The sequence below is a fragment of the Ostrea edulis genome, chromosome 9, assembly GCF_947568905.1.
Source record: "Ostrea edulis chromosome 9, xbOstEdul1.1, whole genome shotgun sequence".
Taxonomy (NCBI): domain Eukaryota; kingdom Metazoa; phylum Mollusca; class Bivalvia; order Ostreida; family Ostreidae; genus Ostrea; species Ostrea edulis.
This window is the reverse complement of record NC_079172.1, coordinates 63,834,582-63,898,649: the sequence shown is the minus strand read 5'-3', so window position 1 is coordinate 63,898,649 and position 64,068 is coordinate 63,834,582. Positions and strand designations below refer to the sequence as shown.

The 64,068-nt window shown below is 36.2% G+C and overlaps 2 protein-coding genes across 6 annotated transcripts; both read right to left on the bottom strand.

Annotated features, from left to right (window-relative positions):
* Window positions 1–12,364: 12,364 nt before the first annotated feature.
* Window positions 12,365–18,968, bottom strand: LOC125659760 (uncharacterized). Its single transcript, XM_048891535.2, has 4 exons — window positions 18,553–18,968; window positions 17,157–17,267; window positions 15,800–16,580; window positions 12,365–13,358 (listed from the first exon to the last, which is right to left on the bottom strand). Exons 1-4 carry the CDS (start codon window positions 18,964–18,966, stop codon window positions 12,952–12,954), a joined length of 1,713 nt encoding a protein of 570 aa, XP_048747492.2. The 5' UTR covers window positions 18,967–18,968; the 3' UTR covers window positions 12,365–12,951.
* Window positions 18,969–34,336: 15,368 nt separating this feature from the next.
* Window positions 34,337–54,973, bottom strand: LOC125659771 (protein O-mannose kinase-like). 5 transcript variants are annotated; one of them, XM_056149889.1, is made up of 4 exons: window positions 54,887–54,973; window positions 47,388–47,460; window positions 36,941–37,351; window positions 34,337–35,425 (listed from the first exon to the last, which is right to left on the bottom strand). In XM_056149889.1, exons 3-4 carry the CDS (start codon window positions 37,325–37,327, stop codon window positions 34,631–34,633), a joined length of 1,182 nt encoding a protein of 393 aa, XP_056005864.1. In that variant the 5' UTR covers window positions 37,328–37,351; window positions 47,388–47,460; window positions 54,887–54,973; the 3' UTR covers window positions 34,337–34,630. The 5 variants fall into 5 exon arrangements, with proteins under 5 accessions (XP_056005864.1, XP_056005866.1, XP_056005865.1 ...); XM_056149891.1 differs by having other exon boundaries at window positions 47,333–47,460; window positions 54,887–54,940; XM_056149890.1 differs by lacking the exon at window positions 54,887–54,973 and adding an exon at window positions 54,656–54,716 and having other exon boundaries at window positions 47,333–47,460.
* Window positions 54,974–64,068: the final 9,095 nt, after the last annotated feature.

Here is a 64,068-nt window from a genome sequence, read left to right as displayed (position 1 = left end):
CCACGGTTTTATATTAAATTATTAAAACATAAAACATATTACATATAAACATGATGAATATGATTGGAATATCTTTATATTATATTCAATTTATTTTTGCTGCCTTCACTGACTTGCTTAACATCTGACGCACGACTTGTTCTGAGCTCTTGACTGCCTCTACTTTCCTTAGTTCTACTCTCAATCTTTCCAAGTCACTAATTGTGTGATAAAAATGCCCAAGTCTTGTTGCAAACCTTTCAAGTTTGTAAAAATGTGTGAACAGCACTGCCTTTGAACATAAAACGCTTTTCAATATAATGATAATTTTAAATAAATCGAGAAATTCAACACTACTGCACATATATGCGCGGACCTCCACCCCCCACCCCACCCCATGCGTACCCATTTAGTTTTTTAAAAATGAAATTGATATAACAATTCCCTTTTAGCAATGGCATGTTTCAGAAGAGAAAATTAAAACAAATTTTATAACATTGTGCATAATCCTAGTTGTAACACAATGATGAAATATTTCAGCATTCGCATATAATAATTGAGCAACTTGCAACATATTTGAGCCCCTCTCCACTGTTGCTGTAATGATCCACAATGATTTATTCACAAAACTAGAATCAATTAATGATTTCTCAGTCGTTAATAGCAAATGGCATTGTTGGTTATCATGGAGGGGGGGGGGGGGGGGGGTCGTGGCAATCTCTCACCAGAGGGCGTATTACACTGCGCTACAACACCTCCGTCAACGTCTAAATGTCAAGATTCTTGGCAAAACTTACCTATACCTATAGCATCATGGATAATAATTTTATAAGTAGGTTCACAAAAACAACGAATTCCATGATTATACTAGTATTATTGAATGAATGAATATTTATATAAACCTTCTAATTCGCTCAGGTGTCTCATATTTACCATCTTCTGATTTTAAAAAATTCAGAGAAGTGTTTGATTTGCTCAGATATTATCATTACAGTTCGATATGCTAAGTTAGTTTTTGTACATTTTGATATAACTTTTTAGACGTTGACAGAGGTATTAGTGGAGCGTAGCGGGAACGATAACTGTGGGTAGAGATTGGGGTCGTGGTGGTTTGCATTACCGGACGTGTCTATTTTTTGACGCTGAAAAAACAAAGATTTCAACAACGAAAATGTTTTCGATCCGGCCGAATTCCATCGATTTTTTTTGATTTTTTTTTTTTGATTTTTTTTTTTTTTTTTTTTTTGTTGTTGTAATTTTTAAATTTTATAGCTTAAATTCAGTACCTGTGCTCCCTAACATAATTTAACATGTTAGTCTTTTTTTTTTTTTTAGTTAGATTAACCAATTCCAGTTGAGACATTAAATATTAATCAGATTTGTGGTGTGCAGTCGCTTATACTCTTCAAACCTACTTCTCAAAGCGTCCTCTCTCTCTCTCTCTCTCTCTCTCTCTCTCTCTCTCTGTGTGTGTGTGTGTGTGTGTGTGTGTGTGTGTGTGTGTGTGTGTGTGTGTGTTTATTCGATGCTATATTACATATGTCTGTTTACGTATATTCTCTTGGTAGCATGACTTTTATAAACGGAAATAACAAGTATTTAGATCATCCACTGTCAGATTTATCATGATGTACATCAAAACGTAAACATGACGTCACACATAATCTTACCCTGCCTTTCATAAACTTCGTTAAACATTAAACCTAGATCTAATGGTGCACTGAATTTTCGAGCTAGGAGACAACAAGATTAGGATGAAATCCACGTAAGTTCACAATCATAGTCCAAGACATGACTTTGCGATATCTCAGCCATTTTTGACAAGGGACTTCTGGGATTGGCATCAAAAACATTTCTTGTTACAATCCCTCACCAGAGGGCGTTACGCTAGTGAAGCTTGCGTAGCGCGCCCTCTGGTGAGAGAATATTCTTGTTAAAGGTTTAGATTTAGCTCGGATTATTTCGCGCGCTTTAGTCATTAAAGTTCGCAGTACAAGCCGGCTCGCTGAGCTCGCTATAATCATCAACGTTACAGGTTTTTGCCAATCATCAAATAGAAACACTATAATAGAGAGCGGAGCTCTCCCTATAGGTAACACGTATATACATGTTTAAAAGGAAAATATAGGAAAATAATGAAAAATTAAACCATACCTATGGAACTTGAAAAGTTTGGTACCAATGGCGTCGATTCGAATATTAGCGCGTGGACATGTATTCCTCCATTTTGAATCTCGTCTACCCTAGTTCACGTCGTTCTGAGATGTTACATAAAATCCGTAAAAGCATGTAAATCTTATTTTCTTAATCATATACACTGTATAATCACTCCATGATTAACGCCATGTTTTTTGTTGTTTTTTTTTTTTTTTTTTTTTTTTTGGTTTTTTTTTTGGGTTTTTTTTTGGGGGGGGGGGGGTTGTGGTTCAAACGTTATGTTTGTAAATTTGCTAAATAACGACGCTGAATATGACGTCACAATGTACTGTTTACATCAATTGCGTTATATTTCCCGCGTTCAATATATAGGCGGATCAAATGTCCAAAATTAGGATGCTTTGATACAGCTCCGTCCTCGTGCTAACTTCGGGTTGTTTTTGTCCTGTTTTAGATATAGATACTAATGCCAAAACTTTTTTGCTTCGTCCTCAAACACGGTCATGCCGTAAAACATAATATGATTACGGTGTGACCGTTGGGGCGAGCGCAGCATATCTGAATACATTTTCAAAAAAAATTATATTGAAAACAATACGTAGGATTACTGTCTTGCTCTTCTCGCCAATGTAGGAACCAGTTTAGCGGGAAATGCAACGAGCGTGTTGTGACGTAGCCTGGTAGTTGTGACGTGACTGTTTACATTTCTTTAGACAATATTTTAAAAAGAAAAAGAAAGGGGGAAGAATATGATTGTCATCCTTTCCTTTCAAATAAGAAAGGTTTATAATACTTCAAAGATTTTTTTTTTATTATTATTTTACGAATCGAACCATCCGCCATTTTGTACGAGGGACTTCTGGGATTGGCGTCAAAAAAATTTTGTTGTTAGAGGTTGAGATTTAGCTCGGATTATTTCCCGCGCTCTAGTCATTAGAGCTCGCAGTACGAGCCAGCGCTCCGCGCTGGCTCGCTATCAGTATCACGACTAAATAGATGAACGAGTTCTTTCAAGAGTTCTTTAAATAAACATATACGATATATGGCTTCGCGCTGGCTCGCTATTAAATATATAGCACTACATACTAGTTTATAGGAATCAATTTTTTAAACGGGAAGACCATGCAAACTTCATCCGGGGGCTCTGGATATATTTTCTAAAGCAAATAATATGTATACGGTGTGACCGTTGGCCCAAGCGAAGCATACACGTAACTCCGTGTCCCGAGTGGTAATCATAATTCCGTTAAGTACGGTAGAATATTATTCATTTAAATATATATATATTGAATGAAATTTCCTTGCGCTAAACACCCAGTAACATCCCAATATTAAAGGAGTTTATATGGGGACAACAGTTGTACACGATCCGCCTATTCATTGAACGCGGGAAATAAAACGCAAGGCGACGTAAATTGTGCATTGTGACGTCACATTTAGCCTCGACTTTTTTCTCTTTTCAAAGCAAACAATTATTAACAACAATAATACATTCCGTATGCAATGAAAAAGGCCGTTAAAACTAAGCAAAATTAACCAATAACTTCAAAATGTTAAAAAAGTAACCGTAATTTTATCGTATATTCTTATTCAAAGAAACTCATGAACTCGTTCATCTATTTAGTCGTATTACTGTTTTATATGTAGAAAAAGTCTATTTATTTGCTAAAACCTGTTACAATGATAATTATACTATTCACTTTGAACAAACTGAGTGTTTAAATTACGAATTGCATGTTAGAGTCTTCTATTATTGGCATTCAAAATAAAACACGAATAACTGTTGAAGCAGGTAATGAAAAAATTAATGGCGGCGCCTATATGGATCACGAAAATTTCAGTGAACGTATATAGAGATTATCTCTTTTTCTTTTGTTGATTTTGACTTTTTTCTTTTTCATACGTGTTACCTTTAGAGCCTTGCTTCGCGGACGGGCCTTCGGCCCGTCCGAGCTTCGCTCGGTAATAATTGCATAAGTTCATAAATTCTGTCATAGAAATAGTTAATCACAAATTCATAAAAAAAATATGACAACTAGTATTGTTTTAACAGATGGTAAAGTGGTGGTCCTAAGTAAATTTTTGAATTCTATACAGTGCTGTGAATAAATTAAATCTGCATTATGTAAGGAGCTTCAAAGCAAGTTTTCGCTATTCTACTGAAATAACACGTTCTGTTTTCACTATTTCTTAATTATTTCATCTGATCCTTCGTTCAATGAACTTGTTTATTTAAAGATGATTTGTGACTACTAGAATCCTTCATTAGTGCGAGTGTGGGATAGGGAAATTCCACCGAGGGGACAAATCTAGGATGAGGCTTTGCCGAGTCCTAGACAGCGAATCTTGTTCAAGAGATGGGATTTCCCTATCCCACACGAGTAAATAATGAAGGATTATTTTTCTCACATTTTACCTACAGTTTAGTGCATAAATTTAGGAGCTTTGAGAAAATTCTAAATAATCAAAATCCTGATTTGAACTTCAATGCAAAAACTAATTAGATAGGCAAAAAGAGCATACCCGAAAATGGTTTACACTGAAGTGTAAACTAAAAAACTCAAGATTGTCCACCAGAAAGCTGTGCTGCATTAAATTTAAAGAAAACAATGCCAAATATTTTACTTCACCGTGTAACGTAAATCTTCACCGTGTAACGTAAATCATAGAAAATATATGACGTCTCAATCAAATGACGTCGCAGCAGTGTGAGACTAATAGAATCCTTCATTAGTACGAGTGTGGGATAGGGAAATTCCACCGAGGGGACGAGATTCGCAGTCTTGGACGAGGCTTTGCCGAGTCCTAGACAGCGAATCTTGTTCCAGAGGTGGAATTTCCCTATCCCACATGAGTAAATAATGAAGGATTATTTTTCTCACATTTTAACTACAGTTTAGTGCATAAAATTGGGAGCTTTCAGAAAATTTTAGATTATCAAAATCCTCATTTGAACTTCGATGCAAAAACTAATTAGATAGGCAGAAAGATCATACCCGAAAATGGTTTACACTGTAAGCGTAAACTAAAAAACCCAAGGTTGTTCACCAGAAAGCTATACTACATTAAAATTTAAAGATAACAATGCAAAATATTTTTACTTCACTGTGTAACGTAAATCTTCACCGTGTAACGTAAATCATAGAAAATATATGACGTCACAATCAAATGACGTCGTAGCAGTGTGAGACAGAAAAATCTCACATGGCTGTCTCACATGGGTAAAGTCGATCTCACACTGGTGATAATGTGAGAAAGAAAAATCTCACATGGGTAAAATCGATCTCACGCTGGTGATAATGTGAGAAAATATTGTCTTCGGCTCGGGGTTAGGACTTTGTTTCAAACCATAAAGTTCGTCATAGCTAATCACCATTTTACAAGTTAACACCAAAATTACAACTAGTATTGTTTTAACAGATGGTAAAGTTGTGGTCCTATGTAAAATCTTTGAATCCTATATAGTGATCCTAGCTGTGAAAAAATTTTAAAATCTGCATTATGTGAGGAAGCTTCAAAGCAAGTTTTTGCTGTTCTGTCTTCACTATTTTTTTATCATTTTATCTGATTCTTCGTTCAAGATAATTTGTAACAATATTGTCTTCGGCTCTGGTATAATAATTCAAACACTAAAGTTCGTCACCAGTATTATGCTTAAAACCTGGTGGCCGAGAACCAATTCAAGCAGGAATTAAATGTCCTAGCAGAAATCCTTGGATATTTCCAGATACTTTTAAATGTAATTAGATAAAAGTATATTTTTTTGAATAACGATATTTATGCATTGCCAAGACTAGATAAACACGGAGCACAATTTCATTTTTGTCCTACTCAAATTAAACTCCATTTTCACACTAAGAAAGTTGGAGTTTTTTACCGCCTTACCTGTGTAAGTCAGATCCACATTACCAACTCCCAGCATCCATATAGAGCAACTATTGTGTACCATAAAATACAGCGATTTTTAAAATTTTTCTCCCAATTAAGTTGAGAGCCACGTTTTATGATCTCCACGCAAGGCCGACACAAATGACTATGTTTCTCTTCCACTACGGTGCTTTTGTCATTTAACGTCACTAGATATCGATCTTTGTCTCTATGTTATCTCCCTCATCTAAATTGTAAGCTTGTTTTCTGTCTTGTCTTATTTTCCAAATGGTCTGCTAACACACGCACGCACGCACACACACATGCACTATGGCAAGCCCTTTTAGTATTTTTTCGAAACATAAGATATCTCTTTGAATTCAAAAAGTATATCTTATTTTAAGGAAATATCTTTTAATTTTAGATATCTCTTAATTTTAAGAGATATCTCTCTAAAAAAGATCTCTTTCACTAAGACTTTTTTAGACTCTTTTACTTTTAGAGATATTCCTTTCACTCTGAGGGATTTCTCTTTCAATTAGAGATATATCTCTATTACTTTGAGAGATATCTCTTTCATTTAAAAAGATATCTCTTTTACTCTGAGAGATATCTTCTTCTTTTTTACTATGATAGATATCTCCTTCACTTAAAGAGATATCTTTCTAAGAATTCCTAGATAGATATCGCTCAAAGCATAAGAGATATCTCATTAATCGTTGAAAAAGAACTTGAACAGAAAAAGATATATCATTCCAATATCTTTATTACTTTGAATACTTAAGGAATTCTCCCTATACCGGAAGCCCACCAAAGTAAATCTTACCATGACGGCTGCAATCCAGGGCGAAGATTTTGCGTTTACCGCATGTGAAATGCATACAGGTAACAAAGACAATAAATTGTCAAAATATGCGAGCTTGATTGGATTTACATTCTCAGCAACTTGATAACGTTACCCCAATCACCTCTTCAACCTTTTTCGTAATTTTTACTCTAAACGTATTTTGATTATCCAAAAATAGGGTTACATCATGCTAGGGAGAAGTCAGTATGATTACCGGGGAAAATCTGTTAAATTTAAAGAGATATCTCTTATTGAAAATTTAAAGATATATCACTCTAACTTAAAGGACACAACGCATGTTTCTAAACTTTTTCATTTTTTCATCAAAATTAACTCTTTTTATGCCTAAAACTACTTTAAATGTGTTTTAAATGAAATATTTTGCGTAGTTTTCGAGTTTGAAAACGATGAAATTCAAATCTTGCGATATTCATATTTTCTTTCGCTAGTTTACGCGCCATTTTGTGTGACGTCATATGCGCCCTCGGGTTTGAAAACATCTATTAGCCATTTCATAAACAGATTAGATTTAATCGACAAAAAACCAATTGTCACGTTAACGGCTTGTAAATAATAATGCATTAAGATGTTTTGTACCGTGCTCGAGTGTACTAGTTGTCGGTAGAAAGCATTTAAACTGAGTATTTTTCAATTTTTCGAAGGAAGGTACGAGAAAAAAGACGTGGATAATTTTTTTGTTGGAACAAGAACTTTACCTTAAAAAACACACCCAGTCACCTTTTCAAACATCGCTTGGACAGAGACCCTGATAAACTGATAAAAAATGGATATATCGAAGCTATAAGCACTGGTAGGCCTATAGCATACATTCTGATTTGCTCAATTTAAAGTTAGGAAATAAAATATTCTATTATTTGTATAATTAAAAGTTCAATTATTTTGTATCTTTATTTTTTGTTGTTGTAAATCTACCAGTTGGTAGAAGTTACATTGTATCGTCAATATATGTTGTTACAAGGTGAAGGTCAGTTGATCCGAGTGTGTATTGAATTTGAAGAATTATAAAATTATTTCTTTATTGAACTCGTAGCATCTTGAGTGCGTCAGTAGGCTATAACGCCGTTCTCCCACTTCGTACTTCCTAAAGACGTGCAGATCACAATTCAAAAATATTAATAAGATTGCTTTATCAAAATAAAATAATGTGATTACCACTCTAAATTTGAATATTTTTATTGATTTGTGTGTGCGTTGTCTTTTTCTTTCTTTCCGAAATGCACGCGTGACAATAGCTTGGCATAGGGGCCTAGTTGTCAACAATTTAACGTATCATAATTTGTCTAATCCAAAAATAAATAATGATTGCACTGTTTATTTTAGAAAAACAGCGCCAATTACAGATGTATAAAGGAATAACATCCCCAAAACAGCTTGTAGACAGCTACCCATATAAACATTATTTACTCACAATTTTGCCGATTTCATACACGCTTTACTCGCTATATTTGGGTATTTACATCGTTATATGTGTGCGCTGGTGGCGAACACATATAAAACTCGGACAATTTGTCAACATCGATTTAAATGTTGCCCATGGTACATGTAAATGAATTAGGCCCCTAAAAGTTGAGTTTTTAATAATATCTCGCAGTACTTTCACAATCCGAAGGGCGCATGTGACGTCACTGTACCACGTGACTACCTCCCTATTTAACTTAACTTTTTGAAATCGGGGCTTAGATTTAAGTCTGTATTGTGGTTAATTATCGCAAAATTTCGGCGAACGAACTATTAGAATTAATTACTATAAGCATAAAGAAGACAAAATGCATGTAATATTGTATACTTTGAAAACATGAGATGTGTCCTTTAAAGAGATATCTCTTTTCACATTGATAGAGAAATATCTCTTTACCCTAGAGATATATCTCTTTCTCTTTTAGAGATATCTCTCTAGATAGCTTTAAGGGATATCTCTCAAAGAGAAAGAGATATTTCCCTAGCGTAAAGAGATATCCCTTTTGTTTAAAGAGATACCCTTTTTAGTGAAAGAGATATCTCTTTTGTAAACGTTATGAAAAACGGGATGATTTCAGCTTCTCCATCGTCAACTTCCCATATTCCAAAACAAGCTGCCTATGGAGCCCATGTCTCTCAAATGATTCGATACGCAAGAGCTTGTTCTGCGTATGGTCAGTTTTTAAATCGAGGCAAGCTACTGACAAACAAGTTGATGGAACAGGGGTTTCAACAGTCTCGTTTAAAATCAGCATTTCGCATATTCTATATTCGTTATAACGATCTATAGTTTGCCAACACAACCTATCATTGAGCAAATGCTGTCTGACGTTTTTTATACCGATTGTTAGACCGTTCGTGGCACACTTATTTAGACTACGGATAACTCCGTTTACCTGATCAAGATATAGGGCTCATGGTGGGTGTGACCGGTCGACAGGGGATGCTTACTCCTCCTAGACACCTGATCCCACCTTTGGTGTGTCCAGGTGTCCATGTTTGCCCAAATATCTATTTTGCATTACCTATAGGAGTATAAGATTGATCACTAGTCATTATCTTCACCTTTTATCCAAGTCAATGGGACGAATGGGTTTGAGTTAGCATATACATGTACTGGATTCTAAAACTTCACAGATACATGTACATATCAAGATCCTACAAGTGTTTTCCCAAACCCCTAAATATACTACTCATGAAATTATTAACTGTTGTGAAGGACAAACTAGAAACGTATTATGCCACAACATATGTGAGAAGTGATGTAAATTGAATGTGAAAAAATTTCAAAGCTACAGGGCCTCCGTGACCGAGTGGTTAGAGCATTGCACTCATAATCACACGGCCTCTACCTCTGGTCGGCGCGGGTTCGAATCCCGCTCGCGCCGGTAAGTGAAAAAGTTTCCTAGATTACTTGCGTAAGGTCGGTGGTCTTTTTCTAGGTACATATATCTGGGTTCTCTCTTCCACCGATTAAAAACTGGGTGCCACCAGATAACTGAAAAATTGTTGAGTGTGGCGGAAAATCAAACAGTCTGTTGGAATTTTCAATGGCACAAATTGTGCTCCTTTTGTAAGGTAGAATTGATTCGGCTTCTAGAAATCTTTTGTTGTGGCCTTCCACTCGACATTTTTACATAGATGGCGTTTCATACATTAACAATATTTTCATAATATATCGATATGATATATCCTCGTGAAATCCCAATCTCTGGTGTCTTCACGGGTTTGTGTGTGCCCAAATCTGAATTTTGTATTCTTTATAGGATTTATTATATCAAATCGCTGCTTGTTATCTTCATCTTTTTATACAGTAAAACTTTCGTTACAGCGAATTTTAGGAGACCCTTGCATCCAGTAAGATAGTTTGCTTTTACAAATTTAATTTCTACTTTGAATTAATTTAGTGGGGTTTTTTTTTATATTCATTCATACGTACGCTACCACAGAGTTTCATGTTTAGGGAGGCATACTACATCATAATAATGGCTGACTTCCTTCTACAACATGAATGAAAATATAGATATCAACAATATTTGTGTATTCCTTTTAAATTTGATTACCTAGCCGGGTAGATCAGTCGATTAACGTGTCGACTGCTGATCTGTAGATCGCGGGCTCGAGTCTAGCAGGGTTTTTTTTTTTGGTTTTTTTGGGGGTTTTTTCCCTGACTATTTTATGCTAAAACTACATTTTTTGGACAAAATAAAGTCAATTTGACAGGTTTCAATTTCAAAATTGTTTTATACCGAGCGAAGCTCGGACGGGCCGAAGGCCCGTCCGCGAAGCAAGGCTCTAAAGGTAACACGTATGTAAAAGAAAAGTCAAATTCAGCAAAAGAAAGAGATAATCTCTATATACGTTCACTGAAATTTTCGTGATCCATATGGGCGCCGCCATTTATTTTTTCATTACCTGCTTCAACAGTTATTCGTGTTTTATTTTGAATGCCAATAATAGAAGACTCTGACGTGCAATTCGTAATTTAAACACCCAATTTGTTCAAAATGAATAGTATAATTATCATTATAACAGGTTTTAGCAAATAATTACATATAACACCGTAATACGACTAAATAGATGAACGAGTTCATGAGTTTCTTTGAATAAGAATATACGATTAAATTACGGTTACTTTTTTACCATTTTGAATTTATTGGTTAATTTTGTTTAGTTTTATAACGGCCTTTTTCATTGCATACGGAATGTATTATTGTTGTTTATAATTGTTTGCTTTGAAAAAGAGAAAAAAGTCGAGGCTAAATGTGACGTCACAATGCACAGTTGACGTCGCCTTGCGTTTTATTTCCCGCGTTTAATGAATAGGCGGATCCTGTAAAACTGTTCTCCCCATAAAAAAACCCTGAATATTGAGATCTTACTGGGTTTTTAGCGCAAGAAAAATTTCATTAAAAATATATTTTTTAAATGAATCATAATCTACCGTACTTAACGGAATCATGATTACCACTTGGGACACTCGGACAATGACCATTACATGCTTCGCTCGGTCCAACGGTCACACCGTATACATATTATTATATATGTAAGACTCCGAAGTGCGGTGGTCGCTCCAAAGTGCGATGGTCACGCCCAAGTGCAATGCTCTGCGCCAAAGTGCGATGGTTTGTTAACGTTACGGACGCCAAAGTGTGATGGTTACGCCAAAGTCCGATGGTGCGGGGTTCTGCAACGTTTGTGATGTCACGTCATTGTGACGTAATTCTTAACGACTTTCAAAATGAAACCGATGAAATACAAAGTTAGTTTGCCCCCAATGCAGGTTCTTTCTGCTGCAGTGCTGACACCAACTTCTGCGGGATGTATTTGTAACCCGTCGATAGATCTTTTATGTTAAGTTTGTGAGTAAAATGGCCGGAGTTTACACATCGATAAATTCTTCAAAAAGAATGTTTGATTCTTATAATTCCAATTCATTCACTTCATTAACAATTGCAAAAATTTGAATAGTTTCCCCGCACTATGTTATTTGTTTTCAGGCGTGTATGAATACATCGCGTTTTCGGATTTATTGATGTATAAACTCTTGTTCAGCTTTATTTTTGTCCAATCAAAACACTTGTAATAAATAACATTGGAATTATTCCTATATAAAAGTGTATCTTCATTTATCAATCAGATCAGTGTATGCTATATTTAATTTCGTCAATATACATATTGTTGAGAAACATATCTTCAAGAAGCATATATTTTACATGAGTAATACAAGTGATGGTGTGGGTTTTGGGGTTTTTGTTTTGTTTTATTTTGTGATTACTTTGTTGTTCGCGCTGGTTTGGCTGGTAGAAGGAGTGGGATCAGAACATTGTCCATTAATTAAATCCCGCTGGCTTGATCTTAATTATTGACATCTCCTCCGCTTGTGTGTCACTTGTATTGACACCTCTAGAATTAATGTTTAGTGATGAGGGCATTACCGGAACTTAAAAGCAAAAGTAGAAACAATTCGATAAATGTGTTTAAAGAATTGAATAAAAATGATTCTTTAGAAAATAAAATTCGTTATAAACGGGTACAAATGCATTGTTTTTATTTTAAGGGGGGTAGAAATAAGTTCATCATAAAAGCAAATTCAATATATATATTCAAATTCCTTATAATCGATCCTCTGTGATTCAGAATAAACTTTGTTGAATCTGTAAATTCGATGTATTCGTGATCAAGTTTTACTGCATGCTGAATAATAAAACGAACGCACTAAATATTCAATAAGAACACATACATGACTAACAGGGAATACTAAAGCGAACACACTAAATATTCAATAAGAACACATGATACATGTATAACAGGGAATAATAAAGCGAACAAACTAAATATTCAATAAGAACACATACATGTAACATGAATAACAGTGAATAATAGTGCCCCCCCCCCCCCCCCCCCCCCCCCCCCTCCTGAACCACCATTCTCTTGTGGTGGTACTCCAACATTCAGTGTGTAATACATATTTCCATTATTTCCTTATATGGAGCCTTTAAACAGACCTAGATAGACACATGCACTTCAAAGGCCATCAGCAATTTCAATGATGCGTTAATTCTCAGTCTGGACCACGCTGAAAATCACTCTCAACGTTGTATCAATGTTATTCTTCCTAATCAGTTCTGTCCTATTGTACACGATAGAAGTATTGACAAACAGAGAAAAACATTGTTTATCATCAGCGATTTTGCAGAACTAAATTGTCTCAGTTCCGAACCTACGCACTGATCACACGTGAAGAAGACATCAGGGTCTTCCCGGAGTTTGGTCTTATAAAGTCGGTCATAGTTCGATCCCCAGAACTTTTTCTGCCAGTCGGGAGTGGACTGTCCAGCCTCATTGGGATACATCCCGTTTCCAAATTTTGCGAATTCTCTGTTTCTTTCAACACTCTTGTAACAAATTCCCAGAATTTCATAGATTCCAGCTAATCCGAATCCCAAGTACCCAGTCATCGCCAGGAAAGCGTCTCGGAAACCAGGATGAACTGACGTGGCCTCTGTTCCGACTTTGCGCATCTTCCCTGTAAACAGAAAGAAACGCTACACGGATCGTTACTTCTGGGATTGATCAAATAAAGATTCATTCTACTTATTTCAGTCATTGATAGCAATAATCTGAAATGGTTTAAGCTGAGTTTAGCTGAGACCTCAGTTCAGTTTCTCGGATCAAAATTTAATCTGGCATTAGACGTGATAGGACTTATCGAATAAAACTTTTATGATAAAAATAACAAAAACAAAAGATTATTTGTGAACACTGGTGCCTCCGTATTGCCAAACTTCAAGGTTAGAAATGGGGTTTATAACAAGAGGCCCAGGGGCCTTATAGGTCATCTGAGCATCATGTAACAACCTTCCAATGTTTGAATTAGGTTTGTGTTTAAATATAAGAATTTTACTTTTGGATGGAAGAAACATTGAATAGCTATGTGGTCATGAAGTACATGTGTCATTGTAGAAGAAGATTTTTTAAAATTACACTCATTTTGATGGTTTTTGCCCCACCCCTCAGGCCCCAGGGGGGCAGGGACCACGAATTTCACAATTTTGTTCCCCTCCACCCACAGATGCTATATGCCAAAATTGGTTGAAATTGGTTCAGGGGTTTCAGAGAAGAAGCTGAAAATGTTCAAATGTTAACGCACGACGACGGACAAAAACAGAAGATTTTCAAAGAAATATTGCATTTTCACTATATAATCAATCAGCCCCGCCTTTGCACCAGAACCCCTGACCCAGGGGCCATAAATTTCAGTTTTGAAAGAAGCATCCTTGATCATTATTATCATACTATTAGTTTGTCTACTTAATACCCAGCAGCAGAGGAGAAGATTTTCAAAGAAATAAAATGCATTTTCACTATATGATCAATAGGGCCCCACCCTAATACCAGAACCCCTGACCCAGGGGCCATGAATTTCACAATTTTGAAAGAGGCATCCTTGCTCATCATTACCATGCTATTAGTTTGTCTACTTAATACCCAGAGAAGAAGATTTTCAATGAAATAATGCATTTTCACTATATGACTTATAGAGCCCCACCCTAGCACCAGAACCCCTGATCCAGGGGCCATGAATTTCACAAATTTAAAGAGGCATCCTTGCTCATCATTACCATGCTATTAATTTGTCTACTTAATACCCAGAGACAGAGAAGAAGATTTTCAAAGAATTTCTACATTTTCACTATATGACCAATAGAGCCCCACCCTAACACAAGAACCCCTTCCCCAGGGGCCATGAATTTCACAATTTTGGTAGAGGGCTCAACGCTCATTATAATTATGCCCACAGTTTGGCTTCTTGATGTCCAGGAGTAAAGAAGAAGATTTTTTTAAAATTACACTCATTTTGATGGTTTTTGCCCCACCCCTCAGGTCCCAGCGGGGCAGGGACCACGAATTTCACAATATTTCACTATTTTGTACATATTTACAGCATTGTAAGATACATATGTACGTTCACAATCAAGGAATAGTACATATTGTAAAACTTGTAAACACCGCAGAAAGTAAACCAACAGGAAGCACAACAATCGGACAGCTGTTTTATATACATGCAATTCATATTCTATCGATCTAATATTTCAAATAGGGGAGGGGGGGGGGGCGTAAACCCAGATAAACGTTACTTTAAAAATGGGAGGGGGGGACGTAAACCCAAATAAACGTTACTTTAAAAATATGTCTGTTTAAAAATATGACTGTTTGGTATATGTCACACATAAATTCAGGATGTCAGGTGAAATATTTTCATTTCTATAGACTTTCATTTTACCTGTATTTCCCGAAGAAAGGGAAATACCTGTAAATATATTTTTTATTTTCGACGAAAATCCATTAATACATAGCACTAATTAACATCAATACTAAACACTTAAACCGATATAATATATAATAATTGTATATATAACAGATAAATGAAACTTGTGTGTTTTAAAGTGCGTACTGACAGTTCCATGATTTCTCAAGGAAGCGCCTAACATGTGATTGAAAAAACAACGTTGCAGAAAATCATGCCGTCATATCGTAAAAACGTGACGTCGACTTTACCGCTTGATTTCTCGATAAACGTCACAATGCACTTAAGGGTGGTTTTCGCTTGACGGTATGCCAAAATTGGTTGAAATTGGTTCAGGGGTTTCAGAGAAGAAGCTGAAAATGTTCAAATGTTAACGCATGACGCACGACGAACGACGACGGACAAAAACAGATAGCAATAGGTCGCCTGAATGATTCAGGTGACCTAAAAATTGTATGAAAAGAAACGTCTTGTCACGAGGAATATACATGTGAATTATGAAAGCTCTATCACCAACCATTCAAGACAATTGTTTGGTGTAATGTTGCTCTACTTGCATTCTAACAACATTATAATGCGAGGAAGACAACTTCAGAGGATGTTTTTAGAACACAAGACTTGGTTCAAGGCTATGATTTACATTGTTTTTACATGCTTACCTCCAATCAGTGTAGCCGTGTAGCCCGTCTCTGAATACGTTGTGGGTTTATCTAATACCGACTGCCTCACGTAATCTCTAAACTCAGTGGTGAGGCTGCTTGTAGGGATTAGAGAGTTAAAAATAAAGATAAGGTAATATGGGAATTCTTCAGTCATCTCTTTCTCGTACTCCAAGAAAGTTGGGTACTCTTTGATTTCGAAATATCTCTTTGTCGGCAGGAAGTCAATGAGACTTTCCAGGTACCTGTAGGAGGCTGTGGTGTTTGATCCCAGGTGATTTAAAACAAACGTCACGTGTCCCCTAGATCCGTACTCATCAGTCTTTCCATCGAAGATGAGATAACCACCCCACTCGTGAGGTAAATCATCGGTGAACAGTTCCGTTACTTTTGTGTATACTTGAGCGAACACATCTTCAGTCCATACTGTATACATGGGATAAATCATTGTGAGTCTGATGACTTTCTCTGGTGGGGTGTGTAATTTAAATACAAGTCTGGTGGACACACCAAATGTGCCCCCTCCACCGCCAGCCACAGCCCAGAAAAAATCCGTGTCGGTGACGTTAGAGGTGCTTCCATTGGTGTAGATAGTGTGGACGAAGTCCTTTGTTGCTGTGATGATTCTACCATCCGCCATGATTATTTCCACCTCCAGTAAGTTGTCAATGGCCATTCCATAGAAACGGCAGATTGGGCTCAGTCCCCCTCCGAGAGTGTATCCACCCATCCCTACAGTCTGGGTGCTACTGCCAACGATGACTCTCCTGTGCTTGTCAACCTACGGATAGTAGATATCCATTCAACACTTTTCCCAGTATAAATCACATCCACCCCCCTGTAGACATCCAATCCATACTTCTCCCAGTATAGATTACACCCACCTCCCTATAAACATCCAATCAACAATTCTAGTATATATCACACCCACCTCCCTGTAGACATCTAATCAACAGATCAGACCCCCCCCCCCCTCCCTATAGACATCCAATCAACACTTCCCCCCAGTATAGATGACACCCACCTCCCTGTAGACATCCAATCAACAGATCAGACCCACCTCCCTGTAAACATCCAATCAACAGATCAGACCCCCCCCCCCCTCCCTATAGACATCCAATCAGCACTTCTCCCAGTATAGACCACACCCACCTCCCTGTAAACATCCAATCAACAATTCTAGTATAGATCACACCCACCTCCCTGTAGACATCCAATCAACACTTCCCCCAGTATAGATGACACCCACCTCCCTGTAGATATCCAATCAACAGATCAGACCCACCTCCCTGTAGACATCCAATCAACAGATCAGACCCACCTCCCTGTAAACATCCAATCAACATATCAGACTCACCTCCCTGTAGACTTCCATCCACGTGTTTCCGGGTCCCACCGATATCGTTCCGTTCTTATGTCTCCAAGAAGTAAGATCCACCACTTTATCCTTCATCAACCTCAGGTTTAACTATATTTAAGAGATATATCTACAGGTATTTCTTGAAGTTTAAAGTTACACACTATTAAGGTATTCAATATATAACGAAAGGATAATGAACAATTTTGAAGGATTTAAATCAACATAAATGTTTATTGTTATATATAATGATTGATTGATTTTATATTGTTTAACGTCCCTCTCGAGAATTGTTCACTCATATGGAGACGTAATCATTGCCAGTGAAGGGCTGCAAAATTTAGGTCTATGCTCGGCGCTTACGGACTTTGAACAGGGAGGGATCTTTATCGTGCCATACATGCTGTGACACGGGGCCTCGGTTTTTGCAGTCTCAACCAAAGGACCGCCCCATTTAGTAATGAGGACCTATTCTAACCCGGGTCTCCACGGGATAATGATAAAAGTGAAATAAATGAAATTCACATGATTAGTAAGTGATTAGAAGCCAACCTCTTTGCACTTGAGACATTTTTAAAGAGTTATCTGCCCTATGGAAAAATAAGGAAAATCTATTTTTCTAAAGATGTGTGTGGTACATAATTTATTTTATTTCATATTTTCATAAAGAGAAAGTGTGTGTCACTTTCTACCAAGAGATTTGTGTGAAAATATTTCTTTAAAAAATATTTTCATAAAACATGCTCTTCCCGTAGACTTCAAAGGCCTACGTGGCCGAGTGGTTAGAGCATCACGCTTAAAATCACACGGCCTCTCACCTCTGTCGGCGTGGGTTCGAATCCCGCTCGCGCCGGTCAGTGAGAAAGTTTCCCTGTTTACTTTCGGAAGGTCGGTGGTCTCTCTCTTCCACCAATAAAAACTGGGCGCCACCAGATAACTGAAAAATTGTTGAGTGTGGCGGAAAACATCAATCAATCAATCAATCCCGTAGACTTCGATGCTAAGGTCTAAGTGAAATAAATCAAGCAGTAACCAAAATTTTGAAAATTCCTTTAGTCGATTACTTTTTGATTTGATGAACCCTTCAAATTATACCATGATTATAAAAAAAAATCCCACCATCCATCTACTAAAAAGGTTTAAAATATGGTTTTTTGATTGATTTTGACTACGGATAACTCCGTTTACCTAATGAAGATAAAGGGTTCACGGTGGGTGTGACCGGTCGACAGGGGATTCTTACTCCTCGTAAGCACCTTATCCAACCTCTGGATATCCAGGTGTCCGTGTGTGCCCAACTTTTTATTTTGTATTGCTTATAGGAGTTATGAGATTGATCACTGTTCGTTATCTTCAACTTAGATAGATAGATAGATAGAATACTTATTTTCCGTACCTGTAGCGTGTCATTTCCTGTGGAGCGACCATTGTAGTCATGACCAGTACCAAGAACAGTCAGATGAAGATTATATTGCCTGGCAAAAGCTATAGTGTCCTTGACATCTCCACGTGTCTTCGCCATGACAACGACGAAGGGATAACTGGTCCTAACCAGGTTTCGCATCTTTGTCACATTAATGTAGGTCTCATTCTCTGTGGGGAAAATCACTGTTGCATTTGGCAGTGAGATCGTGAAAGCGTTGATGACGCTGGCACTCGGAAAACAGGGATCCCTGGGATAACAGAATACATGAGTCATGGATTGACTCGGAACTGGAAGGAGCATCAAGAAAACAATGACGATCGGCATCGCCATTCTGAAAAACAATGTCTCATCCAAAATTAGTCTATCTTCTAGTAGTTGTTGCATGGTTGTTGGTTTTTGATCTATTATAATAAATGAATCGCAAAGATGGATTGATCGATTGATTGTTAACTTTTTAACATCCCTCTCGATAATCTTTCACTGACTCATATGGAGACATCACTATATATACATGTATATAGGTCGTGTAAACTTTGATACCCCATTGTGCCCTTATCCTATTCCTGGGGACCACAAAGTGAATAAATTTGAATCGGCTTACACGTTGATGTGACTGAATGACTAATCATGACTCTGTTGTTCTTCGTGAAAATACTTTTTAAAGATTTGAACAAACTTTGAATCTGTACTATCTGAAAATGCTCGCACATTAGTTATCAATATACACTGTAACTAATTATGGCCCTGTTCTCGAGAAGATTTTAGATTATTAAATATGTATATCCCCATGTAAAAGTTTTATCCCCTATTGCAGCTCCCACGCTACCCATGGGGGGGGGGGGGCATGATTTGGACAAACTTAAATCTTTTCTGACTTACCCAGCAGATCTTGAGAGGATCTTAAAATGATCTCATATTTTCTTGATTATCTCCTCTTAAAAGGGGTTGTGCCCTCTTGAATTCTTTTACCCAATAGTCTCCCATTCCCCAGACTCTCGCTCTCGAGACTTTGTACGAGCGATATTCTATCTTACTTGTGTGACCAGTAGAGGGCGCCATACCAAAACAATAACAATGGTTACTCCTGATGAGGATATATGTTTGTTTGTTTTTTTGTTCGTTACAAGGCAAACAGAGATATTTCATTGTGTGTTGAACCAAGATGTCTTTTAGTTTTGAAGACTGAAGGTCTTTCATTTGAAAATTGAAATTTCGCCTTTGTAAACAAACTTTGGCAGTTGCTTCGAACTTCATTTCCTCCACGTTTCTCTATCAGTCAATCAGAAACAATACCGATTTATCGGTAAGCTTCCATTTGACATCACAAAAATAGAATACCAATCATACCAGACTCTCGCTTGCGCAAAGTCGCGAGAGCGAGAGTCTGGGGAAAGCGAGGCTATTCACTCTGTATCAAATTTAGTTGAAATGAAAGAAAAAGTGAGCAAGCTCACATACCCCACGCTCCAACATTGCTTGTAGTCCAGTCATTCTAGCCAAAAATATAGCGTAACCTCAAACTAATTGCAGCAGAAATTTTTGTTTTCAAACGGTGAGTCAAGGGATGCTCTAGCATATATAAAAAATCGAGAGCACAAAACAAAAGGGAAACGTGTATTTTGGGGGTAAAATCGTACATTTTGATAAAAAAAAAAAAAAAATCACCGAAAACCGGGTTTTGTCATTAATCTTCACACATGAAAGAAACATAATTGCTTTAATCATCAGTGACGGTGTTAACATTTACAAACTTCTTTATTCATATCAAAATTTCAAATGAATGATTTTTTTATGAGGCGTAAAGCCTTATTAGGAAGAAAAATCGATGAAAATGAGAAGAGTTAATATGAAACTCGTAAACATTGATTCTGGCACAAAATAAGATGATATTGATACAAGACAGTTAAAGAAGTGACAATTCATAAAAATTATTTAACAGTTTGAGATTTTAAAATCATGAGTGTATCAGTGGCGGATTTAAGCCCCACCCCCTCCCTAAAATTTTCAAAATTAAGGTAAATCATGGCCTTTTGTTTGGAAATTTGTAAACGATAAAAGAAGCAATCATTTCTTCCACTCTCGGAGAAATAAATGACAAAATGTTTTGATTTATATAATTACTTTTATTGGGAGAACTCTACACAGTGTATCCTTATTAACTACAAAGTTTCACAAAGTTCTATGCAGCAGTATCAGAGGAGTTGCGCTGACAAGAGACTGAAGGACTGACTGACTCACGGACGGGTAAAAAATATTGTGTGGGCTATAATTAGCCCAATGGTTCTGGAGAAGATGAAATTGCGAAAAAATTACAATGCCGACATCGCTGAAAACAGAAAAGTCTTAGGCTTAGCCTAAGGTGAACTAGAGACCAAAGAAAGGCTCATATGAGCTAAAAACCATTAAAAAAAATCCCCAGAAAATTCGGTGTTTCTTTGTTGAATATAGAATTCAACTCGTGAGACCCCCACATTTCCATGAGTGTTAATCGATATCAAAAATTATTCATGTCTCAGGAATGAAATAAAGTCTCTATATACAGTTGTATTTAAATTGTATTCGAACCTCTTGTATGAAGAAAAAAAATAATTAAAGCTGTATGGTCCGAATTACAACATTTTTATTCCATCTCGTAAAAACGCTATTAGATAATCGCACGTATATAGTTATGAGGCTGTATGACATATCATACTTTATTCCACCTGTTTTAACCAAAATTATTTGATTTTAAATCGATGTTTACAAATAACCGCGTCACTCTGCCATTTCAAGTGACAGTCACGTGACCAGTTCAAACTTTCAGATCATCGGTGGTCTTAATGTGTAAAACTCTGTATTTTGTTACAACAGTACTGTGTCATAAGTTTAATAGAAATAAAAATATCAAATACCTCTTAGTAATTCCTTGTTTTACGCTCTTTCAGCCTTAAAACTAGACAGTTGCGTATGAGTTAATACATCATGTTGGGATTCCCCTGACGCGCGTGGGTCTATTTATAGATGTCTAACACCGTATAATTTATGCGTTATCTGGAACACCTCGGGCCTTTCACCGAAAACACCGTGTTTTGGGTAAAAGGCCCGAGGTTTTCCGAATGATTTATATATGTACCACACTATATTTACTTTCTAAATAATATTCTCACTGTTTTCTTTTACATGCAGATGTTTTCAAGCATGTAATTAAGGGAAGTTAATAACTTTATAAAGTAATTAATCTGCTTTAAAGTAATTATGTATAAAAATAATTCATGAACATCGGGTCATACAGCTTTAAAATCGTTCATCTGCATTAATTCACTACTAGTTAATGCACAATATTTGGAATTTTTAACTCATAAATGTGTTTGTCTCGAAAGCGTTTACTAGCCTTAGATGATTTTTTTTCTTGAGCTAAAAATTAAATGAAAATAAATAAATATCTTTTTTTTTTAATGCCTCCTTAAAACAACAGTATTTTTTTTAATGATTGAATTTTGATTTTTCTCTCAATTCGTAATGAGTATATAATGTACAATTCTGTGTATATTATTGTTGCATAAAGAATTTCAGTTTTGTTAGTTGATCTTCTACACGTTTAAGGAGAATAAAAGAATTCGAACTATAACACCTTTGAAAATCCGCTGCAATGGCTCACATAAAAGTAAAATGTATACGCGTCGATTTAAATGTCCAACCACTGAGTCTACTGGCCGCAGATCAAATTCACTCTACCTGAAGAAAATAAGCATATGCATTTATACATTGTATATACCTTTAAGTTAAACGTCCAGCTACTTATTCCGATTTTAAAAATGTTGGAATATCTACACACCATGATTAGGTACACTAGTGAATGCTTAGTGAATGGATGTATAGATATAATCAAACATAAACACCATGACTTATATAGCTGCAGAAAAATCCAGTAATATTTCCAATTTGCTGTATCACATTAACTCGTTCCATTCTCTACCAAATGTTCCGTGCATTACGAACTGTAAATGCAGCTTGCATAAAGCACCCTCTGGTGAGCGACTGTACATGTAACACGTTCATACACCAACTCAATTTTCGAATGAGTTTCAATGCAAATATGAGAGTTTCTATTCTAAAATACATGTACGCAAAAGTTAGACACAAAGTACCATCTCTAAAGTATTCCTGGACATGCTTAAAATAAACATCGTTTCCAAATTCATGGGTTGGAATGAATATTAAAATTAATGAACTGACTAAACTTTTAATATTTTGTCAAGCACCTAATAACCATGGTAACTGTCATAATTCTCCTTGGAAGGGATTCAAGGGAAGTTCTGGGCATAATGAGGTTGGAATCCATAAGCCATAAATGATGTTAAAAAGGATGTTTAGAGTGGTGTATTTAAGCTCTTCAGAATGTTTAAGTAGCTCCACCTTCATGTTAATTATCAATACTAAAGCTGTATGATCCGATGTTCATGTATTATTTTTGTACATAATTACTTTCAAGCAGATTAATTAGTGTTTAAAGTTATTAACTTTCCTTTAATTACATAATTGAAAACATTTGCATGTAAAAGAAAACAGTAAGAAGATTATTTAGAAAGTGAATATAGTGTGGTACGCATAAATCATCCTGAACACTGTTTTTTGGTGAAAGACGCGAGGTGTTCCGGATGACGCATTAATTTGTCTGTTAGCCGTTTATAAATAGCCCCATGTGCGTCAGGGGAATCCCAACATGATGTATTAACTCGGACCCAACTGTCTAATTTTAAGGCTGAAAGAGCGTAAATCAACGAATTACTAAAAGGTGTTTGATAGAACTTATGGCACGGTACTGTTGTAACAAAAATACCCAGCTTTACACTGATAAAACCACCGATGATTTGAAAGTTTGAACTGCACACTTGACTGTCACTTGAAATGGCCGAGTGACGGTTGTTAGTAAACACCATGGTTCAAACAGGTGAAATAATGTACGACTTGCCATACATCCTCCTAAATACGTACGTGCGAAGATTTAACATCGGTTTTACAAAGTGGGGAAAAATTTGTCAAAATTCGGACCATACAACTTTAATGGTTCAAAGCAGAAAACTGTATTTCCAATAAAGAAATAAAATTTAGAAATTTTTATCACGCGATCAAATCATATAACCCTATGTACTAACTTCAGGTCATATCCCAATAACATTCCAAAAATGATATCTTATTTCTCATACTTATATCTATATTTTGATTTGTGTTCTTACCGAGCTTCCATACTTATGTAGCAGATGAATTGGACAACACAAAATATAGTTGGTTAGATTTCATCGAATAAATGAATAGGAAAAATACCTACGATAATGTATTTAGAGGGTTAATAAAAAGGCGAAATAGGTGTAAATGAAAGGTAATTTGAAGCGTAAAGTCAATGGAATTGAAGACAAGAGCGGAGTAAACTATATCCGTGATGTGATTTGGTCGAGATCAACGATGGAAAAACCGTTGCGTTGGCCTACGTAAAGTTGAAAACGCAATTGTTGAAAACAGATATCGACAGAAATTCAGGGGATTTGAATGAATTGATGGAGGGTAGATGGATTAAGTTAACGTTAAGCTCTTGGTCGGGTTTTGGAGGAAACAGCGGTATGTTTATCGGTGGGACTCGTGGCATGTAGGACAGATTTAGACGAAGTGCAGGTAGGCTGCTCCCTTTTTTTCTTTTTTTTTTTTTTACCTCCAAGATGTGTAAGAGAAATAAATACAAATTGACAGACAGTTTTCGTTCACTTGACAAATTTCTATTGAAGGATTCTTATGAAGATTCGCAGCTAGCAGCGGTGCCCTGACATGGATTAATTTTTCGAACCTCAAAACCAGCCTCGCTTATGCCGAGTCATGGCCGTGACGCTGTTGCTTGGAAACAACAGGTTATCATCATCATAAAGTCCTTGAGATCTAACTCTGCCTCCATTTCTTCGCTTCTAATATCAAAGTCATCGTATGAATTCCGATTCGTCATGTTGCATAAGTTGCAGTTTTAGGCCTAGTTGCAGACGGCATTCAAAATGGAACAACTGAACGGTGTGTTTAATGTATCTAATATATCAATTGATGAAATTCGTGTCTGTTTACAAAATAAACTCTGCATAAATATTCTGATGCGGTTTTATTTTTGTTATGATGGCATTACAGTGGCGGATCCAGGATTTCCGAAAGGAAGGGGAGATGGAATTAGCCAAAGTGCTCAGCCATTTTGGGTGCCAATCTGGACTTTTACTTGCACAATTTCTATTTTCAAATTTGTGGCAAATAAGGAGTAGGACCTCTAAATCTGCTACTGCATTGCATACGCAAGAAGCCAGGTGAAAGTACCTGGCTTTTGAAGCGGTGATTGTATTCATGCGCAAGAAAGACTGAACATGTTATACAAAGTTAAATGTCCATATCATTATTATTATCATTACATATATGGAAATACATTGGCAAATGCAAATATTGTTGTCGAACCAAAGAAATTTGTATATTGCCACCATTTTAAAGATACGAAACATATAAACAGAAGTACATGTATATAGGTCAACATCGGAAAATTGTATATTCTTGGGGAAAGATATTTTTGATGAATTTCACATTAAAGGAAAATTAGGTAATATTTAAAAAAAAAAAAAAATAAAAAAAAAAATAGGCCTATGCTCGGCGCTTAATATGGTCTTTGAGCAAGGGGGGGGGGGTCTTTATTGTGCTACACGTGATGTGACACAGGGCCTCGATTTTTGGGTCTCATCTGAAGGACGCCCCCCCCCCTTCCCATTTAGGTCACCTCTAACGACAAGCAAGGGGTACTGAGGACCTATTCTAACCCGTATCCCCACTTGATCTTTACGGCAAAATATCATAAATTTAAATTATTTAAAATAGTTTAAAAGAACATATTCATTTACTAAGTGTTGTCATTTTTTTTTTAAAAATAAATATAAGTCTTGCATTAAACCCTAAAATGATATTTTAAAAGTGGGGATTATAGATCAAAATGTTTTAATCATTGGCCAAAATACTGAATTTTCAAACAAAATTACAACATTTGAATTAGCTCTAAGTCTCTAATACTTAACTTGTAGTATAAATTGCAAAACTGAAATGCAAGTATAGGAGTAAAATTATAAATATTGACGATACATTGGATGAAAGTGCAACTGTAAAATCATGCAGATTTAGAATATTTTGATTAAACAATGCTTCCGCCACAAAAATGTAGTCCCTGTCACACCCTTTCAAAATTTGAATTCCCACCAAATTTTCAACTCGATATGGTTTAGGAATACATGCATGTTACGTTTGTATCAATGAAATAAGTATTGGACGAGTACTGACAGTTATAGAATCCTAAATAGTTGAGGAGCTAACATCTTTGAAAAGAACAATAAAAATGCTTGTTAAAATTACCCATTCTTAATACCAATTAAAACACACACACACACACACACACACACACACACACACACACACACAAACGCTACTTAATTTGTAAACATATATCTAAATTATTTGTTGATATCCGCCAACAGTTTCAGGAAACTGTTTCATGAATACATGTATGTTTTTGGATTAATTGTGGATATCGGGGAAATCATGGTGTGAAAAGGCGATAACGAATATGATCAATCGAATAACTTCGATGAATGATAAATCTAAAAGTAGGAAAAAGACGGACTCCTGGACATCCAAAAGGTGGGATCAGTTGTCTAGGAGGAGTAAGCGCCACCTCTTGACCGGTCACATGCACACCCACCGTGAGTCCCATATCTTTATCAGGTAAACGGAGTAATCCGCAGTCAAAATTAGAATGTAAAGAACTGTTTGTTGGTTGTATATTTTGTAACGTCCCTCTCGAGAATTTTTCACTGGATTGAGTCCTGTTAGAATTCCGGGTTATGATATGTCCTCATTAGTCCTTGCTTGTTGTAAGAGGCGACTAAATCCGGATGAGACCGCAAAAATGGAATACATGTACATAGTATTGCTACATAAGTATGGGAGGTTGACGATAGAGAAGCTGCAGACATTCCGTTTAGTGTAAAGCTGAATTGTAAGTTTGCCGTTAAAATGAATATTCAAGAAAATATACCCAAATTATATGTTCAAAGCAAATGTGGAGGACTCTGTGGTGTATTTTATTTCCAGTTCACTGAGATACATGTATATCGAATCAACATATGAATGAAAATGATTATTGTCTATAGATAAAACGTCGCCAATATATCTTAATGTCGAGTTGAAGGCCACAACAAGAGATTTTATCTGCTCATGTATAAGCTTTTGAATAAATAGATAACACGAGTACGGCAAACGGTACACCATACGCCGGTCGGACAGTGAAGACAAAGGGAGGTGTTGTCCGTCTCATGTTAATATCCCTAAAGGCGATGCGTGAAAGATCGATACAATTAAGTTAATGAAATATTTACTAACCCAACTGAAACTTTTGTATTGGATTCCAAAATTTTCGGAAATAAGTTTAAAAGATTGGTATTTCCACTAAAAAAAAAACTATCGCTTTGAAATTTTGTTTCACGAGAGCATTTTTAAATATTCTTTTTCTGTTGTAAATTTCAAACAATTGAAACAATTTCACTAAATTACTTTCACCTTCATCTACGGGTCCGTTAATTATGATTTAATGCATGGGTCAGTGGTTAAGATAGTAACTTTTAAATGTAAAAGTGGCTGCTAACAAGCAGTTAAGTTCAATGTTTTCTAGGTGAAAGACTTGTCCTTAGTACTGGGGATTTCTACAGGTATTCAAATGGCATATACATTAATATGTACCTAACAAGAGTTTGGATGGGGGTCAGTTCTACATCATCCGGTACGGAGTCCCTATCAGGGAGATTTACCGCTCCTGTGCAACACTGTCTTTCAGTACAATATATCTGTATTCATAATGAAAAAAAGTCCAGGAAACTATTTGACCTACTTTTAGCCCTAAAGTAGGTCATAGTTCACCAATTATTGATTGATTGTATTTTGCTTAACGTCTCGCTCGAGAATTTTTCACATATGGATACGTCACCAAGACTGGTGAAGGGCTTCAAATTTAGGCCTATGCTCGACGCTTATGGCCATTGAGCAGCGAGGGTTCTTTAGCGTGACGCACCTACTGTGACACGGGTCATCCGTTTTTAAGGTCATCTCCGAGGACCCGTGACAATCACACCTAATGCCAAGCGTTTGGTAATGAAACTGTCACTACTTATTTTAACAACTTAGGTATGTCGCGGCCGGGATTCGAATCCCGGCCTTCCGCATGCGGGGCGAACGCTCTAACCTCTCGGCCACCGCGGCAGTGTTCACCAATAAAGCTGAAATGCAAACTGAATTTCTCGGTGAGGAACATTGTGATTATATTTTCAATACCTGTATCCATAACGAAAACTTTTGACCTGCATTTAGCCCTGATGTACGTCATGGTGCACCAATCCAACGGGAATGCATACTGAACTTGTATTCCTTCGAAAGAAGCTTGTGACAAATTGCAGGGTAATATCTGTATCCGTAACGGAAAAAAGTCCGGAAAACTGTTTGACTTCCATCTAGCCCTAAGTGGGTACATTGTAACGGTGCACCAATCCAGCCGAAGTTCAAACTCACTCTTACGCTTCTTGAGGAAGAAATTGTGACCAAATTCAAAAGCTCTATATGCATCAGTTTCGGATAAAATTCCCCAAAACATGACCCGACACACCGTGGTCACCATTCCCGCGCGTGATACAATCGTGCTTTTAACGCAGGGTACACCCAACTCTTACGTCTATTTACTATGGAGAGTGTACACGTCCGTGAGGCGGGGTTAGAAAGTGGCCCATATTTTTCTGTATAATCAAAGGCCTCAAGGGCTTCAGAGTCGACCGACTCGTCTATGATTTCTAACAAGAGAGGGTATATATAGCCACCATCTTAGGAGCTTTAATTTTCTTAATCTTTTATAAGGGACATGGGCACGATTTAAACTATTTTCCATTTCTAATGTTTATAATGCTTGGAAATCCAACACTCTTGGAAGATCTGATTACCAAAGACTACGAAAATATTTTCAATGAGGAACTCCAGCATATATTTTTTTTATTTCAATTCGGACATCCTTTAAATACCAACTTCAGAGTTCTTGTGCTTAGAATCAAAGTGCAGTGGTGTTTAACTAAGAAATGTTTTGGATGGCTGATCACAAGACCTTCATGAACATTTTCTTTTACCATTTAAGCAACTGTCTATGATATTAAAATGCCTAGTCTTTCATATATCGTGAGGAATGATCATGCAGTGTTGAAAAGTTTTGGTGTGTGTTTTGTTTCGGTTTGGGGGGGGGGGGGGGTGAGAAAAGTTTTATGGTCTCTTTATTTAAAGTTCTTTAGAATTTTTTTTTTAGAATCCGCATTTGATTTACAGCACTCATGTCACATGCTTTGGCACAGTACGTTTGAAGTTTCTCCTTCACAGCAGCCTAATAGACATCAGTAAAGAAAATACCAGCATAGGGTTTATTGCCTTTGACAAGATTTTTTATCACAGATAATGACCTCTATTTTAGCAGTTACTGTCCTTTCACTGCGTGCTTATCGATTCGGTTCTATGCTTCTGATAAAACAATAAAACAGGATATGTTAAAGTTTATTAGGTTAAGGTACCAAAACTTTTATCATACTGATGAGTTTTTATACGTTGTATCTATCTACAATGTATAATAAAAACGAGGTATGGAGAACATTTTTTAAAACGTATATATTTAAATGGAGAAGGGGCGGGGTTAGTTGTCATGCCTAATTGATGTTTAATTCTGCCCAAGTTACAATATTTTTAATACCAAGAATTTCATAAATAATCTGTTATAAAAAATTAAAATTAGAAATACTTTTGCAGATTGAGTTGTTTAGTTATTATTCTCTGTTAATATGGGTCACATTATGTAATTCTTTATATGTAGTTTTTGTTGTTATTCTCTGTTAATATGGGTCACATTATGTAATTCTTTATATGTAGTTTTTGTTGTTTAGTTATTATTCTCTGTTAATATGGGTCACATTATGTAATTCTTTATATGTAGTTTTTGTTGTTTAGTTATTATTCTCTGTTAATATGGGTCACATTATGTAATTCTTTATATGTAGTTTTTGTTGTTATTCTCTGTTAATATGGGTCACATTATGTAATTCTTTATATGTAGTTTTTGTTGTTTAGTTATTATTCTCTGTTAATATGGGTCACATTATGTAATTCTTTATATGTAGTTTTTGTTGTTTTCTTGTTATTCTCTGTTAATATGGGTCACATTATGTAATTATTTTCGTTTGTCCCGAAGAAGGGACACTATTTGTCGTCCCAAACATTTGACAATCGTTTCGTGTCGTTGCTCATTTTAGTGCTTTGTATAACTTTTGTATTTGACCTTGTATCCACGTTGTGGATCCGACACTTCTAGGTATCCAGTGTTGTTGGAACAATCTAACTTAGTGCTTTTAGAAAGAGAGGGGGAGGGGCTTTTCTTTGGGATCTTACTTGTGTATGTATATCTTGATATCAAGTAGACGGAGTACATGTATATTCATGAACACTTTCAACATTAGATTTCCATAGGCACTTGAAATATGACCCCCCCCCCTTCCTCTGATTTTTCTTTTTCTTTTATAATATTATTCCGAAATGTGTGTGTTTTCTGTTTATCCCATAAAATTAAATAATATCGCTTCATGCTTTTTGTCGCTTTATTATACCGGTAGAAAGCCGGTCTCTAAAGGTTACAATAAGTGTGAAATGATTACATAATTAAAGTTATCAAAATTGGGATGGGATAGACAGGGAATCCACACATTTAGGAGATATAGCCGCAAAAGAAATTAGAAGGGGGGGGGGGGGGTGTAGTGTCCATACTTCAGGTGTCTGTGTAAACTTGGAATTATGCATATAGATCTACATCTTATTATTCAAAACACGGTTTTGTTTTGTGGTTTTTAATGAAAAATCTAGCCTTATGCCTAGATCTAGTAGCCTAGTGAAAACATTAAATACACGTTACAGTGCATCAGAGGTATACAACACTTATGGTCACTCATAGACTGTATATCCCATAAAATTAAATGTTATCGCTTCACGCTTTTTGTCGCTTTATTATACCGGTAGAAAGCCGGTCTCTAAAGGTTCAGGGGTATACAACACTTATGGTCACTCACAGACAGTATGCATGATCACAGCTGCACTAATCCGAGATTCCTCTGACTCTTACCACCGTCTCTCCCCCGCACATATCACAAATATAAGAGCGAGGGTATGAGTCACACACCCGTAGCCAGGGGTACCGTACCCCCCCCCCCTTGAAAATTACTAAGCACTATTAAAGTCGGCATTTTGTTTGAATTGTGACTATTAATGTCGGGATTTTTTTATGAAAATCATGAAAATTCATAGTAAAAAAGGCATGATTCCAAAATTCAAATTAAGTGCCAGGAAATTGCTAGATTGCAGGATTTTGCACCAAATACCCCAGAGCTTCTGGGGGCCTTGAGCAGCCCCCAGACCCCCTGCCGTAGTGGCACCTCGCGGTGCGAGGTGATAGACTCGCGTTGCGAGTCTATGTACCCCCCCCCCTTGAAAAATTCTGCCTACGGGCCTGAGTCAGAGGAATCTCGGATTAAGCTGCACTCCCGGGCTTAACCGGCTTCCTACAACAATCTACTGATCTAGCACCGTCTCCGCAATTAATTCTACTAATACTATGCCGAAATTTGATACAGAGCACTATTTATCTAAACCGTGAACATTATTTCGCCATGCAAAACACTATTCAGTAAGAATCTTAAGCTGTAAATATCTTCCGTACTTACACAGCACTGGTCATCACTTTACAAATTAGCAGATGTCACAATATGTGTCACTGCCAGCGTCTGCATCAAACGGCACCACATCAAACGTTTCAGAGACTACTACGAAAACTTACTTCTGACGTCATTCTATCCTGATGAAGCAGACACTTTCCCCAGAGTCCGTTAGCACGCAAACCTCTGTGTGCGGAGACGCAGAGAACTACATGTAAAGGCGGATCCAGAATGGGGGGGGGGGGGGGGGAAGAGACCAAAAAATTTAATCAATATTCAATCTTTGCGAAAGTTTGAGTCAAAATGATATAAAAGGTGGATGCTATAGGATGAAACATTCTTTTTGAAGAATATATAGGCCCTATATGTGTAAACTCTGGACATTTTACAAGTATCACTCAAAAATTCTTTAAAAGTATATGTAATATATAGGTTTTGTTTAACAAACAGACGTCAGGAAATGCTCATGCAGAATGCAGGATTTTGCACCATTACCGCAGAGCTTCTGGGGACCTAGGCGGCCCCTGGCCTATTGGAGTTAGCTTTTCTTTTTTATCATTCAAATCAGATCTGATTATAGCGATAACAATGACTGAAATTTCGGGGACAAGTAGTTAAATAAACAAAGCATTTTTCGTGTATAAACTGTCTTAAGACCCCCCCCCCCCACCCCCCAAGATGTTATATACACAAGCAAAAGGTGTAAATGGGGGGGGGGGGGGCGTGGGGGATTGCATGTGAAAAGTAGCTAAAATATTAAGTGCTAGGACCCCCCCTTCACAAATTCCTGGATCCGCCTATGCTATGGGTAGTATGAAGCAGAAATGGGGGGGGGGGGGGGGCGTTGTTGTTGGGGGGAGGGGTAAACGCTTATTTTCCGTTATTCTCACTTGAAGAAATATTGGTTGATCTCTCCTCCTTCATACTATTTTTTTTTTTTTTTTTACAGTAGATCTAGTAGTGAATGGGACGGGTGTAATTTTGATCATGGACTTATGAATATTGATTGGACATGAAAAACGAGCGCTTTCCCTTTTCAGCAATTTAAGAAATGGAAGTCTGAATGAAAGTAAATTTTAATAGGCTATCCCTCCCCCTACAAGATGTTTCAAAGTTTTGTGAAAAATTCGTGGTGTTGTTATTAGGGGGGGGGGGGGTGTAGTCTGTCCATGCAGAATCTTTGACACGTTACCTTCTCCTTCATCCGCTAACCAGGAGTGACGATTCACAGGGGTTTAAAAACATTCATTATACTTATTTCAAAATACTAATTTTATACAAACACAAAACCCCCCGACTTTATTCCTTCTGTAATTCATTACATCTCATCATCACCATGTTCATCAGACTGCAATTAAAGCAAACGCCCTATACCACTATAGACTATAAAAGCGCTTAGCTCATACGCGACCACTATGGACTACCGCGCTTAGCTCATACGCGACCACTTTAGACTACCGCGCTCAGCTCATACGCGACCACTATAGACTACCGCGCTTAGCTCATACGCGACCACTATAGACTACTGCGCTTAGCTCAAACGCGACCACTATAGACTACTGCGCTTAGCTCATACGCGACCACTTTAGACTACGACGCTCAGCTCATACGCGACCACTTTAAACTACCGCGCTCAGCTCATAAGCTCGTACACGGCAACCACGCCCAGCTCATACACGTATAGTTCTCTCATTTAATCAACATGATGTGAACTATGATAATAGAACTAGGCTAAAACACTTTTACTTGAGTTTGTTAGTATATAAGTAGAATGTTTCTTTATTTCCGTGAGCCATATGGCTTGGATATTCATTGGATAAGTGTAGCAGGGTGTAGTTTTTAATTACATTCATTATGTAATGTCACAGTTTATGTATTTCATACATGTACTTTCATATTACTTATCCAGTAGCAGACATTACCGATACGTTTTCAGTGTATTTGAAAGTAAATTATATCCCTTGATCATCATGTACATATTCATCAGCATCAACAGCATTCATTATTCATCATCATATGTAATACACTGTTTAGTGTATTGTGCTACACATAATGTCCTATGACTCTCTCTCTCTCTCCACTGCATTGTTAGAAAGGTCTTTTGGGGCATCTATACCTGTGTGGTCACTTTCAGACATGTGATTAAGATCAGGTGGTTCTCTAATCTCTATTACTTCTTCTACTTCCGCGCTTCATCAAGTCAGACCAAAGTTAGACTTCAGAGAGCACTCAGAGAGTAAGGCTTTACAGAAATTAAGAAACATCTAAAAGACATTTGAAAGAATATTGGACATTCCCTAACAGTAAGTACACTGTTTATTACACTCTTTTTTACATCTTGTATGAATACTATTTCTAATTTACCATTTCTGTTTTAAAAATTGAAATTAAAAGAATGATTTCCAATTATAGATGAGCGAATTATAGCATTTAATTTATCATCATTTTCTGTATATTGGTTTCATGCATCATGTATATCATGTAAACTGTGCAGTACTTTTGTAAATATTGTTTGTAGGTCCGAATTGAAAGAGCTACAGAGCTGTTGGCTCTAGTTACCTTCCGAGAGGAACCTTGTACCACAAACAGGTGATTGAATCGCACCATTGTTTTTATTATGATGTCATAAAATGTAATGCAACAGCTCTACAAGGATATTGAATGATATTCATTATTTTATAATTCATATTTGTACACCTCGTATACTGAGTAATATTCATTATGACTAGAGATATATCAATACCAAGGGGAATAACTTGTATTCCTTAGGATATGTAGATGTTTCATGACAAGCGTTTTCAGTCTTGTACGTTATTAAAAACATGATATGCTATAGTATGTGTTTGAACATTACACTTTGATTTATTTCATTCTTGCTTATGTGACAGATTTTTTTTTTAAATTCCCTCAATCATGTCAAATAAAACATTGAACCCAAATAGCAGTCATTACACATTTATGGTACTGACCAACAAAAAGAAGGCTATCACAATAGTAGATAGTAGCTAGTTCGGTAGTATTAACATATATGCATAGCATAGTCCACAGACATACATACACGATGTTAAATAAGGGACCGAAGATTCTGGCGGGAAAATATGTCCTCATTCCTGACGCCGCGTCCTATGCTTTGTCTTCCTTCTATGTTACATGAGTGGAGAGTGGAGCAACTGAACAAATGCGCACTGAACTATCCTGTAATGCAGCAATGTCGCAAAATGTCTTATCTACTCTTAGTTATCCTGTTGAGACGAATAGAGCGTCACGTTCATCGTAGTTCCTACCACGTCACGTAAAACCCGGATGTAGACTTGCAGCACTTCTTCGGCGGACGGTCTTTTCCGGGGGTCCTGGTTTTTGCACTGTTTATGAATATTCTTAAGAGAACGTTTCACCAAGAATGCAGACGGATCTTCACCCAGAAAGAACAAACACACATCGGGAATTTTCCAAATTTCAATCTTTTCGTCATACAATGGCATTTTGTCGGCTTGAAAGCTCTCGTTGTAGGGCCACAGCTGTTCTGGCGCGGAGAAGTGACCATGCAATTCTCCCCAATCCGTACATTTGATCAGTCGTCTGTTTGTTCCATTCAACAAAATGGTTTCTATAGAATCCACATCACTGAGCACCAAGCGGAAGTCTTCCGTTATCAGAAATTGCTGTGTTAATTTATTCAGTGAAGGAGCGTCACACTGAACATAGATTTTCCCATCAGTCCCTGACTGTAGTACTTTGAGTATGTCCACGTACGTTATACACATACCTAGTCTGGTCGACACAGTATTGTATGTGGGATATTCTTTCCACCGGTTTTCTATGTCTTGCGCATCCAGTAACGGGTGAACTTCCGTTACAATGACGTCATTGCAATGGCCAACTAACTGAAGCAAAACTGATGGCTGGAAGAAATTTTTCATGAGATCTATTCCCTTAAAGTAGCCGTCTTTTCCGACTATACCTGCAATATCGTTCCTCCTTAATTTCTTGACGACCACAGGGAATGTGTTCCAGTGCGAGCGCCAAATCTGTAAAAAGAACGAATCTACTAGATGGAGCCAAACCTGTATTTACAATGAATCTGAACCTATCAAACAATGGATCTACCAGATATAGAGTCCCATATGCCAATTCGATAGAAAGTACACTAGGGGTTGTGGATGCTAGCTTCATCCTCAAAAAATGTACACTATACTAAGTAGCTGCAGAACTGTAGCTCGCTGAGAAAATATTGGGACAGATCATAGAGCTACAGATCCACCCCTTATAAAAACCTTCGATTTACGGCACAGAGCTACAGATCCGCCCCTTATAAAATCCTTCGATTTACGGCACAGAGAGCTACAGATCCACCCCTTATAAAAACCTTCGATTTACGGCGCATTATAAAATGCTGACAGTCAAATATTCATTAAAGTCGAATAAGACCCGAAAACTCGCAGCTTCAAAAGATTTCGTTTTGACGAATCCTGTTGCTGTTGGCATCTATTCGTGATATTTGTTACAAGTTGTGTCTTCGATCTTCATTCATCATAAACACGAATAATTGATAGAAATTAAATATATATATAGTTTTGATAAAGGTAAAATAAGCTCTTGATTATTGAAAATGCTACAATTAAAAGCCTACGCTTGTGTGTCGGAAATGGGGATCGGACCAAACTAATGAAAGAGGCGTAGCCGTGAGTTTACCTCTTAGAATAATTCTTATTTAAAGTAACTGGGATAATTTATTATTTAAAATAATTAGCTAGATATTTGTAGGGATGTTGGTTCACATCTGGACGTTATTGTGTAAGTATGGAAATGAACCGGGATTCGAATCGACTGGCTACCTACATGTGACATGGTTAAGTCAACAAACGAAATCATTAAAATATGCGAGTTTTCGGGTCCTATGGGGTTTTATTGAATATTTGAAGGTATGTATGTATAAGAGAAAAAATGTGTTCCGGATTTCTTCTTTTTTTTTTTTTTTCTTTTTTTTTTTATTAAATTAAGAGACAGCGATGCAAGAGACCTCAACCGTGTGTAATTTGGGGGGGGGGGGGGGGGGCGTAAATCGAAAGTTTTTATAAGAGTTTTGACAGCTAACGTTCTTAAAGACACCAAAATTCCCATAATTTTATAATTTTGTATAAATATGGGCCTGGATTCATAAACAGTCTTAGAATGTACTTTTAAAAGAATAAGAAATTTCTTTAACAAATGAAAAACTTTTTTCTGCTAAGTTTGATACATAAAATAATTTAATGAATCCCGGCCCTGACCTCCAGTTTTACTTCAATGTAATGCTGCATCGTTACATTACTGTTAATGCCTACATTGCCAGAAAATCATCCATTTTGTAGACTTGTGGAATATAACTTCGTTGTTTTCGATTTTAGAAATCATCTCGCTTGAAATATAGCATATATCATTTAAGAGAGTGTGCAATCAAATGAAATGACCACCTTGTAGATACGGTACAATTAGTCTCAAACCACCAAAATATGACCCTACGAAAATATGCGATTTTACACGAACACAGAGAAGAACTGTACCTCTTTGACGTAGCCGTGGTGCCCGATTCCCCCTCGCATTTTGAGCTGGTCTATTTCCTCACATGACAACCACGGTTGACATTTCGTCATTCCATAGAGACCAAAATAGCCGTGTCCACACCGAGGCTTGCATTTTTCCCGCCGGTCCACGACGCTCCAGATGCAGGTAAATTTCAGATGTTCATTGTCTACCTCTCGAATGGTCTTATTGTTTGTCAGCATTCGTGCCAGCGGAAGTAGATGTTTTCTCGATACATAACACAAACCAACATACATAATTATACAGAGGTAGAACAAGGCACGGATCCATTGGCGTTTGGGGTAAAACAAATGTAGACTGAGTTTGGAAAACATTGGAAAGCTGGACGACTCCCGCGAGTTTCGCATCCTAATAGAGGACTGGCGTCTCACCTAGAAAGAGAAACCATGCAACGTGAGTATTGCTTTAGAACACATTTCTTGAAGTAGAGACATAGTTTTTATACGGTGGCTATTTATAGTTTGTGACTATATTCTGTGGGCGTTAACTGTCTACACACGGCGATCCTAGTGGCGGAATTTTGCAAGTAGAAAATCAAGAATTTTGAGTCGTGTTGATTATCAAAATTAAATGTGCATGATTGTAAACAGGTTTTGAAGGTTTTTTCAATGACATTTTTTGCTATAGATAATCGCCAATCACTAACCGTATGTTACATTCCTTGATTCATAAATATTCATAAGATGACGGTGAAGCAAACAAGTATCCCGCTCTTTGAATAATTCACTGCTGAATTTAAGAGGAACGAAGTGGATCCAGATTGATACTGGTATTAGATTAGTTATTTTACTTCCGGTGGTGAATGCAATAAGTCACGTGATTTTGTTCGGGAAAGTGAGTAAATAAACAAGAATAGAATTAAAGTATCTGATGCCCGTAAATAAACAACAATACTTAGAATTAAAGTATCTGATGCCCGTAAATAAAGAACAATACTTAGAATTAAAGTATCTGATGCCCGTAAATAAACAACAATACTTAGAATTAAAGTATCTGATGCCCGTAAATAAACAACAATACTTAGAATTAAAATATCTGAGGCCTGTTTCTCAAAGACGTCTGTAGAGTGGGTTTAATAGAGTGATATTTGGGTTAATGAATACATTTTGTTATAAATATATATACTAAAATGTATTTTACTTTAGAAAAACCTTGATCCACTCCTTTATTCCTCTAGCTCTTACTAGTTATTACCTGAAGGCAAATGTCAAAGGTCTTCTAGTGTTCTGGAACTTCAATGGTTGTGTTTTGTGAAGTTGCTTTTGATTGGTTTGATAGTTGTGGTCATTAGGTTTAAAACTTTGACTGAGACCTTCAACGAAGAGGTTTCCTTGTTTTCTGGTAAGTAATTCATTACTAATTACCCTTATAGGTAGATATTAATTAATATGTCCAGTCTATATACATTTGCAAATTTTATAAGATTCCTTTTGCACTTAATATTAACTGAGAGAAAGGCTAGATACAGAACGAAATTTAGCTTTGTTTAAAACTCATTGATTTCGTGTTATTTTTCACGTATTGCAGGGTTGTACATATTTACCTGTGATATACTCCTCACTGTGCAATAAAAGTCCCTGTATCTATCCGGGGTTATTCATTATTAACAACAAAACCTGTTACATTGGGGAAAAAATGAACAAAAATATGAATTCTATTTAAAATCCTCTTTTGACGTCGCTCTGATAATGATATCGACACGTTTTAGTAATTTATACACTGTTTAGAAATAACACACCCTATCGATATTGAATATTGATATGATACTTCTTGCATGTTATCTAAACGGCGAGGAATAAATTAACAAACGTGTTGACATCATCATAAAAACAACTTCAAAGGGGATTTTAAAGAGGATCCATAATTTTATTCTTTTACTTATTTTTCTTTATATTAATTTTCCACATATGGCAATGAATTGTACATGGAAGATTTGATTATTGAAAAATACATCCTTGAAATAATAATTAGCATATAAAGCTCACGAAAATAACACATTTATTTTACGTACAGTTGAGTACTTGATATATATCTTCTATATATTCATCAAAACGCGGGACACTGCGGACCGAAAGCCTGGACCTGGCCTGGAGGTTATAAAACTTTTACCGTACTCATACTCAAATTCAGCCATGTTTGTTTTGAGTACAACTCTGAGCAAGCTTCAAAGTATACTTGAAAAATCTTTAGCGTGTACTCCATTTGAGTGTGAGAATGATTTTATAAAAGTTTTTTTAACCTCAACTTTTTGAGTATGAGGACGATTTAGAGCACAGAGTTTGAATATGAAAATGTCCACCAAAAAGTTTGATAACCCCCAGGCCTGGTAGTTGGCGCTTTTGAAGTTGCGAGTTTCAGTGCTAGCCTTAAAAGTCCTCCGTGTACTAGTTTAATAGTCCATGGAATATACATGTACATGTATGAAATGAAATTAGTGTTCATCGTGGCGAGGAAATTAGAGTGACCGCATGTTTGCAAACATATTATTTTAGCGTGGTTCCAAACAACGGGGAAAAAGTAAATCATCTCATAACTTTCCCAAACTTTCAATTGTAAATTCTAATTAAGATAATTATAATAAACAAGTATTGGGTGTGTGTTTTTGAGAAATTATGTAATAAAAGATATTTGAAAATGATTTTTTTTTTAGTTTAGTTTTTTTTTTTAAACAAAAACATATTTCCCCGTGAGGACATGCAGCCAGCGTCAGCTGATAGACAGATGGAGCACGTGGATCTCGTGTTTAAAAAAAAAAAAGAAATAATTTTCGATCCCCATTTGGCTCCCAGAGTGAACAAAATAATTTTTTTTGAAACCTAGTTTATTATATACATATACAAGACACCATCAATCATCTCCCAAAAGATGATTTGGCTATTATGTAAAATGGAAACCAGTACAGGACACCACTACCACAGTCCAAAAGATTAATTGGTTGCTGTTTAAAATAAGAGAGGAGTTTGAGGAGAAGAGATTGTAACAGACGGACAGACCAGCGTAACAACAACATACCCGAACATTCTTTAGAACGTGCGTGTATCACTATATGCACATGTTTTTGTTTTGGGTAGAATAAACTATCTCTCTTACCCTGTTTTATCATTAGTGTCCCCCGCCACAACGCAGAAGGGGGTATAGAAATGCCGATGTCCGTGTGGCCGGTGCATGATTTACGTTCCGGCTATTTCGCGTTCCGACCGGAACCATAAAATCATAATTTGGGTTCCCTGGCCAAGGTTTCAATCAACCGCGAAGTTGTCCTTTTCCATTCTACCTCGAAAGACCACCTATTTGACGTCGGGGAATTATCCAAATAAATGTTCAGAAACTGAAATGAGGAAATTAAGGTAACACTGTCGTCCTTATGTATGACGAGGCAGTATTTAAGATACTTTTTACTATATATACAGTGCTATTTGAAAGTCTAGCATAGGCCTAAATTTTGCAGCCCTTCACCGGCAGTGGTGACGTCTCCATATGAATGAAATATTAAAATAATATTTAATCAATCAATCAATGTAGTATTTTGACGACAACTTTCTGTGGACTAGTGTCTACTAAATATGCTGTGGTGTAATTTTAAATGACAACATCAAACTTTTAAAACATTAAAAAAAACTATGTATTTATTTCTAAAATCTAGGAGTTAATACATGCAGTCTGCTGTCCTCCCTTACATGTATATATTTATTAAATGTCCTAATCTCTTTGTATGCATTATGCCCCCCTGGGCCCCACGTACCTCTATATTGTGCTAATGAACATATACATGTATATATTATTTATATATTTCATTTTATACCCTTGGAAATATTGTTTATATAACCACAGAATCAAAGTTATGTACCCCATGTACCATGGTGAATGGTTTGAAAGAATGAATGGAATGAAAATTACCTGCAGTACACCCAGGTCTACAGCTTTGTTTTGATAACAATTTCCTGAGGGCTATGACTGCGGCTAGGTACTTAGATGTAACCCAATTTCACACCTCTTCCATGATTAGGACGGTAGGTGTGAAAGTGGTTTGGAGAACAATTATAGTGGGAGCTTATTTTAACCTACATGGAGCTTACTAGCAGTTACCTATTCATTGAACTGAATTTTTCATTTAACTTCTCACAATTGTATAATTTTACGGAAACATGATGGTAACAAATCGTTTTAAGTGTTTTAAAGCAGGCCTGAGTGTGGATATTGACTACATATTGCAATTATGTCGGGAAGCACGTTTTATCAATGTTTCTTTTAAGGAAAACAATTTTCTTCGAGAACATTGCTAATTTTAATTCATGATCTTTAAATGCGATAATATATTTAAAAGCCTAATTAAGGCATTTGTTTTGGTGATAAACATTAGTTCCTTATATCAATCAGAGACTTGCAATTTTTTAAATTAAATTTTTAAATGTAAGGAAATTCATCAGCAATTTCATTTACCGCATTCTTGTTTATAAATTATGCGACACCGTCCGTCCGTCCATCCCTTTTGAATTTGTGGACGCAACTCCTCTGAAACTGCTCAACGAATTTTTTTCAAATTGTATAGGTTTGTTAGTCACCATATGTAGTTGATCATATTGCACATCCATTGTGATTCGACAGATTTTACAGGAGTTATGGGACTTTGTCCAATTAGTACATGTTACACTATAGGAACAATTTGTGGACGCAACTCCTCCGAAACCACCCAACGGATTTTGTTCAAATTTTGTAGGATTGTTAGTCACCATATGTAGTTGATCATATTGTGCCACCATTTTGATTCGACAGATTTTACAGGAGTTATGGGACTTTGTCCAATTAGTACACTATAGGAACAATTTGTGGACGTAACTCCTCCGAAACCACCCAACGGATTTTGTTCAAATTTTGCAAGATTGTTTGTCCCAATATGTAGTTGATAATTTTGATTCTACAAATTTTACAGGAGTTATGGGACGTTTGTGATCCAACTTTTTCTGTGGCGTGGGGGACATATGGCTATGCGTAGAATTATTATTACAAAATGAATAACCATTAATGGTTGCTCATCAGGCGGTTACCATCTCAGTATTGTTTCAAGGTCACCTTAGCTAAGATTAACCGTCTATCGGTACTATCAGTACTTTGATTAAGACTTGTAATAACGATTCCTGATTTTATAGCTTTACCAAAAAAAAATTAATATCTATAGTTATTGACAAAGAATTCTGCTAAATGGCCGTCTACGAGTTTTTGGTTTCTGTTTTCAGAGATTTACACGGGTGATATGCTTTCTAGACGTTCCGTCCCATTATCAATCCGTCCCTAGACTATCCGTCCCCTAAATAATTACTTTTTTCCAAGCTATTTACAATACTGAATTGGTTTAATTCATTTGCGTATTTTATCTTCATGGTGTGTGTGCCGCTGATATCTTCTGTCATCAGGTAGGATGACAATAATATGCTGTTTTGATATTTGACAACTTTTTCAAAGATCATTATACACATCACAATATTCGATAAAATGGGCTTCATTTTCAATACAAAGAATAGTTAGGTTACTGTAAGCTCGTAATTAATGATCAAAGGTTGCACAACAATGCAGTTATAAAACTGTTTTTACTCAGGTGTTTTCACAATGATCAGTGGACAGGGGACACACATTTACATTGATTGCTATACATATTTAAATAACGATGTTTCTACAATAGTTAATGAGCACACATTTTCATAACCATCGCACTTCAAACAAAAAATCTATAAATCTACTGTACACCATCTCCAGTTATCTAATTTTGATAACTAACTGCAATATATATGCAAAAACGTTCCTTTGTCTTAAGTAATTATTCATTTATTATATCTTTGATAAAAAAAAAATTGGAGGGGCCGGATCGACTAAGCAAAATGGGCCGAATCGACCATGGGACGGACCGTCTAGGGACGGACCGACTGTGGGACGGAACGACCTGCTACCAGGTGGCATATATAACCATTCTCTACCCAGAGTTCCGTGCGCTCCTCGCACTGCAGGAAGCTTACGTAACGCACCCTCTGGTAAGAGAATGATATATAACTGGTCTGTTACGTAAGCTGCACGCGATCCTTGATTCAACATCTTCTCGTTATGAACAAGTATGCTCAGAATGGAATGGTTAAAATGGTGTTACGTTACGAGTTGCATGACTTCCGGATCGAGAAAACAGTTATAAGTTTTCATTATAATGACTGGTACATGCACATGTAACATATGTATCTCAAACTCTAAATTCATAAATTTATTATTAGATATATTACAAATAGGTTTCATTGCAAAAAATAAAAATAAGATTTATTTTTTAGTAAGAGGTTGATTGCAAAAAATAAAAAGTTAAAGATTTATTTTTGAGTAAGAGGTTGGCTCCGGGCTCTTTGATTACGGCGTACGATTAAGTAAACGTGTCAAAACAAATTCTTTCACACTTTCAAAATGTTCTCATTTGGCACGTCAAATTGCGATTTATTTTTTCTTGAGATTAGCCAGTTTTTTTATGTTGCGGCTACGAATGCATATTTGAAAAGTGAAATGAAGTACAAGTTTGGTAAAAATTGAAGTAAGAAATTTTATCGAAAAGATCAACCTCCGGTTGTAAACTTGATTTAAATCATTTCAAGACAACGATAAAGTATTCAAGTAAAATCATTTTAGGTAATAATGTATGCAAAAATATATTTACCTGGAATGAATGAGACGAAAGCACGGGTACCTGAACGTTCGCTTGGCTTTCTTGTCCGCTCAAAAGTGACCAGCCGGGGACGGTAACTTTCTGTCCGGAATTCAGAAAGGAATTATCAACCAATTAAAATGTCGTAGACGAGTGATTTTTACTGAAAGTGATTTAAATAACAAAAGACCACAGGGCAGTATGCGGCCCTAAAATGTCCCGTCTTTGTGATTTAACTAATTAACCGACCGGGGGTTCGGTAATTACTCTGGGGATCTGAGTTCAATCGTCAACGAAGTGGGTGACACTGACTCAAAATTAATTAACACGGCATTATCTAATTATAATCATATCACTTGTTAAATTACAGTGTAAATAGCCGCAACATTAAAAAATCTAGCTAATCACAAGAAGGAAGAAATCGCAAGATTTTGACACGCTGTAATGAAATACATGTAGCCTTGAGCCAACCGTTTTACTCCAATATATCTGTTTCAACACCTTTTAAAAATATCAATATAAAAAAAAACTTTCCTCATCAGATTTTTGGTAGTATGATTTTATAAAATTCACTGTTTGATACAATGCAGTCTAGCATATGGTAAGTTCAGAGTAACTTTGTCGTCACTGCACGATGTAATCCTTTTAAATGTTTTTTTTTTTTTCAGACTTAGAATTTTACCAAATTCGCATTGAAAATTTTCCACTACAAAGTGCTAAATACTTGAATGCATTTCATCATTTCATCATTTTCATGCATAGATAGCATAAAGCCTTGTCACAAAGACATGTATACAGTGACAAAAATTCCAAAGATGGTGAAAAAGTCCAAAACTGGTGTAAAAGTTCAAAGATGGTGAAAAAGTCTTAAGATGGTGAAAAATTCCAAAATTGGTGAAAAAGTTCTATGACGAAAAAGTCCTAAGATGGTGAAAAATTCCATAAATGGTGAAAAAGTCCTAAAATGGTGAAAAAAATCCAAAAATGGTGAAAAAGTTCAAAGATGGTGATCGGGTTAAAAAACCGAAGTAGTAGAGACAGTACAGGACACGCCCCTTCACACGCTTATGTAGGGTGTTAAGAGGGTATCAGGACAACTCGCCCCCAAGACAACTCGCCCCATCATCGAGACAACTCGCCCTAAAGACAACTCGTCCCCTCTTCGGGACAACTCGTCCCCTCTCTTGAGATATCTCGCTCCTTCATATCATACATATCATACATGTTTACAATTATTATTTTTGGTCTAAATCCAAGAGGTGTTTTAGCAAAAATTAATGAATTTCTTATAGATAGTATATACATCACAGACAATAAGACGTGTTCACATAAACACCGAACTTCGTGTCTTTTTATGCAAGACGAAAGATTTTAGTGAAAATCCAGTGTTTGGGTTCAGTAAATTCATCATCACTTTTATTTTCATGTAAAATATATAATTTCAGCGGAAACAAGTTAGCGTTTGGTATAGGAGAGTATTAGCTTGGTCTACAGCTGACGTAGTATAATTATCAATAATCTGCGTCTGTTGTTAAATCTAATTGTCTGATTTCCCCCATGCTGTTATAAATTTACTTCAAACGTTAGGAGGTACTCATCATCAGAGTTCTTTGCACTTTGAAATAGCCGAGTAAAAAGAATCACCCCGCGTAAAAAGAATCAGTAAAGCAAAGCCGTTATAAAATTTCTAAAATGGGAATTTTATTATTTTCAACGGGAATTAGTTGAGAAACGCATTAAAAGATAATTACAGGTATCAGAATATTCATGCTTCACTTTTACACTTATGTATACTATATCGATAAAAAAAAAACCACTCCCCCCCCCTCCCCCCCATAACTAACACACACAAAATAAAAATAAAATGTGATAATATATCTATATATAATATTGGGGGCGAATTGTCTCAAGAGAAGGGGGCGACTTGTCCTAAGAGAGGGCGAGTTGTCCTAAGAGGGGGCGAGTTGTCCAGCATTCGTTAAGAGTGGTCGAACTTTATTTAGGTTGTATCAGCCATCATCAAGCTGGGACACATACTTTCTTTTGCATCGAATGAATAAAAAAATGTAATAGATTAAAAAGAGTACATAGTGCCAGAAGGTAGAAAGACAAACCAAGAGTTCTGTGTGTAAAATACCCCCCCCCCCCCCCAAGATTGTGTCCAAGTTCAACAACTTGTAAAAAAAAAAATAATTCAGACATTAAAAAGTTGGTAATCAAAATCCTTGAAATACACACATCTCTAATTCTTTACAAAGGCCTTATCTTGAAAACTGTTTAAATAAACAATCCCTATAATCTGTAATATTTCTTCAAAACTGAAAGTTCAAAAACCTGTAAATTTCTTCCCCCAAAAAATCAAATTCCTTGCCACATACACATAATCGATACTCATACAAACACTCTCCTCACTTGAAAACTGTGGGATGAGCTATAGTGAGACGGATAAATCATGTACCCTCATATAATGTTAAATTTAAAATAAAGGGGCAAAACTCCTACAAGAGAGGTGGAGATGGATGAAAATTGTAACATGATTAAAGTGATCTACGATAAAGCTGCACAGCTAGTTTCAGTTTAATACACTACCCACCATAGATAAGTATATACATAAGCTTTTCACACATTTTGGCATGAAATATATTCAATATAATGAAAAAGAGCTGAATTCATTGTGTATCACTTTCAATTTATAACAGTAAATCAATCAGTGAATGGTACAACTTCAATATGTGTGAAACAATTAATGAACATTCGATATTTTTGGCATTAGTCTGTTAAATTGTGATACTGATTTATCTAAGGTGAAAAATCAAAGGATGTTATAAAAGTACACATTAAATACACAATAATATGTATTGGTAATTAATTTGAAATGGTTTCAATTTAAGTTGTGCTCAATATCTCTTTTTAGAGAATTAAGAAATTTAGAAAATCAAGTATATTAACAAAAAATAAGGATAAAAAGTTAAAAGCCTAACGTCATCCATTTATATGTAAGAGTGATGTATTTTGCATCGAAAGATCTCTATCTATGATTTAACCCATGTTTCTTTTATGCGCAACAAACTTATTTTGGTAAGGTTATACTTATTTATGGTGGGCAGTGTATGTGACAAAGAAATTAAAATAGAAACAGGAAACTATGAACGGTCGGATGGACAGACGGAAGGACAGACGTCACTGTACCACGAGACTAAAAGACAGGTGTATAAAATGAAATAGGAAAAACATCTACAAAATACGCATTGTTACACAGTAAATATTCAATTAAAAATCCTAAAACTGAAAATAATGATGTCGAAAAATAGTGGGTCATTCAAGGTATATGGATAATTGTATTGATGACTCCGTAAAGAAAAATATTGGTTTTATTTTCAATGCTTGAAAGTGCAGCATCATCATGTTATTCGCTCCGCGAATATATATATATATATATATATATATATATATATATATATATACACATACATACATACATACATACATACATACAAGCACGCACCCACACACAAAGAAGATCCTCGAGAAAACTCATCGAACGCGACCAATATGACTACAGCAACGATATACACTTGTTGAAGATATCGTTCTGTTAAAAACAAATTCACAAAAATGACAATGGTAAATTTCATCTACATCACGCACATCGCCATTCCATTATACAATGCGACACACTTACCTCGTGCCAATCAGCTGTACTTCAATGAGGGAAGATCTCAAAGTAGAATAGTTACCCTGTATTTTGCATGGCTCAATAAGCTGTATCACAGTTCATGAAAGTCTGGACAATTGCGACTCATAAAAGTTCTGAAATATTCAGTTGATCTCATATATGTACATGTATGTTTAAAAGTAAACGAAGACAAAATGTGGCCAAAAAAAATCGCCAACCTGTTTTCTGATCCTTAAAGCTGACATGAATTAATAAATATAGTATAATTCTATATGTCCGCCATATCTCTTTGCTAATCCGCCATATTAGTTGGATATCCTATTGTTATATGTATCAGGGTTCGCATGGTATATAAGGGTACGAGTTGTGCTACGCTTCACTTCACATCAGTGTCTTTGATTTACCTGTGCGGGTAGCTTCGACAGGTAACACGTACATCTCCGATAATAATTTATAGGACATCAAGAAGAAATGAAATCACGTTTTGAAACACCATGCAGTGCTCAAAATTACAATAAACATATCGTACAGTAGTAAATCATTCTAAAAGCTTTGGATAAATAAATATAGAATGGCTTTTCTTTATGTGAATGTGGTACATTTGCAATAAATGCGTCAAAACTATACAAAAACGCGGAGAAATATTTCATCTATTATCTAGATCTATTGATGAAATGGAATAAGCAAAGGGTATAAAATCTATACCATTCACACTTACTTCAAACAAAATGCAAATACATAAATGCTACTGTACGTATAAAGAAGACATGGTCATGTACGTTCGTCATGAAAAAGCATCGAATGCGGATGATTATTTACCTGGGTCTACTCGTAATATCTGTAAAGGACCGAAGATGTACGTGTACACTTGTCGAAAATACTCAAAGTAGTAGTAAAACTCCCTTTATTAGCATAATCCATGAAACAAAACGGTACACTCCATTTGTATTCCAACAGTAAACAACATCGTCCATTGTACAGACTGCGACACACTTTGCCCGTGCCGATCAGCTATCTTCAATCAGGGGAAGTATCAGAGTAGAATATTTACCCTGTATTGTGCATGAATCCTTATACCGTATGATTTGCTTGTCAGAGTATTGCAGATTTATAAATCAGGAAATCTTTTAGGTACATAAATTGTTTGTGCATAGATAATTTGCATATACAACACTGCACGAGTGTATGGAGAGAGAGAGAGAGAGAGAGAGAGAGAGAGAGAGAGAGAGAGAGAGAGAGAGAATCAAACGATGATCTTTTAATAATCGCGCTCTTATTAAGACAAATGATATCGTTAATTCAATACATGTATAACAGAACAGTAACTCAATATTGCTCTCATTAATTGATATTACAGACTTATTTGATTCATTTAAAGCACGGAATAATTAAAAATTAAACATATCTTTAAATAATGTTATTTTCAATTCAATTACTTCATTTTATGCTAATTCGGCGCTTAGTAGATCTTATATATCTATGCCATTTTGCTTTATTACATCCTGCATCGGATGCAAATTGTAGTAATGCAAAATGTAATACATTGTAATTGAGTTTATCATATGCGTAGTTATCAAGCACATAGAATTTTTTTATTTAAACATATTTAATTGAGAAACTCAACAGGATTGGTCAACAGGCATAGCCTATATATGTAGGCCCTCTCCCAAATACAAAGGTCAAAGTACTTAGAATCAAGGGGAGGGGCCAATAATGTCTGTCCCCCCCCCCCCTGGGTTTTTTTTTGTTTTTTTTTTTTTTATGTTTTCCGCCACACTCGACAATTTTTCAGTTATCTGGTGGCGCCCAGTTTTTGTTGGTGGAAGAGAGAAACCAGATACAATGTACCTGGGAAGAGACCACCGACCTTCCGAAAGTAAACTGGGAAACTTTCTCACTTACCGGCGCGAGCGGGTTTCGAACCCGCGCCGACAGATGCAGAAGTGAGAGGCCGTTATTTTGCAATGCAAATAAAAAATATATTGGGTGACAACCCCCTCCCCCCAAAGTTGATCCCAGCTTGAAAGTTCTGATATAATAGTAGAAGACACACACCACCACCAATTAAGAAAATGAAGATATTATGAGGCACTCATAGTAGAGGACTCTAACCACCCCATCCCATCCCCAATGATGGAAGAAAATAAAGTGTAGGGGGAAATTATTGAGGCAGTCAAAATAAAAGACTCTTGTAACCCTTCGCCCCCACATTAGGACTTTGAACATCGAATAAAACATCTTGGTTTGTTTGGGTTTTATGTTTTATTTTATTGATGTTTTCGTTCATCTTTTTAATTATTATTTTGAATGGCAAGGAATTTTAAAGAATCCAATTTTCCATTTTTTTCTTCCTGTTGTACCCCCCCCCCCCCACCCCATGAAAAATGACGATACATGTCTGGTTATTACATGTACATTTTGCTTTTCAACACTTGCATGCATACTAATTGTATGGTGTAGAATTGCACCCTTTACCAAGTTTTCCTTCATTTACCCAGTGTAAGGAATGATAAACCAAAATCACAAAACAAAATGCATAAAGACCAAGATATTTTCAAGCGTAGGAACTTCATTCACGGATACATAAATACATGTATTCAGAAAAATCGCATGCATGCATTGCAGGACTATAGCATATGTGTGTTTTAACGTTTCTGTAACATGTCATAATGATTATTTTCATTTCGGAGATCTGGCGCAATGGATATGTTCTGAAAATAGACATACCGCTGTACGTCGAAATTTCAAATTCAAATGTATTCGATAAGATGTTAGTGTTCATAAATTAGTAAAATTCATGTTGAGGTTTTTTTTTTAAATATATGATACAGTGTCAATCTACTGTAATGCATTAGTAGGATATGCAAAAGGCAAGAGTATCAACATTTTTTAGTATCGATATCTATGTGATCACGAAAAAACATGTATATCCGGATTCATATGCCGATTTAGAGATCAATAAAAACAAAGCTGCATAGTTTGGGGGAGGGGGTTCAAATGAGTCTGATGAAATTAAAAGAAGGAACCCCACATTTGCATTCAAACTAAATGTACTTCAAAATGATTTTATTTCTGCTCTGACTGAAAGCATGATTCTAAATTCGGGAACGAATTTTGCATACAAAATAATCAATAGGGGAACACATAAATCCGAGCTCCTTTGGGATTTAATAAAATGCAGATATGCACCTTTCTTTCAACACGAATTGATGTTGTTTCAGGCACGTATACAGGGGGTTGGGGTGGGCAGGGAGGCTAGGCTGGTCTGCTCTCCCCACTTTTTTGACAATTTACTTTTTTCCGTTATTCTAACATACAAAGTCAGTATTTTCTACACGCACAGTTAAAACTGATATATTTTTTAATTTGTAATGAATTCAATTATAAGCATCAACTCCTGTAAGTTTTTAATATAGTGTAAATAACAAATTTTAAATAGCTGAAAATTTTTAATGCTTGTAAGCTTACCAGTATATCAGTGATCTCGATCTCTCTCTCTCTCCCAATCAATGAATATGGACATACGGAGACCGTTAATAATTATGTGGTTCCCAAAGAAACAATAAAACTATATTTTCGTTTCTACATTTCCTTTTATATGTGTCTTTGTGTAATCAACTGTTTATTATGGATTGCAAATGTAATACCCGCATTTTTAAACAGATGTATATTTTCGATCATTATTCCCTTATTTGTATATCCAAGTTTGTATATGATCACCAATAAATTTTGAATTGAGCACGCAATATATCCAACCAGATGCTCAGTGTATATGATTAGATTCCCGATTTCTATAAACTGCAAAACCTCGACCAGACAAGCATTCAATACAGGAAAAATTTTCGACTCTGACATCTCCCCCGATTGAATACACCCTATTTGGCACGGGTGGAGTGTGTCGCAGTCTGTATAATGGAATGAAAACTTGTTGTAAAGTTCTAACGAGATACAAATGGAGTTTATCATTTTGTTTCGTGGATTTATCAGAATAAAGAGAATCTAATATTTTTGGTAAGTGCACTTCTCCGATACCTGTTGAATGGACGTCCGTATTTGATACGAGTTTTTTTGTTTTTTGGGGTTTTTTTGACGAATATGCCACGTGCATTACATATTATGCATATGGCATGGACCTGTATTTTGCAAGAATTGATATAAATAATATATTTCATGCTCTTTCTTTATTCCATTCTATCAGTATGTAATTGGCAAATGATTTCTCCGCATTTATTTCATAAGAAACTGCAAATACTTGCATGCATTTGCAAGTATGCAAGAAAAGCTTCTTTTTTTTTCTTTTTTCTTTTTTTGCATCTTTTGTAAATTATCTAAACTTTCGGAATGTTGCATTGGTATAGAATAAATATTTTGTAATTTTGAGCAAAGCATAATGTTTTAAAATGTTATTTTATTTGTTTCGCATTCCCTATATATTACTATCGGAGATGTGCACTGGTCGAATCCACCTAGAAAAATCACTCAGGTGTGACAATCACATTTGGGGTATATTCGGGTTGAGTAAATTAGGCTACCTGAGAGAAATATGGCGGATAAGATGAGAAAGGTGTACGTATTTATTATTTCATGTCAGCTTTAACCTCTTATTTTATCTCGAACTGCTGAGGTGCGAGTACTTTCAATAATGAAATAAATTAAATAGTATACCATATTTTATTAATACAATTCGGCAAGATATATAATACATGTATTATTAAAAATTATTATTGATATGTAGTGAATCTAAAGATAACTCTATACATTTGGGGTGTTGCTAAGACGTGAAATTAAAAACGGGACGGAAAACTGAAATTGTTTTATGCAATAATATCAGGAGGAGGTCAGCAGTTTGTAAAATGAAAAGGCTTATGAACAAGGGAAGCAGAAATTACAAAGAGAACGGGAGGACATACTCAGAATCCACCGTTTGATGTACTACATACAAATACACAATATCCACATGTATACATGTAGATTTGTCTTTAGAGCAAACAACACTGAAACATGTATTTATGCCCAAACGCGGATCCAGCGCCGGCGACCCCACTTCTCGTTAAAGACCCAATTTTAAGATAACACCCCCAAATTATAAGCTGCTTGTCAATCAAACATTTAACAATAGATGTCAGGTGGAGTGACATCTGCAGACACTGTGGTCTGGAGCTACCCCAGAGAGGTGTTGTGATAACAATAACAGTCAGTATCTACAGGCATTCTTTAGATCTTGAGGAAGCCCAGTCTACCTGAGTTTTGATAGCATTGACCTGTCCACAACTGCTATTTTCTCGTAATTCAATTGTTTTTAAAAAGACCCCTGAACAATGCAATTTCAATAGAATTGTAATTTCCCCCCTCTGTATACATGTATTATAAATGACACAATTAAAAATCAAACAATAATTTGCACAATAATTTCTAAAACTTGTAACTTATTGAAATACTTTATGTCATCAATTTATGACACATCTATATTTATAACAGAAATTATCCATCGAGTCAATGACTGAGAGTAAGAGAGAGAGAGAGAGAGAGAGAGAGAGAGAGAGAGAGAGAGAGAAGAGGGGTGGATGTAGAATGTGTGTCAGCTACCCTTACGAATACAACCATTATTCAAACACTATGACCACAGAAACTCTGCAGAGGTCCCTGAGACAGGTCCTGTGTATATCAAAACTATATATATATATATATTTTAAAAATATGAAAAGAAAACACAGAAATCCTCCGTAAAGCTTTAGCGCTCTCATTACATCTTCAGAAGCTTTACACACACACACATATATATATATATATATATATATATATATATGTGTGTGTGTGTGTGTGTGTGTGTGTGTGTGTGTGTGTGTGTGTGTGTGTAAAGCAAGGACAGGTAGATTTCTACCAAGTTCTGTCTAGATCACCTCTGTCTCTGTGTATTTCTTTGAGTGCCATGGGGTATAGCAATTAACACCTTGGTAGACCCTGGCCACTCCAGGTAAATAACATCTGTTTAGATTAGGCTCCGCCTATATTTTCACCAACCATACGGTCATGAGATGGGTCTTTAAGACCTCTGACCTGTGAGACTGTAACTCTCCGTTCTGAAATTTATGGATCTGAAACTAATTGCACATGGTATTTAGTCAACTTCGGATATGTACGTTTTGCTTACTCAAACCCCCCACCCCAATTCCAATTTTTAAAACTTTGTATCAGTCAAGCCCAACCTACATCAAAAGGGAGGCGAATTTTATTTGTATGTGGTAACTTTCACAGGGGCCTAAAATACCATTTTTAATTACTATAATTAAAAGAGTTCGGTTGTACAATCTGTTTCGTTTCGTTTCGGTAGATTTCGTTTCGTTTCGATTTCGTTTCGCACTTTACAGGAGGCTTACCATTTCGGGGTGTTAACTTAAAATTGGGTCTTTAACACACACCCTCCAGATCCGCCACCATACATCATATATGACACCGTAAACTCGATTTTACATTTATACAGTTTTATCATGCCATTCGATCAGTGTGGAAGTGACTCATGATTGCATTTATAACATATTCGTGAGATCTTTAAATTAACTGGCCAAAAGCTTACACACAGAGTCGCCTTAATCAACCACAGACTTCAAATGTCAATCTACTTTTCAGTTTTAGGATTTCATGATGTTTTTTAAAGGAGGAATAACACACAGGAATCCAGTGTGGATGTGAAAGATATTTTGAAATTAAAATACTTTAAAATTTACCACATTTAGTTAGCAAAAGGGGGGGGGGGATAAACAAAAGTCCCTGACGGATTCGAACCCATGATCTGCAGATCAATATCTGAAATGTTCACCCACTGAGCTACCCAGCTATACGGTGTAAACCCCTACTCTGAATTCTAATTTAATCACGCATAATCCATCTACATTACTATCAAAGTTCATCCCAAAATCCCGTTGCCCAAAATAGGCAGAAATTAATTCAGAAAAATGCTCCTTTTTTAATGAGTTTTAGCTGGGCCACGGCACTGTACCACTAAACAGAATGTTTGTACATTGCAGCAAGCGATTACTTACGCGTGCGCAGTATTAGATATCATTTTTAAGTTTAATGATTTCTTACCCCAATACATAAAATGAGTTCCATGATAGCTCCAAATGATTGCAAAATATTAAGACCGTCCGTACTTTCATTTATCACGGGCATTTTGACCAGTGTAACTAATATTGAAATTCTTTTTTACCGAGTTCGTAACCTTTTCAGGAATTCAGACATGAATTCAGCTTTAAAAACTTTCAGATGGCTTACTCATTCAATGCCGCTACATTGTGACACATTTTTGATTGAAATGTCTATGCTGCTTACCTACAAGCATCGTCGGTTACCCACAGGTGCTTCTACTCGATTCTCTTCATCGTTTGAGCGTGTGTGGACTCCAAACCGTGGTTTGCAAAGATGTCCTACAAGTCACACACTGGTGCACCGCTGGGGGGACAGAACAATATTTTCGATTGATTTAGACTCGTAAAAAAGTTTTGTGTGGAGTTTTTGATCACATGTAATTAAAATTCTTATTGAAATGAATAACGCCATTACCTGCTATCATTTTCCTGACGAGAACATCTTCCCAAGATTACATCAACTAATGTCTATGCATATTCCCTGAGGGGGTCGATGACGACTGATCAGCCATTCACGAAATACTATCGTCAGGGTAAAATCACCCAAAACCAACCGTGCTGTGCATGGTGAGCATTCTGCATGCGGTTGAGTTTCACCACCAGAAGCACATACAATGTGATAGGGAATCTGCTCAATACTTTTTTCTTAAGTTTTGAACCAAATGTGGGTATAAAAATCAAAGTGAAAATGGGAGTTATCTATTGAACAGGTTGGGCACACTTCCCCTATAGCGAGATATTCTCGCTAAAACGCGATTATCCCTCTGTAGCCAGAGCGTATACATTAATATAAACAGGTAAGGTGTTTTGGCGTCTTTATTGAAAATAATGGCAAATCCCGTGCAACGCTGAATAAGTGTGACACACACTCAACATGATGCGAATTGTTTCTATGAAATTGACAACAAAGTCAACAGGCCTATTGGTCACCTAGATATTAGTTTAAAAGTATCACTAGTTAGTCCCAAGGGCTACATATCTAGAGGAGAGAAAAAAATCTTAATTTGAGTATCTAACTAAATTATGATATTAACTTACCCCCATCCCCACCCCTGATAAAAAGAACTTTACATATAACATTAACACAGTATGACTAATTCGGACTCGTCCTGGAGTCAATACCCTGGGGTTGCGAAATTCACAATTCTTGTAGCCTACATTCTTTAAAGATTTCTTCTTTTCCTAAATATGCATTTAGTTTTTATACCGTATCAGCAAACTTAAAGGGGCATGGACACGTTTTGAGCTGAACATTTTCAAATTTTATTTTTCCATTTTTATTGTTTACAATGCCAACTAAAATTTGAATATCAGTTGTTGAGTTACAAGTGAAATACAGCACTCGGAATTCTTTGTTATGTAAACAAGGCTCGTGCCATGTTTTTGTTTACATTAGACTGTTTTATAGAAATTAGCGTATTTAAAACAAAGTGAGATGACTTGTAAATTGAGAAAATATGCTTTAAACGAAACTTTACCAGTTTATTTAACTTATGTAAACAAAAACATGGCACGAGCCTCGTTTACATATCAAGGACTTGTGACCTTGTACCTTGATATTTTTGCTGATCATTAGTAATACCTTAGTTAAACATTCTAAACATTAAAAATCAAAAAATCAAATTTGAAAATTTTCAGCTCAAATCGTGTCCATGCCCCTTTAAAGATTTTTTTTCAAATGACCAAAACAATGATCACTATGATAATTTTGGCCACGCCCAGAAACTGAAACCCTTACCCCTGGAATCATGGAATTTACAATTTTTGGTAGAGACCTTCCTCTTCTATATCACTATGCATTTAGTTTTTCGGTCATAAAGAAGAGTTTTGCAAATTGGTCAGTTTTGGACAGTTTTTGCCCGCCCCTAAGACCCCAGGGATGCAGGAGTTCTGAAATTTACAATTTATGTCCCCTTGTTCCAAAAATGCCTCATACCAAATTTGGAAAGAATTGGAATGGTAGGATGTTTATATGTTCAATTGCTAACGTACGCAGTAGACCAAACCAGTGTGTAAACGTAGGTGAGAGAATTAAAGTACTGAAAGTACTGAAAAGCGCTAAGCATCTTACAACGTAAATGTTAGTTGTGGTATGTGTATATATATTCATAGGTTCTCTATACAAATAAGTGTGACGATTTGAGTGTTTACTTTTGGAGTTTGAAGAAGCACAATGAACAACAATTAATGTGATTTGTGGTGTTAAAGTAAATGACAAACGATTAACCTTCAATTTAAGCACATCTTTGTCAGTCAAGGGATTCTGATCCGCATCGCTACTCAGAATACCCTAGGCATTTATGCATTGAAAAGATTCGGTCATACATGTCATAATTTATACTAGAACCAGGAAAGAATTCGATAGCCAATACAAAAATAGCATTTATAGGTTTAAACAACAGTTAAAAGAACACAAAGAAATCAACACTGACGTGCTTTTAATCCATTTTCAACATGTCCCCTGTCCCGGGTTTAAATCACAACTCTGATTACGTCAGCCATTTCTTAATTGGTTCCCTATTGTGACAGGTTCTTCAAAGACCAGTTAACGTAAACCCGGGACAGGGTACATGTTGAAAATGGATTTAAAGCAAGTAAATGTTGATTTCCTTATGACAATTTTGTGCATTACTGTTAAATGTTTGAAAACAACTTGTCTATTGCGTAAATCCAGGCTTATCTGATTCGAAAGGTCGGTCGAAGCATAAACCGTCACCGACTCCGGCATTTACACGTTTTTCAGAATCAAAACATGAATGATTGCGAAGAGAAGTCGATGAAGGCTATGTCTCTCGAGAATAGGGATCTCACAATCCTTCTGTTTTCAAAGGATTCAACCATTCGTGTTTAAGGAACACAAGTCACGCAGGGTGTAGCTTGCCTTTGATAACAAGTGAGGCACAATCATATCGGCAAGGGTGCGGGGCCCGCCATAGGCCCCAAGCGAGTCCAGGACGGCGCCATTGCAGGGGGGGGGGGTGAGGCGGAAAACGGATGTTGGGAGTATTGAATGCGAAAATCATACATTTTCTGCTCAGTTTTGTCAGTTCCACCGATGTCATAAAGAAAGATTTGATTCCACCTGTTATGAAGCACAATAACTAGAGTTAAATCCAATCTGATAATTTTGTCCATAGTGTAGAGACAGGAGGAGAATAAAAAAAGATATGCTTAATTGTTTCTGGTTCTAGTGCCCATATTGAACAAAGAGAAGAGTTCTTAATGTTTGACATATGTAGGAATTTGTTAGTACCAAATATTCTATGTATGATTCTATAGTTGAACCATATTAGTCCTGAATCTTTTGCTACAGATTTGATGTTTGTATATAAAGTTGCAAATTTAAATCATTAACCCATTTGTTTTCGCAAATAGGTCGATGCTGTAAGTTTGATATTAGATAGTTATAAATATTCCTAGAACATTTTTTTGTATTTGCACAAAATTTTAATGTATTCAGGTTGATATGGTTGAAGACTTGTATGAGGTATCATAAGCAGTTTGATAATTGGCCATGAGTACACAATAGCTTGTTTCAATCCCTCATATGTAGTAAATGGAATCTGAATTGAGTAATCATTTGTGTTACTCTGGTAGCTGATAAAGTTGTCTTGCTTATCTAATAAATCATATATTATATGAAACCCTTTGTCATATAATTGCTTGCAAAATATGTATTTATTTTGAATCTTTATTTTATCATTATACCACAGTGGTTCAAACAAAATACGAAAATATTTCATCTCAAAATGTTCCAAAACTTCTGCGAAGTAAAATATAGTTTCTCACCAGAAAGAGTTTCGAATGGAATTTGCTTTTTGTTTTCTGTAAACAGGTCCAAAATGGCACAATTTTGTAATGTTACAACCAGTAATTTCAGAAAATAAGCTTATCCATCTACATGTAGAATTAGTTGTAATGAGTCTCTTAAACCAAGTTAGTTTGAGAGACTTCATAAATGTTTCTATATTGGTCATTCTACACCCACCATTTTCAAACTCCAACTCTAGTGTTTTTCTACAAATTTTCTCCATTTTCTTCCCCCATGCAAATTTGTAAAGAGTCTGTATGCCAGAGTTTAGCCCTCGTGCGACACATTACCAATTGGTACGATTTTGTGAAAATTGCATGAGAAATGTAAGTAAAAGGGCGATAAATCATTAACAATCATGGTATCGGGATATACATACTCTCTAGATATCAAACAAACCAAGGAGTCAAAGAGATGAAATGACTGAGAATGATGGGTTTAAATCATCAATTTCAACGTTGTAGACCTACTCGTGAAACGCAAACCAAGTGTTAGAGGTACCGGTAAGCACGGGCATCTGAACTAAGGTGACAAATTTGATTGATCAATTTGGCGATTTGCTGGCTCAAAGGTATGCTAATAATTTTAGCGGAATAAATTTTGGCGGACAAGGGAGAGTTATCTCTCTTGTAAATACCGAAGTCGCAATTGGGTGCATATTTGCCGAGTGAAATTTTGGCGGAAAGCTATCTAAACGCTAAAATAAGCCAAATTTTCACCCCGCGGAAAAAAAACCGCTATACGGTATACATGTATATACGACACTATGCAATATGATGTTTGTAGAAATATTGTATTTTTTATGAGAAAAACGATTTCATACTACGCTTCGGAGCCGAACCCTCGTAATTATAGTGTCGACTCCTCGATTGTGACGTTGTATACGGTGAACACACAAAGTCGTGATTTACTCAAGCAAAAATATCATATACCAAGAAACGCATGCTGAAGAATAGCAGCGAGTAACCTTAATTATAACAGCTAGTAGCCATTATCATAACAGCTACATCTGTAAGTAGCCTTAATTATAACAGCTAATAGCCATTATCACAACAGCTACATCTGTAAGTAACCTTAATTATTACAGTAACCTTTCAACCGGAAGTCTAACACGAGCGTACATACCACACTGATGTAAACATATACGGTCTTTCTGACGTAGTTTTATTTTACAATAAAAATAAAGGTTTTTTTTTTATATATACATGTACATGTAATGAAAAAAAAAAAAAGACAGACAGAAAGACGATACATTACCGATATAAATATGTACATGTAATTCAAAACCTCACATTGTTAAAGCCCACATTTTTGTTATTATGGTTACATTCCATTACGAAGACCGGCCCAGCATCGGTTGTGAGATTACTATTCTATATGGTCGTTTCTTTTCTGTTTTCCTTTTATATAATTTTCACATGTTTTTCATTTCAGAGTTAAGGATATTGAAGATGGTCAATTTTATGTTTTCCAATTCACAATTTCATTGACCATTTAATTCCTAAACATGCAGTCATTAGAACATTTTTAAAATTACATAAGATCGTGTAAGTAGATAGGAAAATACCCGCCCCCCTTTTGATTGCGTCAAGATCGATCATTTCGTTTGACAGATTGAATCTCTAATGCACGTGCTGCGAGGGTCCCCGGATGTCTCTTTCAGCGTCATCTCAATATGGTGGCATCTTTAGATTGTTTCTATGTACATTGAGCGCCATTTCTTTAAAGTCCAAAGTATCATGTCGATTATCAGACTGAAGCATTGAATAAGCTGTCTATCGCCTTGACATCAGCTATGAGTTAATCAAAGTATATACGTCCCCCTTCTGACATTTCAATTTTTTAAGTCAGCGACAGCTGCGGACCAATCAAAAGCGAACTGACAATTCACCAGATGATGCCCACGTTCTCATGCTGTTATACTCATTTCAAATTAGCATGAAAGAATTAAAAAGTTAAGATTAGGAGAGTGATCAATCTCATAAATCCTTTAATTTATCTCTCTTTATGTGGTTGTATTGGATTTTTATTTCAGCTGGAAATAAATCAATTTGAATACATTTCATGATTTGCACTCGTTTTCATCTATTTAAAGAAATCAGAAATAGTTTTGGTCAGTTCTGTATTTAATTCTGCCCGTTAATTGGTCAAGAATTTTCCCGGGTGTCCGTGTTAAATTACGGGTAATAAGGTGTGAAAGAATATAATAAAAACAAAGACAGAGAAGGTACATGTACTACGTGCGTCAGACATTTCTGATAGACAATTGATATTTTCTTGATATTCAAAGACTTGAGACTGCACGACATACTACCGTAAGTTTCTTTTTCCATTACCTATTCATTTTAACATTCATATTTCATTAATGTATATTTCTATAATTGTCTGCATTTCAATGGAAACCCTAACAATAGTAAAAGTGATAAGTGAGAGAGTATATTATAAATCAAAGTTGTACATGTATGTAATATATTTTGCACAATGGATTCGGTAGTACCTGTGGTATATAAATGTAAGGTACAGATAACGAATAGTGATCAATCTCTTAACTCCTACAAGCAATACAAAATAGATAGCTGGGCAAACACGGACCCCTGTACACACCAGAGGTGGGATTAGGTGCCTAGGAGGAGTAAGCATCCCCTGTTGACCGGTCACACCCGCCGTGAGCCCTATATCCTGATCAGGTAAACGGAGTTATACACGGACGATTTTGGTCTGCTGAACCCCGATCCATAATCAGGTACATTGTGTTGTGTGTTATAAATGTCAATTCAATTTAGTACCTAATTAAAAGTTTATCCATTGTGTGACGTCATAATGAAGCAGAAAAGTAACCATCAGTGTAACAGGAGAAAGCAGTAAAGGAACAAAGTCCAAGTCCTGTTCCTCGATGCTTATAGGAGTTATGAGATTGATCACTGTTAGTTGTCTTCACCTTTATAGGAGTTATGAGATTGATCACTGTTCGTTATCTTCACCTTTATAGGAGTTATGAGATTGATCACTGTTCGTTATCTTCACCTTTATAGGAGTTATGAGATTGATCACTGTTCGTTATCTTCACCTTTATAGGCGTTATGAGATTGATCACTGTTCGTTATCTTCACCTTTATAGGAGTTATGAGATTGATCACTGTTCGTTATCTTCACCTTTATAGGCGTTATGAGATTGATCACTGTTCGTTATCTTCACCTTTATAGGAGTTATGAGATTGATCACTGTTCGTTATCTTCACCTTTATAGGAGTTATGAGATTGATCACTGTTAGTTGTCTTCACCTTTATAGGAGTTATGAGATTGATCACTGTTCGTTATCTTCACCTTTCATAAAGTATGTTTATCTTATTGTTACTTATCATACTATAAATTCCATACGATATCAAATAATGCTATGTGTACCAGTTCCTTCATGTAAGGGAAATAACTCTTACAAAAGTAATATTCGTTTCTATATACATGTGTATACAATGTATATTGCATATTTAACACTATTGTCTATATGACTGTCATTGATTTATTATGAAATCGCTTATTATATATTTTAGGGTTCATATTTTGTACATTATCAAATCATTTTAAAATAAAAGACTCCGACTCGAGAAACAGGACTTGGTGTTCCTTTACTGCTTTCTCCCGTTACACTGATGGGTTCTGGTGGTTACTTTTCTGCTTCATCATGACGTCACACAATGGATAAACTTTTAAGGTACTAAATTGTATTGACAGTGCATCATTATATATTATAGAGTTATTGAACTTATATTGGCTGTCAAATGCACGAGCTTGCAAGTGCATTTTGACAACCAACGAGTGCCAATATAAGTTCAATAACCCTTTTATTGTATAGCTAAAGTATTTAGTTGTTAAATTATATCCCTTTTCACTCAAAATACTCCAAAATAGACAAGAAATCATCAATATTGGCATCTAAGGTGAAAGTGTGCACTATCAGCATGGGCTGCGTTCAAGATCGTAGCGGCTAATCTAGATATCTAGGCATATTGAACGCACTGTATGAATTAACGCTTGTTACCCCTACGTAGGGCCTGCCTAAAACATCGTTCAAGATCGTAGCGGTACCGAGCCCTACGATCTTGAACGCAGCCCTGTTCAATATTCGTCTGCCATTTTGGCTTGTTTAGGTGGCAGGGGACAGTTTCTTTGGTTTTGAAACATGTGGATAGGGGGTATACACCAAAGTCAGATTATGACAGACTAATGAAAAATCATATTTCCATTTTATGTCAATACTTGTATTTCTTATTAGTGTAGTTAATACATTATGACCCTAAATTACATGTAATCTATAAATACTGGTGCTGGTGCACAAAACATGCTCTGAGCAGGTTCCCCTTTTTTGCTTTGATTTTCCCTCATTTGGGCTAATCCGCACCACCCCCACACCATCACAGTACCAAACATGGGGATTTAGACACTTTGCACAATAAAGAACCCTATCTGCCCTTCTCAAAAATCTACCTCTCATATGGGGCCATCCACCTTCCCTCACAGATACAGACCTTTTGCTAGACCCTGCATGTTTTCACCGCAATTTCTTCAGCAACTGACCACGTGTCTTAGTTTCGTATTTGCACCCATCTATATGCTAGGAATCATGGTGACACCTACATGTTGTATATCAACATTTTTACTAAGCACTCAGCTACATTTGACATGCATCCTAAAATTATTGTATACATTTTTACACATGTAATATCACTTCAAATACGGGGTAATTCCATTTTTTGAAAAAGTTGACCGGGCCTATAGTGCGAAACTGTCCCCTGCTACCTTACGTCGTTACGGCAAGTTCAATATTGGAACACTCATACTCGGAATGTTTCGGGCGCACACAATGCTCAGGATATTGAACGCTAATATTCTCTAGATTTTATGATAAGACTATTTATTAGCTATATAATAAATAGATAGAAAGCATGTAGTGGTTAAGGGTAATATTGGAAATTTTCACCCCAAGAAAACAATTGTCAACCAAGGCGTAGCAGGGGTTGACAACGTGTTCTCGAGGGCTGAAAATGTTCAATGGTACCCTCAACTACATGCAATGTATATATATATATATATTATTATACTGAATGTTATAACTTGTGCGGGTATTCACGTTTATTACATCCCGTGAGTTCCGGGTTAGAATAGGTCCTCACTCCCTTGCTTGTTGCAAGAGGCGACTAACTGGGGCGGTCCTTCGGATGAGACCGCAAAAAAACCAAGGTCCCGTGTCACGGTAAAGATCCCTCCCTGGTCAATGGACATAAGCGCCGAGCATAGGCCTAAATTTGGCAGCCCTTCACCGGCAGTGGTGACGTCTCCATATGAGTGAAATATTTTCGAGCGGGACGTTAAACAATATTTAATCACGTTTATTACAAACGCTCAGACAACCCCGTCTAAATTTGATGCATGTGGTAATTCATATTATTATACTTTCATGCATCTCATTGGTCGAGAAGCATTTGAAAAAAACATATTGTTACTCTCCGAGAACAGAAAGCACGCACTCAAGGGTGATAGTATCTAGCAACTGGTAACAGTACTTGACAACGGGTGATATAAAAATTATCACATGCATCAAATTTATGCGCGTACGGTTCGCAGTAGATCGTTAGACGACGTCATTTGTAATAAACACGAATACCCCGCATCGATATACGAAATGTAGCATGACAGCGATTGATCAAATGTCAACAGACGTAAGTTTTTCTGCTTTCTTGTTTATATAACAGTATAATAAAACAAATATTGCGCATATTTGAGGGTAAAA

What these genes read in the sequence shown, in the direction of transcription:
- LOC125659760 (XM_048891535.2), bottom strand. Translation starts at nt 18,966, where the DNA reads ATGCAACAACTACTAGAAGATAGACTAATTTTGGATGAGACATTGTTT. An exon ending in CAGGAAATGACACGCTACAG is followed by an intron (nt 17,268 to 18,552) that starts GTACGGAAAATA and finishes TCTTAAATATAG; the next exon opens with TTAAACCTGAGGTTGATGAA. An exon ending in GGATGGAAGTCTACAGGGAG is followed by an intron (nt 16,581 to 17,156) that starts GTGAGTCTGATA and finishes TACTATCCGTAG; the next exon opens with GTTGACAAGCACAGGAGAGT.
- LOC125659771 (XM_056149889.1), bottom strand. Translation starts at nt 37,327, where the DNA reads ATGCGAAACTCGCGGGAGTCGTCCAGCTTTCCAATGTTTTCCAAACTC. An exon ending in ACCACGGCTACGTCAAAGAG is followed by an intron (nt 35,426 to 36,940) that starts GTACAGTTCTTC and finishes TTCTTTTTACAG; the next exon opens with ATTTGGCGCTCGCACTGGAA.